The sequence below is a fragment of the Talpa occidentalis genome, unplaced genomic scaffold, assembly GCF_014898055.3.
Source record: "Talpa occidentalis isolate TD23 unplaced genomic scaffold, MPIMG_talOcc4v2.1 talOcc4.2, whole genome shotgun sequence".
In the NCBI taxonomy this organism is placed as follows: domain Eukaryota; kingdom Metazoa; phylum Chordata; class Mammalia; order Eulipotyphla; family Talpidae; genus Talpa; species Talpa occidentalis.
Genome location: NW_023602073.1, coordinates 119,249,457 through 119,321,545, shown reverse-complemented (window position 1 = coordinate 119,321,545; position 72,089 = coordinate 119,249,457). Strand labels below are relative to the sequence as shown.

The window sequence follows — 72,089 nt, the reverse complement described above, 5'->3', positions numbered from 1 at the left end:
AAATATCACTTTCAATACCATCTAAAGGGTCTATAAAATTCTGAGAAAAAGCACAAATGAATTGCAACTATTTATCTAACTAAGTTATCATTTATGGTACAAGTAACATTTGGCCAAACATTTCAGTTCAGAAAGATGTCAGAGATTTTAGCTCCAATGGTCTTTCTTCAAAGTAAATACTTATTGATGAAGCCCAAATAATCAAAAATGAATCAAATGTGAATTCAGGAAAACAGTTCTGTAAAAGTAAACAGAACTCTAATGTGGCCCTCCAAAATTCTCACACTGGTTTATATGCCTTACATATTCTCTCTCTCTCCTTGAATGTAGGTGGGTCTAATTAATACAATTAGACACTGCTTCCTTGATTAGATTAATCAGAAGGGAGATTATCCAGGAGGAATCTGACTTCATCCAGGGTATCCCTAAAAGAATGTGAAGTTTCAGAGAGATGTTCCCTTGCTGGCCTAAAAGAAAGCAAACAACTATAATCACCACAGTGTATAGTTAACATTGTGTGTTTACAATTTTTTTTCTTGTCATGAGAATTTTTAAGATTTCTTTTCTTAGCAGTTTTCAAATATATACAGTACTATTAATTATCGTCACCATGCTATATCCATTATATCCCTATGACTTATTTCCTCCCACTTATTTTCAAGTCATGGGCATACATTAAATCACTAAAGAACAGTTTATAGATAAATAAGTTATAAGGTTTTAGAAATTTCAACATTTAGACATCAGATATAGAAGAACAATCAATCTAGTATTGGATACTGAGAATATCGGATAGTGAGAAAGAGTAAATAGCTCATGCAGAATGGAATAAATGCCAGGTGACTGTGAAGCCATGAAGAGTAAGAAAAAAGAGAAGGAAGATCTAATAGTTGAATGGCACTGAGAGGTCAAGGACACCCAAGAGAGAGCAGTGTATATGTGATAGGCTAAAGTCATAACTGATTTAGGTAAGAATAGTCTCTGTGGAAAAAGATAGGAGTGTAGATATGAATGCAAGCGTTTGTATATTGAGAAAGAAAGCAGAATTGTAACTAAATGAGTATGTTTATTAAAAGTGAAAACATCATGATTTAATCCTGTTTTCAAAGAGAACTTATCAGAAGAACATTACATTTAACCCTGAATTTTTGGAAACTTTTGAAAGGTCGATTAAATTTTGTACTTTGCCTGAAAATCTGATTTGAGAAATAAGAATAATAACAAATATGATTAATGTGCCAATAATGATGTTTAAAGTATTTCTTGACGATTTAAAGAACAGAATATTATTTCTATGAGGAAAATTCAAGAGTCTAAATTTAGGGAGTCTAGTCAGCTAGTTAAAATTTTTTTTAAATAAAATTGCCCCTTTGATAAAGAAGCAGCATGGCAATATTGGAAGATTGTCTTAAAATTTTCCAGGACTCTTAAAAAGAATAATGTGAAACACCAGAATATATAGGTATGTTTCTAGCCAAATATTATATGTATATAATACATTACTATATATGTACACACACACACATATATGACATTGTTACACATTAGGTTCCACTTGGGAAAACACATTGCTTCTTTTTAAAGATTTATTTATTCATTTATTCATTCATTCATTCATTTATTCATTTATTCATTTATTTATTTATACAAGCACTGGGCACAGTCAGAAGGACGGGAGGGTGAGAGAATTCACCAGGGCCAGAGCAGGGAGCAGAGCAGGCAGACTGACGAAGTGCACTGCTGAGGGGAGCAGTGGGGCGGCAGGAGAGGTCTGCGTGCCATGTGGGACCCTCACCCGGTGGCCCAGGATGGAACCAGCGCTGTGGAGGCTGCGGGCAGCTTCACAACCCAGTGCTCAACCGCTGTGCCACCAGGGAGGCCCCGCATTGCTTCTTTTTAGAAGTTTATTACTCCTCCCATCCTCCAGGCCCCTGGAAACAGACCCGCCACCCCCCAAATTCAAGGACAAAGTGTTAAATGACTGTATTAGAGCTTGTCTTTGAAACCAAAATTTAATTAGGCATTTTGGAGGAGACAGACCCTATCAAGGCCAAGGTAGTAGGTTTAATTGCTTTTATTTGTGCTCTGTGTACTGTGTGAATCTTTACCCCATGTGGGTCTTCATTGAGATTTCTCAATTAAAGTGGAACAACCTGGCCTGTCAAGTTGACTTTACAATGATCCTCTGAAGCTTCCCTTCTTAGCATGAATCTAATGATACATTATCATAGAACAAATTCATCGTTCATTACCTCCAAAGTAAATCCACTTTCTCTACCCTGGAGCATTGTGTTTCTTAAACTAACTTATGAAGTCTTCCACTTTAAAGTACAATGCTATCAGGGCCTCCCCGGTGGCGCAGCGGTTGAGCGTTGGGTTGCGAAGCTGCCCGCGGCCTCTGCGGCGCCGGTTCGATCCCTGGCCGCTCCCCGGCCACTGGAGGAGGGTCCCCACATGGCGCGCAGACCTCTCCTGCTGCCCGCTGCTCCCCTCAGCAGTGTACTTCGGTCCTTCTGCCTGTTCTGCTCCCCGCTCTGGCTCTGGTGAATTCTCTCACCCTCCCACGCTTCTGACTGTACCCAGTGCATGTATAAACAAAACAAACAAACAAATAAATAAATAAATAAAACATGCCTCTATTAAAAAAAAAAAAAAAGTACAATGCTATCATTTTAGCAGAGGCTGAATCTCCAGTGTGCATACCTATACAAATCCCTACTGACTTGCAAGATCTACTACTACCATAGATACCCACTGGGAGGTTAGAACACAGCACGATGTAACAGTGCATTAGACTGCGTAATCAGTCACCCTGTTCTCTAAGGTATTCCCCATTAGCAGACAGAATGAGAACTCTGACAGAAACATAGCCAAAGTGAGCACATGTGGCCAAGGTATTTACAACACTATTTTTTGTACTTTTATCCTGTATTTTCTCTTCTTTTGAATATAGTTCTTTAAGTTTGCTCTTATATCCACACAAACACATGGAATTCATATACAGTTCTTCCTATTTTAATATATTCCAGGATAGTCTTTTTTTTTTCCACAAGGATTTTTTGTGTTTTTCTGTCATGGCTCTTATTTTTCCCTTGTCTCTTTTTTTTTTCTCTTTTTTCTTCACAAACCTTTTTACTTTCAATAATTATCATACTAGGTTTCCTTTCATGAAGTAAAAATAGTCAGTAAAAGTACTTATTTCTCAAGAATTCCTTCATGTTTTCTATTGGTGCACAAGAGGTGAAAGCCTCCACACAATTTTGAAGAGAGGATTATTAAAATTTTATCAGCAAAGAGCAATAGTAGTGGTAATACCAGGAGCCTCTGCAGGAAAACTTGACTGTTTCAAGACTGACCCACTGGGGATGAAAGACAATTTTGTTTTAAGGAAATAGACTAGGTAGAACTTTTAAATTTGCATTTTACCATATTTTACTTGTTCTTGGTTGTGCAGATTCCTTAGCATAGAGAAGATAGTCTCTTGAAAAATAAAATTCTTCACTCTGGCCATTCTAATATTTTTCTGACTTTAAATACTAATACTTCTAGTACTTCTAATAGTTTTCAGACTTTGTGCTAATATGTGAATGACATCATGTTTCATACCTTCCAAGTATTTTCTTCACTGAAATTTCAAAAATAAAAAGCAAGGAGCTATCATTCAAAGACAAGATTCATCTTGAGGGAAAAACCTAAACAAATGCAACAAAACTAAAGGAAGCTGGAGTTTGTTTTTAGTTTGACTAACCTTTATCTCATTACTGAAAGGGGAGAATCAATATTTCATCAATACTTTTTGTAGAGGTAAATTTTGAAAGGAGATTAAGAAGCTTACTGATAATTTCTAATCTAGTTATAAATAGGCTTATCAAAAATAGGTTTTTTATTTAGGAAGTGAATTTGTAGAAAGAAATGGCAAATGCCAGCAATAAACAATAGATTTCATTTCACAATGCAGACAAGTGCTATGAAAACAAATGTAAATTACTTTTTTTTGTAGAGAGACAGATAAACCAATATCTCTCCCAAATATCTTTAGCCCAAATGCCCTTTGGTATTTAATAACAGGATCTCAGTATTGAATCTACTAGCAAGGCATTCACATGCTGTATTTGTGAGGCCTTCAATCTTTACTTTTACATTTCTTTTTTTTTTTTTAAGATTTATTTATTTATGTATACAAGAGCTATGGTACTGGCCAGAGATGTAGGGCGTGAGAGGATTCACCAGAGACAGAGTGGGAAACAGAACAGGCAGATTGACCAAAGTACACTGCTGAGGGGAGCAGCAGGTGAGTCAGGAGAGGTCTGCTGTGCCATGTGGGTTGCTCCCTGGCCGGCTGGGGATCCAACTCGTGCTGCAGAGCCTGTGGATTGCTTCATAGTATGGTGCTTAACCCGTTGCACCACCAGGGAGGCCCTACTTTTACATTTCTAGGAGTTTATTTGTTGGATCATTCAGGATAACTGAAGGATATGAAAATAACAGATCTGCCCAGCTTTATTCTTCATTTATTTATTTTATATTTTTCTATAGCATGACCACAGTTTTAGAGTTGAGAGTTCAAAAAGATTCTTACTGAACAGAATTGAAGTTCACAAAGATTGTGCTCATTCAGACAGTAAGTATCAGAGCTAGGATTAGGAACAACTGAGCCAGGTTCCCAGGCCAGAGTTCTTTTCAATGTACAGAACTGTATGCTTCTTCAGGAGGCTTAACTAGATAAAAAAAGGTTTGTTAGTAAGCTATCATAAAGGAATAAAATTATATGTCCTCCACATTGACTTTAAATAAAAATTTCTGTGACGTCTTTCTTGAAATCCCTTGGCAAAGTAGGTACTTCTTCAAATTCCTAGAGCTTTTGTTATATCTTAAGATATTTTCTTACCTTTTTATGTGTACCAGATTGTGAGCAGAAAAACTTGATACTTCTCCAAAGAAGATATACAGATAACAAATAGGCACATGAAAAAATGCTCATCATAACTTACAATGAGAAATGCAAGTCAAAACCACAGTGAGCTACTACCTCAAACCTGTGAGAATGGGCATATCAAAAAGATCAGAAACAACAGTGCTGCAAATGTGGAGAAAAGACACTCGTCCATTGTTGATGGGAACATAGTTTGGTCCAATCTCTGTGGAAAACAATGTGGATATTTATCTAAATATTGAAAATATATCTACCCTATGATCCAGAAAGTCCAGTCTTATATCTGAAGAATGTGAAAAACACTAATGCAAATGGATACATGCACTCTTATGTTCATTGCAGCACTGTTAACAATTACCACATTATAGAAATAACCTAAGTGTCCAGTGACAGATGAGTGGATTAAGACAACATAGTGATGCGGTATATATATATACAATGGAATATAACTCAGCTATTATAAAAGGTAAAAGTTTGCCATTTAGGATAATATGGATGGAATTGGAGGCATATATACCAGGCAAAGTAAGTCAGGAGAAAGGCAAGTATCGGATGGTGTCACTTATATGTGTAATATAAAGAAACAAAGTAACAGATAAAACTAACCCAAACCCTTAGAATCTGACTGCAAAACTGAGGTTACCAAAATTGAGGGTTGTAGTGTAGGAATAAAATATTGAGGAGAACTAGTAGAGTGTGTAGAAAATTATTGATGCTTTTGTGGTGGGCATGTTGTGGTTACATACATCTGAAGAAGTGTGAACCTGTACCTCTAAAACATATATACAATGATGTAAACCAATGTTATCCCAATAAAATTTCAACTATTTAAAGAAGAAAAATATTATAAGGATAAAATGCATATTTTCATAGATAAAATTTTTCTGTGGACTGAAAATATCTAGGCTTGTGTCTATAATTTTCTGAGCTCAGGTAATTTGCCTAAACTGAAAAGGCAACTCAGTTTTGGTTTTGCATATTTAACAGCTGGACATATAAACCCAGGCCCAAACACCATATCTACATAAACATCTTTTCTGTTTACAATTTGGGGTTTTTTCACATGACCACAAGTGTCCAGTTAACACCTGGCTAGGGAGCAAATTTGAATGATGACATGAGTGGGAAAATATCCATGCTTAATTTTTTTTTTAAAGATTTATTTATTTATTTATGCAAGCACTGGGTACAGTCAGAAGCGCGGGAGGGTGAGAGAATTCACCAGAGCCAGAGCTGGGAACAGAGCAGGCAGACTGACGAAGTACACTGCTGAGGGGAGCAGCGGGCGCTGCAGGAGAGGTCTGCTCGCCATGTGGGACCCTCGCTGGCGGCCGGGGATCGAACCGGCGCTGCAGAGGCTGCAGACAGCTTCGCAACCCAGTGCTCAACTGCTGTGCCACCAGGGGAGGCCCAAAATATCCATGCTTAAAATGGAGAACTGATTAGTAGAATATTTCAGCTGTTAGTGAAAAATGAATTAATAAACTATGATAACTACGGGACTAGATCCAATCAAACCTTACACTGAGCATGCTCAACAACAATAAATCACTAATTTTAGAGCTGGAATAATTTTTACTCTCTCAGTATCCCTTTAGAATTAATTTTAAAATTAAGTAATAAAATATCTTTACATTAAAATTGTCTTTTGCACATTTTCATTAGAATTCATAAGAGGAATTTTATATATTTGTTTATTTTCCTGAACAGTAAAGATGTTCTTTTGTGCATCCATATAAATTTTATGATTATTTTTCTCTTTCTATAAAAAACCACCAGTGAACTTTTGATGAAGATTGAATCTATAAACCCCTTTGAGTAATATCACGTTTAACATTAATTCTTACAATCCATAAGCATGACATATCTTTCCATTTCTGGAATGCCATTTCTTTCAATAGTTTATAGTTTTCAGTATGTCTTTCACCTCCTTGGTTAAATTTATCCCTAAGTATTTTTTTTATTTTGATATTATTATAAGTAAGGTTGTTTTTTTTAATTTCTTTTTGATAGTTTATTGTTGATATGTAGAAACAACTCATTTTTTTGCATCATGCACCTTATTAAATTCATTTATTAGTTTTAATAGTATTTTGTTGGAGTCTTTTGGGTTTCTATGCATAAAATCAAGTAACCTATCGAGCCTCTTCCAGTCTTTACATCTTCCTTTTCAATTTGGATGATTTTATTTCTTTTTCTTGCTTAGTTTCTCTGATTAGGAATTTAGTACTATAAATAATAGAGGTGATGAGACTGGGCATTTAACATGGGCATCCCATTCTCTCCTGGTCTGTTATATTTTTGATGGGTGTGGTACCTGGATATTTGGGAATGAGCCAGATTCTGAGACCTTGGGAGTTGACCTGCTGCTGAAACTCATTAGCACCTATCTATAGCCTGGGTTCATAGGGTAGAACTGGCTCCTGTCACGATGGAAGCAGGCCTGAATCTAAGTAAGGCATAGAGGCTGGCCCAGTATTGAAGGGGCTTGAACCTGTGTCTGTGGGATAGGTTTGGTCCTGACTTAACAGTGACTGGCATGGTATCAGGATTCATTAGGCTGGGCCTAATATTTGGAATTATAAGGCAGGCCAGAGCCTTTTGCTTCAGGAGTTGGCCTGGAACCTGCTGCTGGACTAGCCTGCCATTGGTGTCACTTGGAGTATGGTGTCTTGAATTTAGACTAGTGTGGTAGTGAACCTGGAGTTAGGGTCTTTGGGGAATGGCCTGGAAGTTGCATTCAAGGGCTGACCTGATAGTAGCGCAGGCCAAGGTTTTTCTTTCATAATCCACATTATCATGGTAATAAGTACTATATGTTGGGTACCGAAAGGATTTTTGCCAGACATTTTATTTTCATAATCTTATCATTAATTTTAAAAAGTCAGGTAAAGTTGTTATCTCTATGTTACAGATGTGAAAACAAAAACTCTATTTAAGAAATTGCTCCAGGATACAATTAACTAAAGGGTAGAATTCAAATTTCTATTTGTAATTATTCCCCTCTGAAGATCATGCCAATGCCACTTCCAGAAAAGGCATTAAAGTGTCATTGAGTACCAAGTATTGTAATTATCCAGTGTTTTTAGACATTATCTGAATTACCAAATAGTAATTTGTACTCTAAAAGGAATATTATTTTTGTTTTGGAGGATGCTTTGCATAACTGAAGAAATGCTATTGTTCCTAGCCTAAGTTTCTGAGTGATCTCAATGTTTATTTTCTTTGGAATGTACTGAGGGAGGTACTACATCAATTTTAATTAATTTTTCCTTAAGCATGGAAACCGGTTAAACAGTGCAGAAAGTAATTGTCTTTGAGAAATATGCTGGGTGAAAAACCAGTCCTTTCATCTAGTGTAATCTATACTTCAACAGCTGGAGCATCATTCAGAAGTGCTTTAACTCAGCTGATCATTTGGTGAAGGTTTGGTCAATAGCAGAGTTGATTTCAAATGCCTGTGATTATAACCCAGATCACACAACTTCTGCAATACTCTCCTACTGAAACTGGTGAAGTACAAACTTTCCAGGAGAGATATATCAAGATTTTTTTTCTCTTAGTTAAGTACTGATTTCCCTATACAGCCTAATACACACTCCCTACGAAAACCAAACCGAACATCTGGTGGTCAATTGAAATGGTATGTTTAACATATATCTTTAAATAATGTATTTATAACATCAAAACATAACAGTTTACTTGAAATTGATTATAAAATATAATAGATATAAAATCAAATGAATTGCTTTCTAAGATTTGAGGATATATGTGACTTCTAACATGTTGAAGAGTTAGAAGTAAGAAAAGAAAGGAAAGCACTAATAGAGTGACTGTTTCCTTATTGCTGGTTTATAAATAAAAAATTACCTTTTATTTCAGTCCTGAACTACTCTATGACATAGTCATAAAATCCAGTAGAGTTGTACTTGTCAGTGGTTTTACCTGAGGGATTGAAACTAGTAAGAATATTATAAGAAAGTTCATCTCCGTTTTTTACCTATATCAATCAAATTAGTTTCCAAAACTAGTTAGTCTGATGAAAATATGTGTCAGACTCAGTTTATTCAAGCAACCAGAATATAGGAATTAATATTTCTTGTTTTTGTTCATTACTTTGATGACTCACCTTTCATTTTAAATAAACTTTTGAAAAATCTCTAGTACTTACATTTTCATTTAACAGAAAAAGAAGCTAGTTCTTAAAGGTTATTTTATCAGATACCTGACCTGGATAGTGTGAGTTTATAGACAAAGAGAAAGGTTATTTTATTTAAAAAAGCTCCCTTAAAGCCCTATAGCACTCATAATATTATTACCAAAACATGTTTATATTTTTCACTGTTATTTGGTAAAATAGTTACCATTCTGGTTGCCTACTACTTTGTAAATAAATTACAATTATCATTGCATAAAAATGAAATGAAAGTTAGTTCTGCAGGAAAGTTCATTTCTTTTCTAGATGATGTTACCCGTGACCTATTAAATGGGGTATGGAGAATTCATTTCTATGTTGATTTACTCACATAGATTAATGATTATAACAATTTATATTTAGCTCATAAATCTGCATCTGGGCATAACTTCTCAGGAAAGGCTTTGATCTACCCTAGGAATTGTCATCTGTGTTGATTTGATAGGGATCTGGAGAATTTACCTCTCAGATAGCTCATGGATATTATTGATATATTAATGGTGATTTTTGGATAGAAGCTTACATGAAGATGAGGGCTGAAAAGTTGATGTGGACTTTTCCATGTTAGGTTTCTCCATAGGTTCTTTTAGCTTCCTTTTAGCATGGTGGCTAGTATTTAAAAGTGACAGTTTCGAGGACAAGTAGAAGCTTCCACTTTCTTAAGACATGGAAATTGGTATAGTGTCCCTTCTGCTAAATTCTGTTAGAATATTTACAGAGGAAGGGGTGTCAGGGAATTTAATATCACATTTAAGAATTAATACACTTTGAAGAAGAAGAAAATTGAAGGTTATTTGATGAAAAGCAAATTTCTAAATCTTAGATTAATTCTCTATAACTGAGTCACTTAGATAAATGTGGTGAAAGGAAAATGAAAGTAAGCAAAAAGAGAAATAACTTTCCTATATGAAATAAATTAGAAAAGGACATAAACATTTTATTTTTCCACTAATGCTCCTTATTATTTATGTTGCTATTCAGAATTCTAGCAATAAAAGTTATTATAGCTTAAAATACAGTTGTTTAAACATTAACGTATCACCATTTACTGGTTTATAAGTTGATGCCTATTTTTTAAGTTTTTATTTATGAAAATACACTAATAGGTTTAGTATCTTTATTGGTGAAAATATATTATGAGCACAAGTATATTATCTTACCTGTGCACTTTCTTCAGCTTTCTTGAGCATTTATTTTCTCATCAAAAGTGTAATCATATTAGTTTTAGGTATAGTTCCTATCATGTTCAGAAATAATTTTATTCACATTGTTAAATGCCAACCAAGGTCATATGTATTGATATATCAATTATAGTTATAGATGTTTGAGAAATTTCATAGGTTCCCATATTATCATTGAAATATTGATCTAATGAAACATCTATTATGTTACAGAATCAACTATTACTAGTCTTACCTCATACAAATAGAAAATAATGCAAATTAAATCAGTAACTGCTATAATTGCCATTCTGGCTAAATTGCATACTGAAAGATGTAAGATGGACCTAGTGTGCAAGTCAGCTTGCATTATGAGCTTCTACAATTTTAGGTTTTGACAGGTATTTATTTGTATTTATTGTATTTATTTGAAACTTGTATTTTCATGTTGCTTTCAGTCATTCATTTGTAGTTATTTATACTACTGTACTGGATAAACATACCTTCTGTCTTCTCCTATTTTAAATCTGTTCACTAATTAATTAGAAGGCAGATGACATATTTTACTTACAGCTTAATTTTCCGAAAACCATTATTTTAACAGTTTATGGTGCTATTAAATCCATCACATAGTGATCTTTAATTTTAAGACATACTTTCTTTGTCTTCAAAGGTCAAATTTACGTCTTGTTATCTAGAAGGTAATTATGATTATTAATAAATGGATAATAATAAATATGTTATGGTATATAATTTAAATATTGATTAAATGCAAAATTTCGCTTACTTTCTCTCTCTCTCTGCTTTCCCCCACCAAAACAAAATTTTAGTTTTTTTTATAATTTTAGTAAATGGTCAAATTCAAATTCAGAGGCAACTTCTTTAGATTAATGTAAAATTAGCAAATGGACAAGCATTCATTTTAACTTTTTACTTAGGGGTTATTTTCATATGTAAGTTCTCACTTCATCTATTTAATTATTAATTTACTTAAATACTTGCTTTCTTATGTAAGTATTTCCCTTTGAGTCTGCATTATCTCCTGTGCCCATTATTTTTACCTTATATTGGACTTTTGTATTGTTTATTCCATTATATACATGTAATATGCTTAAAACACAATTTTCAGTTTGAAGAATGCTCTTCTTATAGGGAATGAAAAAACAGTCTTGCTAAATATATATCATTTTCTTCTTTTGTTTTCATACTTTCAAAATTCTTTAAATTCATGAGGTAATCTGGTAGGTGTTGAGGCATGTAACTGTCAAATTATTATAAACTTAAACTCATTCTTTCTCAGTGCACTAATTTTCTAGTGAAATTTTTACTCATGGATAGTGGTATTTATTAAAAACACCACTAGAAATATTTTGAAATGAGAAATGGCCATTTCCACTAGTTCATTTGGTCCCATTTATTTTCCTTAACAAATATTCATTTACCTCTTATTATATGCTAGATCTCATCTCAGCACTTTATATATGCTAACTTATTAATCTTCATAGAAACTCCATGATGTAGGTACTGCTGTTTTACCCATTTCAAAGGTAAAGAAATTCACTATGGTTTAATAACTTGCCCAGTTTTACATAGCTAATAAGTGCTGAAACATATATATACATGCTTCCCCCTCTGCTAACAATATACCTTTTGCTTTATAAATCATTTTTATGACCAATAATCCTCATTGGTTCTGTCATATACCTACAAAATATGGATTTGTGATATGAATTATAAATGTGAAATATGAACTAAGCATACAGTATGCTATCCTTTTGAATTTTATCTCATAAAAGGCAGCACATTTACCAACATCCCAATTAAATGGGATCCTATATCTTGTATATTATTCCAAACTACAGGAAATGGATAGTGCCTAGATTTCTCTTAATTATTTTATTCTTATCAGAAAATTTCTTTTGGTATATTTTCAAAATTTTACCAAAATCTTTTGGTAAAATCTCTTATCAGTATAATTTCATCTGGGTAGGTATGGCCATATTGTCATCATCTTTTTTTTTTTTTTTTTGGTAAATTTTTTTCCTCACCAAAATTGTAATAAGAGAAAAATGCATTATTTTAACTGATGTTATAGTGAAACATTTTTGTGGCTTTAAAATTTGTCTTTATGTTTTCAAAAGTATTTAGTTTGGAAAAGTATGTTCGAAGCATTTCAAGTGCTATACTAAAATCAATTTTGTGTTTTATTAATGCAGCAACAAAACTTCAACCCAACCAATAAAAATGTGTGCCATAAATAAACCATGATCACATTATCATTTTCATTATAAATTTGATGAAATATTATCTACAGGAAAGATACACTACTGACAGTGATGAAAAACAAGACATCAGAAATTCCATTTAAGTGCAGGTGGCAGTGTTATTTACTACCATCCACTGGTGTTACCGCCAAGATTCTTAAATTTACGAAGAGGAAATATATCCTCTCAGTTTGTGACAACTGGAGAGAAAATCACACTGGTGGAAATACATTATCATAAATGTCTAAAGAAGACTTGCCTTTCTTTTGTTCAACTTTATGTAATTGGAAAGGCAGAATACCAATGATTATAACAAAAACATTTTTTAATTACCTCCCTTATTACCTTTCCTTTCTTATGTTAAAAAATCACTACTACCACTAAAACTAATCCAAATAAAAGTTTCCATTGTCAACTCTCTTCCTTTGATTTTCTAAACTTTACCAGTCATTTTCTTAAATCAAAATTAAATTTAGTGTTCTTTCTTCTTTTATAAAATTTGGTCCCTCAAACTTCTTCCTTGACTAATTAGTCATTCAGTTTTAATCAGATGTCACTGGTCTCTTAGATTATTCCCATAGTCTGGCTATTATAAATAGTGCTACAATAATATTAGAGTAAACATATCAACTCAGATTAGTGTTTTTATATTCTTCGATACTTCGGAGAGAGGGATTTCTGAATCATGTGGTATATATATATATATATATTTGTAATGTTTTGAGAAACCTCCAAACTGATTTCCATAGGGGCTTGACCAGGTAACAATCTCACCAACAATGTAGGAGAGTTCCTTCTTCACACTTTCACAACATTTGTTTCTGGTCTTTTTAAGGTGGGCCTTTCTCACAGGTATAAGGTAGTATCTTACTGTGGTATTGATTTCCATTTCTCTCATTGTAATAGATGATGAACATTTTTTTCCATGTGCCTATTAGACATCATATATCTTCTCTGGGAAGCATCTATTTAGCTTCTCTGTCCTTTTTTTTTTTTTTTTTTTGATTGGGTTATTTGTGTTCTTATTGTTGAATTTTAAGAGTTGTTTAGAGATGCTGAATATTAACCCCTTGTTAGATATATGATCTGTAAAAATATTTTCCCCCATTTGGTAGGATATCTTTTGTTTTAATCATCACTTGTTTCTTTGCGTAGAAGCTTTTCAGTTTGATATAGTCCTGTTTGTTTATTTTTAATTTTGTTCCCTCGCTGTTATACTAGATATCCCTCAAATGTCACTGAAGTCAGGGTTGCAGAGTGTTTTGCCTATTCTTTTGTCTATGTATTTTATGGTCTCAGATCTTACTTCCAAGTCATTTTCAATTAATTTTGAGTATAGTGTGAGATAATGGCTTAGCATTAAAAGATCATATAAAAAAGTAAAGTAAATGTATAAAGGTTCATACACCATGACCAAGTAGAATTTATTCCAGGGACTAAAGGATAGTTCAACATATACAAATCAATAATCAATAAATGTAATTTATAACATCAATAAAGAGAAAGACAAAAATCATGTAATTATATCAGCAAATGCTGAGAAACCATTTGACAAGGTCCAAAATCCATTTATGATAAAGGAAAACTCTCAATAACATTGGGATAGAAGAAATATACCTGAGAGAGAAAGACCATATATAAAGATTCCATAGCTAAGATCATACTTATCGTCGTAAATCTGAAGCTTTTCCTCTAAGATTGGATAGAAGACAAAGCTGTCTACCCCTTCTATTACTAGTCCACATAATATTTGTAGTAATAGCCAGAGCATTTAGGTAATAGAGAGATATAAAATGAATCCAAATTGGAAAAGAAGAAAAAAAGTCACTTTTTGTAGGCATTGTGATGATATATGTAAAAAACCCTAAAGAGTCTTAAAAGAAAAGTATTAGAACCCATAAAGCAGAATAGTAAATTGGCACATTAAAAAATTAATATACAAACTTTGAATTTCTGATGGATTTCTATATGCAAACAATGAACTTAAAGAAGAGAAATAAAAAAAAAAGATCACATTTACAACTGCATTAAAAGAAATCAAATACCATGGAATAAATTTAATGAAGGACATGAAAGAACCATGCAAGGAAAACTATAAGACATTTTTAAAAGAGATAAAAGACACACAAAAATGGATATGCTTTCCTCATGGATTGGGATAAATGGCATTATTAAAATGTTCATCTTGCTCAAAGCAAGAAGCATATTTAATGCAATTGCTATAAAAACTTCAATGACATTTTTAAGGAAATAGAGTAAACATGACTGAAATTTGTATGAAACCAAAAAAGATCCATATAGCCAAGATAATCCACAAAGAAGAAGAATGGAGCTATCACACTTCCCACACTTCCAGAGTTAAACTTTATTATAAGACTATACTAATAAAAACAGTATGGTATTATAATAAAAATAGACACGTATCAATGAAATAGAATTGAGAATCAGGAAATAAGCCCACACTTATATGGATAGTTATGTTATGACAAATGTACTAAATGTAATGGAGAAAAATTAGTCTCTTCAGCAAATGGTTTTAGGAAACTTGGACTGCCACATGCAAAAAAATTAGTATTTCCATAAATTTTGCTCCAGTAAATTGGTGCAGTAACAGCCTTTGAGAAGCATTGCATTAGAGTCATTTTTCAATAGTGTTGTTTGATGGGCTCTCTTCCACAGATTTTCTGTGAAAGAAAAAAAGTAGATAAAAGTAATCTTGCAGTTATTAAATCAACAAAATACTGACTGAAAGTATTTATTTTTGCATAAATTATCAGGTTAATATGCTAATACATTCATGCTTTTCATTCTTAAGAGAGGGTATGTAATATACAATGGTTTATAAATATTTTTGACTGTGAAATCTTTCTGAGAGCTATCTCTTTATCTCCTAGATCTATCTCCCAGCATTTTATGGAACACACATGAGGGTATACTTGAAAAGATGGTTTTAAGGTTGCTTTCAACCCTATGTTCTGTGAAATAACAGGATTTCTTCACAGTCTCAGAAGATGTGTAGTGTTAAGCAAGAAATTACGAACTCTTTTAAGGAAGCATCTGATACATAAATGAATATTAAGTAATTGCTGACATGTACATGCAAAACTTGACCATCTTATGGAATAATTATAATGAAACCCAAGACAAAAATCCAAATTTCATTCACTCAACTGATTTCAAGCTTCATCTCTCACCACTTCTTAAACGGAACCTTCTGCTCCAGCCAAGTGGAACTACTGTTTTTCTCTGAACACTCTTAAATTATCTTTAAAACACTCTTAAATCTTTAACACTCTTAAATCTTTTCAACCTTTGTATATGCAACTTCCTTTTCTTTAGCTCTGTGACCTTATTCTTTCTACCTACTTTATCTGCTGGAGGCTCTACTTTAGTCATCCAAGCGTCATTTATTTGAATCTTCCCTTGACCAAATGTATTTTGCTGACTATCACAGCACAATATACTATAGATATTTGTTTGTTTCCTAGATTTCCTTAAGGACACTGAAATAACATGTTCTGTTACCATATGTCCTTTACAGCTAACACACTGCCTCCATAATAACAGATGAATAACTCCACATTTTTGGTGGTGTATCCTGTTACAAAATTCATGGCTTTGGAAACAAAAATTTTAAGAATTTATTTGGACTTCCCCGAATTTATTTACTAGTTGTAGTGTACTGAATAGCTGCCCCACAGGGTTAACATGCAACCTCTAGGACCTGTGAATGTCACTGCACATTGTAAAAAGGATTTTGAAGATGTAGCTGAATTAAGGATCTTGAGATGAGGAAATTATGTGGATTACCCAAGTGGTTCCAGTGTAATCACAAGGGTCCTTATTAGAAGTAGGAAGAAGGCAATTTGACTGTAATAATGTAAAAATGATTTGATCAGCCACTGCTGACTTTGGAGATGGAGAAAAGGGTCACAAACCAAGGAATGTATGCACTTTTTCTAGAAGTTAGGAAAGGCAAGGAATACGTTATCTCCAAATGCTTAAAAAGGCATATAGCATTGAAGACCCATTTTAGATTTCTGAACTTTAGAATGATAACCTAATAAATTTGTGTTACTCTTTAAACCACTAAGTTTATAGCAATTTGTCCTAGCAGCAATTAAAAACTATCAGTAGTTAACAAGTGGGAAAATATTACAAAATATTTTAATAGATCTTGTAAAGAATTTGTATCCCCCTAAGAATCACACATTCTAAATTCTGTTATCAATAATGGTACCAGAAGATATCATTATTCCTATGTGTCAATTACTAATGAAGACTTTCCATATACTAATTTAACAAGTTGTTACACTACTATATAAGGTAACGTATTTAGTATCTATTTACTGGTGTGGAAAATGAAGCAGTGATTTTAAACAATTACCAATTATACATTACTAAGTGGTTGAGAAAGACAATGAATCTTACCTGTCTGTTCCAAATTGTTATGCTGTTATTACTACAGTATATGACTTTCTTCCACAATTAGGGACAAGGACAAGGTAATATCTAAAATTATGTTCAACTGGAGATACTATGTTTCCATGTAATGCTCAGCAGAAGTGTAAAGTAACTTTTCAGGCATTCAGTGCCTTTGTTGTTATGAAAGTTTTCAGGCATTCAGTGCCTTTGTTGTTATGAACTAGGTAGAAAGCCAAAACTACAGTAATTCATAAAAGCTTGATGTGCATCCATATGTAAAATTTGCACCATGCACATTAATATAAGAATTTCTTCTAAAGATTTTACATAGTATTTCATGATAAAATTAATGAATTCTACATGCCTGCAGCAGTGACTTGTCTAGAATATAATCTTACCATCTTGCTTGAGTGACCTATATATAAACAAATTTCAGCACCCCTAAAGTCACATGGTCTTTGTTAAACCATGATGTTATTTATGGTCAGAAAACATAATTAAAAAATAAAATTATTAAATGACTAAAGGGACACCGTTTTTGAAAACATTATAATGAAATCATCACCTAGCACAATATCTAGTACCTCATAAACATTCAGATAAGCTGTTAATTAAATAGTACCTTCTGCAGTGTTAGTCAGAGTGAAAGTGACACCTTCCTCACTTGATATGAAACTCATAGACCCACCAAGCATATATATGGTATATTTGTGCTATCAGACTGGACTTTTCTATATATTATGTTGAAATTTTGTGGTATATTTTTGTTTGTTGTCAGTTTATTTGTGTTTCCTGATTGTCTCTCCCCAAAGAGTATTGTTTGAACTTCCTTTTTCTTTAGTGCATATAGGTCTACTTTACTTACTAAAGCATAGTTTCAGTCTGTGAAATGAATATACTATGATTTAACTAGTCTCATACTGGTGAATGTTCAGATTGACTTGATTTTTATTGATAATAAAATTAGGGCTGTTATTATATTATGAAGTGCTATAATATATTTTTAATTTGCTTGAGTGATAATATTCACAGTCTAGATTTCTTGAAGTGGAATTCCTGATTCAAATGTACTCACATTCAAAAATTTTAAAAGATAAGAACAGAATGCCTCCAGGAAAGGCTAAAACAGTTCATATTCTCATGAAATTTATGAGTTTTTTTACCCCATTCTCTCATTGATTCTGGGTATTTATGAATTCTCTAAAATTTTCCAATGATCTAAATTTCACTTAAACAAAAGGTTTTGTATATTTCCAGATTCATGTAATGTACAGAATACTAAAGAAGAAGAAATCAATTCTTAGGTTCATATTCCTGTTCTCACTGGAAAGTTTCCACAGTAAGATTCCTGTTTACTTATATATAATACTGTTTACACTTGATCATAGCCAAAAGGCCAAAAGCTATTATATATGTAATACAAAATATTATTTAATAAGTACAAAATATTACAAGTTGAATATTGAACAGTTTCAGAATCCAATAAGCAAAGCATTGGACATGACTGAAATTGTTTGGTGAAAAGTCCTAGTCATTTTTATGAGAAAGCTGGGTCTAGGAGAGATGAAGAAGACATTAAACCTTTCAAAAGCATACCTGATGGTGGCAGTGAATGAGCTTGTGTGGCTTACATACTGTTTGATACAGGACTTTACTTCTGTTGCACAGAATACCTATAATTCACCAATGAATTTCTGTGAAGATGGTAAAGGAGCAGCCTCTCTAGTAACCAAATTCTGGGTTTTAAAAACTTCATTGTTTAAATTTTTGGGCATTGACATTTCATATGAATGTAGGAGGGAAGTTGGAAGCATTGGTGTCTGCCACTAGCTGTAAATGAGGGCTTAGATGACAGGCAGCCAACACACATTTGTCACATTTTAGCCCGAAGCCGTGGCTGCTGCATCTCAAGAGGAGCTGTACCACTTCTGTTGTGATGAGTGCCTGAAAGCAAACAACAGAAAGCCCAAGAACAACTAATGTGTTGGAGAAGTGCAACTGAACGCACATAGCATATTTGAAAACTATACCTGGGAATTACCTCGTTCTAAGGGATGGCACTAAATAAAGTGAATAAAGTGCATCAAAATTCTGAGAAAAAGCTTGGTAGGAAATGCCCAGAATGAAAAGCATAAAGATCTCTCTTTCCTCAGACATCAAACAAGTCAGCGCAAGATACATCCTATATCGTAAATAGGATAAATGCACTGAACACCATGTAAGAGTATCTATGAATAAGAATTATAGAGTCTATAATCAAATTCTGTATCTTCTAAACACCTGTCTCAATTGGAAAATGAAGACATGCGAAGTGATGATCGAATAAAATATTTAAAACTGAAATAGTCACAAAAGTACTGTATGTGTGTATATATATATATACACACACATATGTACATATATTTTGCTGTAGCAAGGAATCAGTTGATCAAGACTATCTTATGCTTCCTTTGAGGAATCTATAACTACCTCGAAGAGTTCAGCAACATTATTGTTTTGGCATTTACACTCTTAATTTATGAGTAACCCTGAATACATTAGAAGCCCTGTGGAAATCCCTGGTTGAATAATCCTTTGTCCTCCAAAATCCTACTAAAGTCGTCAAAGGGTAACACAGTTCAGTAATGTTTCTACTGAGGATCTGGTTTATTGTGGTTGTATCTTACTTCAGAAGACACTAACAAAGAAGACATGGTATCTGCTATGAAATTAGATAAAATCACATTGAGACATGTCAGGAGCATTTGAAAAGAATAAAAAGACCTAATACAGGCTGCAATTCAGATTGCAATTGTGATTACTTGAGATTTGTCAGAAAGGGGTGGAAAAAACAGGAAAGACATATATTTAATTTTGAACTCTGAAAATTAAGACTTGTGAATAATTATGTTTAGTTAGTGAAGTTCTAAAACCCTAGACCATTAGCACATTAAAAGCATATTACATTTTTTTAAAGTGCAGATAAGAAAACTAATCAAAGATGGCTGTGAAAAACATATGTAAAGAAAGGAGGGAGTGTCAATGGCAGAAGGTGGTCACCCACCCAAGTATCTTTATTCCTAGTTACATACAAATATATTAACTAATATACTCTAACACAGCTACAATTACTATTTTTCCTGTGATATCAAAATGTAGTAGATTGAAGGAGGAATCAGCATGGAAAATCTTTTTTTTTCTGTTTTTTGTTTATTTTTTTTAAAGGGTTTATTTATGCATACAAGAGCTGGGGTAAGGCCAGAAGTGTGGGTGGTGAGAGGATTCACCAGAGATTGGCAGGGGAACAGAACAGATAGACTGACTGAAACACACTGCTAAGGGGAGCAGCGGGCGCAACAGGAGAGGTCTGCTGTGCCATGTGGGTTGCTCCCTGGCTGGCTGGGGATCGAACTCATGCTGTGGAGGTTGGGATTGCTTCGTAGTGCTGTCCTGTAACCTCTTGCACCACCAGGGAGGCCCAACATGGAAAATCTTAAGAGGCAGGCAGAGGGTGGGTGGCATCTGCCTTCCTGGTTATCATTCAGTTCGGCCACTTACTGTGTAATAATAATACTAATTTACAGCCTTTTGGGCATGATTAAATGAAAAAAAAATAGTAAGTAAATAATTCAGAACAAGGCTTGAAATGAAGTAATTGCTCAATGAGCTATTATTATCATTGTAGTCTTCTAGCCACTAAACTTTCACTGACTCTGGGTCTGTGAATATAAAATAGGAACCCTTAATCTGAAACAGTGTTTTTTTTTTCCAAAACCCATGGCAAAGTTTACTTCTGGTTCAGATTAGGAAATGGAAATTTGCAGTGTTTAAGTTGCAGAATCATCTCAGATAGAATGCCTCAGCTAACCCCCAACTTTAACAAGCTTTTTTCAGTAACAGACTCATTTTTCCATTTATGATTTTGCTGAGTCAAATATATTATTTATTTTTCCCCTGCATTTCAAATTGTTAGTGTCTATTTAATTTTGTGCCAAAAAAGCTGAAATGTTATAGCTGTTTTAAACTTACTTTTCTTGATCTTTTTCTTAAAAATGTCATATGTTGGAAAGGGAATGTCTTTATCTATGCATATTCATTAAAAAACTATTTTCTCAAAGTTTTTATGTATTCAACTATGCAGCCTGGCCACTTTCACCCATTATTTCCATGATTGCTTTCTAGGAATAAATCCTTTCAAATGACTTAGAGGGTCATTGTTGCTTTGTTCCCTTTTGGTGCCTCCATTCCGCAGGATCTCAGGACTTTACTCTCTATCTTCTGCATAGACCCTCTGGAATCTACCAGATTGGGCCACCCCTCATCCTTTCCTTCAGAGAATCTGAGAGTTTCTTCTTCCGGTTGCTCTAATAAAGTTATTGTTCTTCATTGACAAAATGACTTTATATCATAAGAGGGATGTTTATTTTTTTTCTGAAGCTGCATCCAGGAGCACTGTGACACATCAGTGAGGTAGACAGACCTTGGCAAGTGAGTCTAAGTTCACTTCAGGTAACACTAGGTGCAGCTGCATGATTCCCATCTGCTGCATTCCTTTCTAGTACCATCTCTAGTCTCACATAGAACTATCAATAATGTATCCTTTTATCTTTGGTATCCTTTTAGATAAAATGTATACGGTGTCCATTTGCTCTTAGTTAATTAGTAAGTAATCATAGATCTTATTTCTCTTTGTGATCATCTACCTTCCTTTTCATCTTTGATATTAAGCTTCATGCCTGACTGATATGTCTTTCTCAACCCTCTAAGTAAACCCCCATCCATTATTCAAGCTATAGCATAAATGCTATTACTTGTGAGAAACTTTTCCCAATTTTTATAGTCTGGGCTATAGACCTCTTCAGAATTTTGCAGTTTTTTTCTCTCCTAGGACACATCTACCATAATTATATATTCACGTACTAGCTTTAAGAATTAGACTGTGAGGGGTATTTTGTTCCTATTTCTTCAATAGAACCTGGTTCATATTAAATATTTAGTATTTTATAATAGAATAACTACTTCAAGGGAAATATTAAGGGCTTTGTTTTATATCTATATAGGTAGTTTTTTCAGTGGGTTTTAACTTTTTCCTAAGAAATAAATAATAAAGCAATTTTATACAGGAGCCTGGGGTTTGTCACACACCAATTTTAAAGGGAATTATATTTGTGCCTGAGAAGAATTTGAAAATTTTATAGCTTATAAGGAAAATTAATCAAAAGTCTATAGTAATGGCAATGCGGTCTTTGTTTTGCCTTTGAGTTGCTGAGATTGACCAGATACTATGCATTAAGGCATTTATATAAACTAGGATACTTTCAGTTACAAATAAGAGAAGAGTTAGCTCGAATTGATTTAAATCACAAAGGGGATTTTTCTACTTATCTAAGAGAGGATATAGGTGAGGTGTTATTCAGAACCTTCAGATGTCAACCGGGATTGGTTTGTTTAGACAGTCCAGTTTTAACTTTAAATATGGTGCTTCTCATCAAAGTTTAAGGATGAGTCCTATGAGTAGTCTGGACTACCTGCTTTCTTCTCATTTTCCCCCCTAATCATCAACAAATCCTTATATCTCATTCTGATTAGTTCCATTAGAGTCATTTGTCAGTCATCAACTCTTGAAGTAATCATAGTGTATTGATAGTTTAATAACTTTTATATCAATTATGATATACACAATATATAATTGGTTGCCTTATGCCATAAAGACTTGAAGCTGGTGTATGGGTCAATTCCATCCAAACTTCATGCTCAATATATGATAATCAGGGGCTAAAAATAAATGTAGGGCTATTATTGTAGCTAAACTATTCCCATACAACTATGAAATACTATAATCAATTAAATAATGTAACAAAATAGAAAACAAACACTATGGAACACATAGTCTAGAAAATGTCTGCTGTAATTCTGTCATATTGAATGTAGAGCAGTCAAAATCATTAAGTATCTGAGAAATATTGCAAGTTCCAAAATTAGAAAACCCATTATCTTCTCAAAGATACATTATGCCTTTTCTGCTTAAATACATTATGCCTTTTCTCTTCATAAATTTGAAATGTGTTAGAGGTATCTAAAACCACAGGCTTAGAAATATTAGAGGTCAAGTTAAGCAATTTTTTAAGAGATTATAAAGAGATTGATGGGAAGTAGGGTGGGAGACATACTTTAAAATGCTTTCAATTTAGTATGGTTAGATGCCCAGCACATAGGAGTTTTAGAAAGATTTGAATTTATCACTTTCTTACACACTAATCTAGTATGTATAGACAGTTAGGGGACTAGCAAATTCCATTACAGAGACAGGCACTATAGCTTATATGGTATTGCACTTAAGAAACGAAAGTGACAATGTTTTTGTTTTGGTAGTCAGGGGCAGTCAATATGTAAATTAAAAGGACATATTGGGAAAAGTTAATATATTGTTTCCAAAATTGTTGACCTATTAGTAATAAAAAGAGGTGAGAATGTAATCAGCAACATGTGTGGGCGTGTTTCAGGGATAGGTTACTTCTCCATTGACTTTAAAACAAATTCAACTCTTATTGCTTAGCCTTACTGTGTGATGTAATGGTCAGCTAGCTGATTTTTAGAACATATTGTTTACCCTTAACCTAATTGCATTAAATAAAAATCTGAAAATGTGACTAACCTGTTAAGAATTTTCAAGGGATCATTTATACAATTCAGTTAATTTTACAAAATATGGACTACATAAAGAAAAACCCACCAGTGAGATGCATAGTATGAGTTTGTTTAAAATATTTTCTTTTCAGAATCTGTGATTTACTGGTTCTGGCTGTTTATGGAACTACAAATATGTGTTCTTTGACCCCTGTATAATTAATTTAAACTCAAGCTCGGTAACTGTAAATGCAGTTATCATCACAATACTTCAAACAATGGTCAGCGATCTGTGAAGCTGCACTGCACTGTCTCATTAAACCAAAAAACCCCCAACAGTGTGAAATAAGCACAGTCTAACTGCCTAACAATTAGATATGGTATCTTACAAAAATGTGTGCCACACAACCATGAACTTTGTGCTTAATTAAACCTCCCTGGCAGCCGACTCTCCTCCACACACACCTCCTTAAGGAGTCTTGAATGTCAAATAACATTATTTACAAAGGCAGTGCTGTCAAATACTGACGAGTATGCTATTTTCTTCCCAGAAGATCTGGCTGTTTTCTGTGGCAGGCTTTGTGCTTGCAGCTTTGATTTTTTTTTAAGGAAGATGTCAGAGTCAGGCAGAAGTTGAGATATGGGAATTCCAGAAGAGTCACAGCATCAGAGAATGAGAAAGAATCATGCTAGGAAGTGGTACTCTAGGTGTGGCCATGGAGAGATTTGAGCAAAAACGGAGATATGTGAGTTGAGGGCATAGAAATATGAGCTGGCAGAAAGACATGATTTGAATGCTTGGCCATGGTTTAATCCAGTTCTAAGATTATCTAATTTTTATACTTGGTAGATATTTATTAAACATGTAACTATGTACAGGCACTCTACAAACTGCTGAGAACACTGTGTTTAGCAAACAGAATTGTTCATCCCCCTGACAGACATTACTATTGAAGGTACCTAGGAGCAAGAGAGGAAACTATCAGTTCAAATGCAAGGTAAATGAGCACATTCATTAACTATTGGTGACTTCCTACACTGAGGGCCTCAGAGATGAGCATGAATTATAGGCGGGGAACTCATTATAGAGGGGAACTGATATGTAAGTGAGAAACATATTTAGAGGTTTCACTTTGTGTTTTGCATTGTGCTGTGTTGTCTCTGATGTTCTGCTTCTCTGTCTTTAACTTGTGATCTCTTGTCTGTCTTTCTCTTAAACTGTAAATAGTGGTTTTTATATAGATGTCCTGATATGTGGTCTCTAGATATCAGTGCATAAAGTCCATTGAGTAAGTAAATAGTAAGTTGGTAAGGTCAACATAGATGTCTAAGAAAATAAGCTCTGTTGCGTCGAGCAACACCACACAGATAAAGAAATGGGAGCCATGGAGCAGGCTACATAATGAAGGATGCTGCTGAAGAGAAAGATCCTCGTCTTTTTATTGATCAGTTGAGAGGAAGGAGGACAAAGAGAAAAGGGAAGGGTGAAACTAGAAAAGGTGCTCTGTTATCTATAGTACTGGTTGTGAGTCTCCCCTCTAGGCACTTCTCATCTGCTTGATGACTTGGTATTGTGATTGAGATCAAACCCTAGATCCCCAGCCATGATTTAAAATCTCATCAACAAGGCGTTCCACTGATCAGCTTCTGGAGTCCCTTGTTATACATGGGTGCTTGGCCCCCTGGGTGTTCCCAGTCATACCTCTTGATGTATAATTTGGGAAGTTGGAAGTACCTTAGTACCTTTTACGCATTGGTTATCTGCTCTCTCCCCACTTCTGCCCCCCGGGTGTTAAAGATCATACCTCCTGATACATAGCCTTCCCAGAGTGATCCAGCTTTGTGCACTTCTTTGATTTAAAAGGCAAATTATAGGGGTGGGCTCTTATACCTAACTGAATGGGTCATTTTGACCTTGCTTAAGATTTAGAGCTGTAGGTAACAAAATGGTGTCCGAGCAGGCCGCTTAGGAGTAGCAGACCCACAAACCTCAACCTTAGTGATTAGTTTTTGAAAAACTCTTAGAGTATCCTTGCCTTGGACAGAAAAGGTATTAGGTTTTAGGGGACAATTGACCTGTGCTGAGATCTTGTCACCCAATAGCCATGTGAGATAATGAAGCAGCATCATTAATACGTAAATTTGGTGACTGTTTTCTAGAGAAATTAAGGTAAGTCCGAACTGGATTCTCTCGTGCAGTACAGCTTTTTACCTTTCTTTTTAAGTAGTAGGCCCAATGAAAACTAGGCTTGAACAGCTGCAAACAGCAAGTCAGATAAAGGTAAATAAATGTCAGAGTTATTCAAATGTACCTTGTGCTTTAGTATTTGGCATTAGTGATGGGAAGAGTCAATCTAAGAGCCTTATAGTCTTATAGTCATGAATCAGATATAATAAAGACACAGCATATAAAAACTATAAAAAAGAAAAGAGCCCTTTTATTTTCATGGGGTCTGGCCTTTGGAGCAGCTTCCTGAGAACTATCATTTCAGGCTCTGATGTCAAACCAGCAGTTTCATAAATGGCTAAGATTGTAGGTTAAATAAAGTAGTTGAATTTCTGATGAATTTCACACCAGGGGACTGTCCCTATCACCCTTAGCAGTTTCAAAAATAGCAACACACACATGTTCTTCCTCTCTAAGAGGTGCCAGAGTGCAGACAGGCTGACCTGAAGGGCTCACCAACAACAGCTGGAAATGGAAGAAATCATGTGCACATCTAACCTAGATTTCAAACCTTTAATTTTCCTTCAGTTTCAAAGCTGTTTTGTTTTGATACTGTACCTTTGATTTGGTATAAGAAAGAAAATTTTTCAGATGATTCTCTTGTTTCCTATCGTTTAGTATATATCAGGGCATCTATTACATACTAATGCTCTATACAATTGGAAGAGGCACTACAATTTAATGGAAATAACAGGCATAACCCATATGAAGTTCTTAGTAAAGTACATGGCACAAAATGGGCAGTGAGTCAATATTTGTTGTTATTATTAAAGACCACAAGGAAATTTGAATTTTGTGACCTGATTTTAAGTTCTGGCTCTTCTAATTGGGTGACCTTATTTATATAAATATATATGTATTTTTTTTTTCAGATTTACCTTGGTTTCCTTATGTAAATTAAAAACAAAAAATTGAAAGTAAAAAAGTGAAACTAGAACATGCAAAAAACCAAACTAAAACCATGTGGCTAATTGTATTTTTAATTATAACAGCTAATAAAGATAATACAGAATTAGTAAGAAAAATCAGTCTATGAAAAAAAATCAACTCATTAGGAAGCTATGATAATTATAAACATGTATGAATCAAATAAAATAGTCCCAGCATAAATAAAACAGAAATAGATGAACTTCAGGAAGACACTGATAAATATACCACCATAGTGGGAGACTTCAGCAACTCTCATTTATCAGGACAAATGGCTAAAAAAAGGTGAAGATACTGAAGATCTGAATTATGCCTGGACAAACTTGAGTTAATATTGATTTGCTAATAATGTAGTGCTCTGAACCGAACAATTTGTGGTACACTTTTATGAGTCAGGGGGTGCTAAATTATTATATAAGGACGATAAGCAATAATGAGATTCACCTAGACCAGTTGGTCATATGGAAACCCTACTTTTATAGAACCTGTTATACAACAATTATTAGAACAATTTTAGAAACAGAAGAAAACATTAACACCATTGACTTAGCTACAAATCAAGTATCAACATTTTATTTATTTATTTTTAATTTTTAATTTATTTTTGCATAAAACTGGGGTGTAGGCAAGAGGTGTGGGGGCGGGGTTTGTGAAATGATTCACCAGAGACAGAGTGGGGAGCAGAACAGGTGGAGCTACTGAAATTCACTGCTGAGGGGAGGAGGGGGTGAGACAGGAGAGGTCTGCTGCACCACATGAGTAGCTCCCTGGCCGTCAAACTCTGTGATAGCACTGAGACTTAACCCGTAGGCCACCAGGGAGGCCCCAAGGATCAACATTTTAAAAAACATTATTAAACTAGACCAAACACTGAATACACTACAATTAGTTTGAAAATCAATGACAAAACATAAATTTTCCCTTCCCTTCTATATTAGGCTTATTAAAATATACAACCATTTCTAAATTATTCATAGGTAAAAGAAGAAATCACAATGAAATTTTAAAATAATTGTAACTAATGAGAAAACATATGAAAATATGTGGACAGAGAATATTATCTAAAGAAAATTTCCAATTTAAGTACAAAAATTAAAAAGGAATTGCTAAAATGAATGTGATATCTGAATTAAGAAATTAATGAGAAAATTAACCCAAATAAACCCAAAAAAAGTAGAAGCAAGAAGACAATGAAAGTGAGGATGAAAATTAATGAAATAGGACAAAGAACTAACAAAGTGTGAAAAAGACAAAATTTGTCTCTGAGAAATTTTAAAATAGACAAACTTTATGACATTTCTCAAGAAAAAAAGAAAGAAAACACCAACAAAATACTAAGAATTGAAAAAGGGCAGAAATACAAAGATAGACAAGATTAGAACTTACGGGACTATCATGACAGCAAGTATGACAAAGCGTTTTAAACAACAAAAATTACATTTACGGAATTTAAATCTACATATTTACATAAGAACATAATTTTTAAGTAACAAATCATTGCATGAATTTCAGCTTAAAAAATAAGTACTAGATCATAATGGAGGAAAGAAGTTTTATTATAGAATCTCCCTTAAATGTAATACTTAAGTAATGAATAGAAATTAGTAAAGCAGGAATATCATTTAGGATCAGTATATCCAAATAGAAGTATATTTAAAATGTTCTATTTATTTTCCTCTACATAAAATCATGCTGGTGGTTTCATAGAACTGTGAGTGACCATGTCTTACACCAGCTTTTGATTCCTTCCTCACTAGATTGTGATTCTTGTCCTGATATTCTAAGTTAGTAGCTAAAGTTCCACTGATCACTACCTTGTGTCAGGCCAACTGCAAGAATAATAGAAGAGAAAACAGCAAAGGAAGTATGTCTGTTATCATTCAAGGAGGATGAGTATAAAGTGCTAGAAAATATCTCTGCCTGTGTTATAGAAACTAAAACTTAGTCACGAGCCTATACTTACCAACAGAAGATGCTAGTAAATGTGATTTTTCTCACAGCAAACATGTATACAACAATAGAAAAATGTTCTAACTCAGGAAGAAAGGAAGAAGACATAATGAAGGTAGACAACACTATTCTCTGACACAACCAGCAGTGAGTTCACTAGCTGCATTCAAATACGCAAAGTGATTCAACCTCATAAATTTTGAAAAGTGGCTGATTCTGGTATGATGCAGTTTAATCCTTATCCCTCTCTGCACTTCTCAAATGCTTTCACAAAGAGAAAAAAAAGGATGAATTGAGAATTTTCTAAAAATTCTCAGAAAAACAGATTGAGAGGATAATTAGGCGGCCTAGAGAGAAATCTGAGAAAATACTCAGAAAAATAGAATCTTCTCTATGACAACAGCAGTATCCAACTTTCAACAGAGGCAGGAATTACCACCAGGGGTCACTGTGTTCCAGGAGAAAGATCCCAAATCCAAGGGGGATACTTCCACATGAATAATATTCAGTTGAATTCTGTGAATGAACTCCACTAGAGACTCCTCACAAAATCTCAGAAGAGTAGACCTTGTTTAAAGACTGCACTCAACCACAGCTTCCCTTCCGCACCTTCAAAATACCAAAAGTACGTATAATAAAAAATTCCCTTTCTTTCTTTTCTTTTTTTCTTTTATTTTCACTTCTTTTCTTTCTTCTTAGGCAATGTTTTACAACACTATGTATGTTTTAGGGGTGTAGATTCACACTTCTACAAATTTAAATTACCACACCATGCCTACCACCATAGCACCAATAATCTAACATAGTTCATTTAGCCTCCTCTTCCCTTTGCTCCCACCTCTACCTCCCCATGCACCCTTCTTCTGGTAACCTCAATTCTGCAGTCAAATTTCCAGGATTTTGTTTTGGTTTTGTCTGCTCCTTTACTTTGAATACTACAATTCTTAAACTGTAGCTTGATTGGATGCCAAACAGCTATAATTTAATGTGTGAGCAATGGCAACAAAAATTCACCCATATTACATAGGAGAAAATAGAAATTCCTGACAAAGCTGATAATATAAAGCCTGAGAGCTAAGAATATATGTAATCTAGCAACTAAAAATTTCCAGAGAAAAATAAAAAGAAAGCCAACAAAAATCCTAGAAGATAAACATTACCCAAATAAAAGAAAAAAAATTGTGATTTTTTTTTGCTAATAGATGTAATAGAAAATTGTTTTCATTAATAACTTATTGCTGTAATAATATATTGGAATCACTTCATTATAGAACTAGCATATGTATATATATCCTATGTATATATAATACTATAGTACATATATGCATTTGTATAGAGAGAAAATAGAGATATGTGGTATTGCTCAAAACTGAATCCCTAATTCAGAGTTAAAGAGATTACAGTAGTTGAAGAAAAGATAGAAAAGTCAAATAATCGGTATCAGAATTCCCAAGGTAGAAACCAAAAATAAAGAAAAAACATTAACAAAAACATAATGATTTCTTTAAATAAAGGGAGAACTAAATTTGAAAATCAAAGGAACTATGTTGTTTTAGGAAATCTTAGCATAGAATGAGCAACTTTAAGACATATCCTCCTTAAATTATTGATAAAGAGCTCTTCAGGCATCTAGATGGAACAAAGCAAGTCACAGTTAAGAGAGTAACATAGCCATACCAGTAGACAACCAAACAATTTCTACATTGAGATAAAAAGAGCTAATTTTTGTTCAATTATAAAGACCAGGCCAAACTATGACAGAATGATAGAATAGAGCATCCATGATCTATTCTTGATAAAAGAGGTCATCAAGACAATGATAATGTCAGATTTGACCAAGGTGGTAGTACTGAATATGGTGAAAGGAGTCAAATTCTGGATATACTGAGAATGTAGAATTAGTGGGCCTTTTCTGATATACTAGATATTGGTTATGAAAGAGAAGATTGCATTGGTATCGGAAGTTTATTGTTGTTTTTTATTCAGCCTGAGTAACTGAAAGGATGTTATCTTCAATAGAGGTGTAGAAGTCAACAAATCACCATGTACTTTATAATTACTTATTCATTCATTTATTGTTTGGTTTGTTATTTGTTAAAAATTGGTTTGGGGCATGTTGGATTGGAAATTTCCATTAGTTATCCATATAGAAGTTAAGTGAACTATTTGATATATGAGTTTGAGGTTCAGGAAAGACCATAGGTCATGATTTATTGGGAGCCCAAGAATATTTGGCTTTGAAGTTGTGTAAGTGGATGTGTGTAAACAGAAAAGAGGTCCAAAAACTTGAGTCTTGGAGCTCTACAATGTTAAAAGGTCAAAGTGAAAAGACTAGTACAGGAGACAAAAAAGGAGTGCCTTGTGAAGAAGGCTTTGAAGCAAAGAGAGGAAAGTATTTCCAGAAGGAAAGAATCAGTTGTATTAATACTGCTGTTGGTTCATCTAAAATGAAGACAAATAAATTGATGATGGGATTTAATAATGTGGAGATTAACAGTGGGATTTCAGTAGTGTGGTAAGAATGCAAATTTTATTGGAAAAGATTTTAGAAAAAATGTGAGAAGAACATTTATAGACTAAGTACTTAAAAATGTATTTGGATGGCAGAATGTATGTCTTACAATTTTTCTAATAAAAAGTTAATACTGTTTAAAAGGGAAAACTGTTTAAAAGGGAAAACGTTTTAAAATACAAAGATTCTGTTTATTTGTTTTTATTGAAAGTTTTAGATCTTTTAGAAAAAATCATTTTTATAAAGAAATAAGTATTACTAATTCTATCTAAAATATTTTCTGAATTACAAGATTATTCTTCTCTGAAACTCAAGTGAAATTAACAACATTCAAAACATGATACCATTTACAAATTTTTTATAGCCTAGCTGTTTTCTGTCTCTATATTTACACCAAGAGGTAGATAAGTTCTATTCCCTTTAAGCTCACGTATATTTATGATATACTACGCAACTCAAAATTTAACAAAGAATGTATCATTTTTATAAAATTATAAAAGTAGGTTAGTCTTTAACAAAATTCTTGAAAAGAAGGAAATATGGTTATGACTCTTGAACAACTTGGGATTTAAGAATGCTGACTCCTACACATTTCAAAGTCCTTGTATAACTTTTTAACTCCCCCAAAATTTAATTACTAATAACCTGCTGTGGACCAGAAGCCTCACAGAAAACACAAACAAACAATTTTATATGTTGTATATATTTTATACAATATTGTTATATAGAAAGGGTATATAATATTCTTAGGGTAATATAATCAAGAGAACAGAAATGTTAAGAAAACCATAAGGAAGAGAAAATACATTTCCAGTACTGCACTATATTTATTGAAACTATAAATTTACCTTACAAAATCCACTTACAAGTGAACCCTTAAAGTTAAAGGGTCAACTGTATATGTTATTAAATCCTGTTATAAGGACTATTATGTGGAGTGTGATTTACTATCCTCCCATCTGCTTTTCTGCATCCATGTCTGTATGTTAACCACTTGTACCCTATTCAAAACACAGTCAGGATTATGCTCTTGGTTCAGCACTACTACATTTTAACTTTTTATCTAATACTTGCCCAGTAGCAACAGATGCTGGATAAGGGCTTAAATTGCCAGAATGTTATTCTGAAAAAGGAACTGATTTATTTATTTTTTTTACCTGAAAGAACAATTTTTTTATTTATTTTATTTTTTTTTTAAATAATAAATTTTATTTTTATATTCCCCATACAATTTCAACCCCCCCATTCTGACCCCAATCCCTCCCCTCCCCCCCACCCCCAAAAAGTGTCTCTGGTTCATAGTTTTTTGTTGATTTTGATTTTCACTTTCTTATAGTTATTCATTTTCCTGGTCCCTTATTTAAGTTTTCTAGATTCCTGCTATGAGTGAGACCATCTGGTATTTTTCTTTTTCTTTCTGGCTTATTTTGCTGAGCATGATCCCTTCCAGCGCCATCCATGTTGCAGCAAATTGCATGTGTTTATCTTTTTTGAATGCTGAGTAATATTCCATGGTATATATGTACCACATCTTCTTGATCCAGTCATCTATTTTTGGGCATTTGGGTTGTTTCCAAAGCTTAGCTATTGTAAATAGTGCTGCTATAAACATAGGGGTGCAGGTGTTCTTTGGAATTGATGTTTCTGTGTCCTTTGGGTAAATACCTAGGAGTGGAATTGCTGGATCCTATGGAAGCTCTATGTTTAGTAGGTCCAGAAATCTCCACACAGCTCTCCATAGTGGTTGGACCAGTTTGCATTCCCACCAACAGTGCAGGAGAGTTCAAAAGGAACTGATTTAAATAAATCACATTAATTTTGGAATTCTTTGTAAGTTACACTTAACTCCTCCAGGTATATTGACCAAAATATGTAATGATAAATATATATCTGTGAGGGTGAAATTTCAGTGTAGATATTTTGAAACAATATCTACATGGGATATCTGCATGGGAGGTAAGGGGTATCACTTGAACAGTATCATTTTTGTTAAAATCAGCCTATCTTAGATTCTCCCTCACTTTGTTATTCTATGAAAGTGCGAGTAAGCCCTTGACACATTTTCACGTTAAGAATCTATGTCTTTTGAGTGAATATAAATAGCACTGTATTTATAATTTCCCGTACTGAATGTGAACATGGGTCCAACTGTAGAAATCATTAAGTATTAAACAATTCAATAATATTTTGATATAAGTGAGAACTGGCTTTTCTCCACACCACAACTCTGTAAGGCAGAGGTGGAGGAGACACTGAAACTATTTCAAAATCATAAGGGACTGTAGAGAACCATCACTGTGAACACAGTTGGCATTCCCATCAAGAGTACCATGAACAGTCCTACCACCACACAGTATGCCAAACATATATACAACTTCATCTTGAAGACTGGAGCTCTGTGTGCAACATTGATTCCCGAATGACCTCACTTTCCTTCATTTCACCTCAAGAAAAATGAAATTATGTTTGTACCAGATAAAGATTATTTTCTGATTGTGATTCAGAATATAACAAGTTAGTCTTTTGATACTCGGTGTCATTCCTTAATTTAATACTCCCAAAAATAATCATTTTAATCATGTTATCCAACTGACAGTTGGAAATCATCTTAGAGCCCACTCAGGCCGATCCCCCACAAAGTCATCCTTCTACGGCCAGTCATGCTTGAGCCCTTGAAGGGCCCACTTTCCTCACTTCCAGGTTTTGGAACAACAGCTTTTGAGAAAATCTGTAACCTGCTACCTTCTGACCTTCAGTTAACTTTGTCAACCTTGGAAAAGGCTCTATTTCTTTGAAAATAATCAAAGTACTTTAAAATAAAATAAAATTCTAATCTCAATATTAACAATCCCATTTTTATTTAAAATATATCAATCTAGGAATCAGATAAATATCTTCCTATAAAATATTATTACAGCAAATACATTTGGAAAATTTCTAAATCAAGATTTTGAAAGATTCAAGAGTACCTTAAATCAACAAACCATGTAGTCTTGAAATACTAATGGAAAACTTAAATAAAAAAAAATAAAAGGATCTCAATAAATTTGTAGATATAATCTTTTTTCTATTAAAAATGTTAGCTGAACTGGAAAAATATATGAATTAAAATAAAAATTACACAGAACTTTATTAACTGGTTTAAATGAACAGTCAGAAAAATAGTAGTCAACTGACTTGCCATTTGAATAAAAATTGAACATAATAGAGTTGATGAAATGTAACCACTTGCCAATAGAGACCCAACAGTTTCCTCTTGAGGGATCAATAGCTGAAGAAAGAAGTTTGCAAAATTATAAATGAATGTTGGTGGCATTTCAAATACTCTATATATTGATAAAGATAAGTTTTCCAGTTTACTTTGGAGAGTAAATAATTTTAGTCCCAGTGTTATAAAGACATCATGTTGTGCTGGAACTGAATTATAACTCTAAATTCCACTCATGCTGAACTTTTGTATTTTTATATGCTTATGCTAGCCATTAAGCCTGTTTCCCAACAGGTTAGGCAGGCTATAAAGAAGAAAAGTAAGCTACTGACAAGCTTCAATAAATTTTCAAACGAAGAGCACATTTTCATATGCCATATATCATCAAATAAATAAGTTTTCCTCTTACCCCCAAATAATGTGTCACATATTTCATGTAATTTAGAAAGACAACCTGAATCCCAACCAATAATAATGATTGAATTCTCAGCGAGTTGCTTTTTTGTTTTTGCTTATTACTATTATAGAAACTAGATACACAATATTGAAATAACAAAAGTGCCAATGATATCTCAGGTATATGTGTCAAATGCTTAAAGTACTAGTAAACTATTGTTAGATCACATCAATTCTATCTTATCTAGCTACTTTGAACCTTCCTGCATCCTTCCCAGATTAAAATTCTAAGATTCTTGTTACATGATATACAAACTGTTGTTGTTTTTCCCCACAACATAATTTGTTCACAAGGTAGTATTTCATATCATTTCTTTCGATACTCACATCCCAAATACATGCATTCTGGTCAATGATCAAAGTCTGTTGATTTCAATTTTAACAATCCAAGGGCCACACTACTATGTTTGCTCAGAAAAATTCAGAATAACATTTGCAGTCATAAGGAGAGCAGTCTTATTAAAAAGACTTGCTTTTGTAATATCATTTAGAATATTGAAGATTATAGTCTCCTTGTTACATATTTCTTACAGATGAATTTTTTAGTTAAAAGCATAAAAGCAAATTTATGATTTGCAGTGCAGTTTTTCCTTCTGATTGAATTCTCAAGAGATTTTATGTTTTCAGAGGATTTTTTTTGTCTATTCATGTAGAACATTTTATTTCTCATGATAATGGATTTTTTCCTTGATTTTAAAAAAGAAAGACATTCTGCTCTTTCTGTTATAAATGCATTCTAGTTTGACATCTCTTGGGTACATAAAATTTTGAAAGTATCAATGACATATCTTGATAATATAATTTGTTTGTTTCTCAGACAATGGGGATTGTTGAGGTTGAGTTAGAAAATCCACTTTTCCCAAATGAAATGACAATTTGAAAAAGAGCACATGAAAGAAATTCTTTGTTCACATGAGCATGCTTATTTATCAGGTTATAGTCTCTAAAAACTTAGGCATTAATTAACATCTCTTAAAAGTGTCTAAATATTGCTGAAAAAATAGAATTCATGAGAAGTGTCTAATGAATCTCCACAGGTAAGAAAAACAGATAAAAAGTAGTTATCTGAATTGATAGCCCACATACACTAAATTGTGTACTCTGTCAAACATCCTTATTTACTTTTCTCTTAAGAGATTTATGAAATAATTGCATCTGGTTACCATTTTCATGATACGAATATTTAAATTATAGTACTTACATCCCCAATGTGCACTGTGATTATTGGAGAATAACTCTGATACCTTGTCATTATAAATACACATTTACAATGCATTATGAAAAAAATTACATGGATAAAATGATGTTTATATATCATTATGCATTTAAGAAACTTATACTTGAGTTCTAAAGCAAGACATACATAAAATAAGCAAAAACAATTAGGGTTATCTCATATAGCAACATAATAAGTGATAAATAATGTTGACAGAATTTTAATAAAGTATTAACCTTTAGTTGTGGAAAATTGAAAAATGGATCATGACAAGGATTCTTGAAAGATGTTTCAATCTTAAATATCCCATATTAGTAGAGAATATTCTAGCCACAGATATATATGAAAATTTTGGAGATCCAGAACTGTTGGCTGGTCTGAGAGGCTCTTTTGAATCCCTGCTTCCTTATTATAAAATGATATTTATTTGTTAATTTATATAATGTGTGTGAAATGTTTTAAGGTTGCTGAGCACAGAGTAAATACTTAGTACATAAATTATTGTCTACATTGTAATATAAAGTTGTAGGTGTAGTTTGGGATTATACCAGAGATGGTAACCAATGCCAAGTTTCAGAGTTTTAATTTGACTCTTTAGGAAATAGAAAGCCATTATGATTTTTGATCAAGGAGTAAAACAGGTATCAGGAAAATTAATTCATTCTACCCTATTGACCAGTATTTATTAAATTGAAAGCAAAATAAGGGTATCAGTTGAGGAAGTGAAAGCAAGAATAAAGGCAAATTCGGATCTGTGAAATCTGAATAACATATGTTAGTGGATAGGGACAGATAGTAATAACCAATTTAATAAATATTAAGTGAGTCCCTTGCGGGGGCCATGCACTTTCTATACCCTGGGGATAAAATGAAGAAAAAGATGTTCTTCCCAAAATGTCCATTGAACTACAATTATGGGTTTCCTAGGACAATTAATTTTCAGTGTTTCAGTTTTCTCATCAATGAATTGGGGATGATGATAATCTTTTTCATGGGTTACTTCAAAAACTAAATAAATTGCCTCTTTTGTTAGATTTATTCCCAAATATTTGATTTTTTTTGTTTCAATAATAAAAGGGATGGTTTTTTTGATTTTTTCTTCTTCAGATTTATTGTTTGTATATAGGAAGGCTACTGACTTTTGCGTGTTGATTTTGTATCCTGCCACTTTACTGAACTGATTGATGAGTTGAATTAGTTTTTCTGTGGCGTTTTTGGGGTTCTCTATGTATATTATCATATCATCTGCAAAGAGTGATAGTTTGACTTCTTCTTTTCCTATTTGGATTCCTTGGATGTCTTTCTCTTGTCTTATTGCTCTGGCTAGGACTTCCAGTATTATATTGAAAAGCAGTGGTGAAAGTGGACATCCTTGTCTTGTTCCAGATCTTAATGGAATTGCTTTCAGCTTTTCACCATTGAGAATGATACTGGCTGTTGGCTTGTCATATACGGCCTTTATGATGTTGAGGTACGTTCCTTGTATCCCAAGAATTTCAAGGGCTTTTATCATGAATGGGTGTTGCACTTTGTCGAAAGCTTTCTCAGCATCGGTGGGAGTGCAAACTGGTCCAACCACTATGGAGAGCAGTGTGGAGATTTCTGGACCTACTAAACATAGAGCTTCCACAGGATCCAGCAATTCCACTCCTAGGTATTTACCCAAAGAACACAGAAACATCAATTCCAAAGAACACCTGCACCCCTATGTTTATAGCAGCACTGTTTACAATAGCTAAGCTTTGGAAACAGCCCAAATGCCCAAAAATAGATGACTGGATCAAGAAGATGTGGTACATATATACCATGGAATATTACTCAGCATTCAAAAAAGATAAACACATGCAATTTGCAGCAACATGGATGACGCTGGAAGGGATCATGCTCAGTGAAATAAGCCAAAAAGAAAAAGAAAAATACCGGATGGTCTCACTCATAGCAGGGATCTAGAAAACTTAAATAAGGGACCAGGAAAATGAATATAAGAAAGTGAAAATCAAAATCAACAAAAACTATGAACCAGAGACACTTTTTGGGGGGGGGGGGGGGAGGGGAGGGATTGGGATCAGAATGGGGGGATTGCAATTGTATGGGGAATATAAAAATAAAATTTATTAATTAAAAATAAATAAATAAATAAATAAAAAGAAATAAAAATTGAATTGTAACCAAAAAAAAAAATAAATAACATAAAATATTGGAAAAGCTAATATATTGGTACTCCATTCAGCCAAAGCTGAGAAGGAAATCTAGGCAGAGCTCTCTAGTAAAACCCTATATTAAAAATTAAAAATAGAATTATAAAATGATAGGCTAGATAAGGAATAAGTATTTTTAAAGTATAAAGAAGAGAATTTTAGAAGAACATTAAAAAAAAAAAAAAACTAAATAAATTGTACCATGAAAGTATTTAGACAGTGCTAGACATAAATAAGTGTTTGTAGCTAATTTTTTTTAATTATACAGAAAATGAGAGCACAGAGTATAAAAACCCACAGAAAAGAAATGGAACTGGGGCATCATGGGTAGTTGGAAAAGGAAAGCCTCACCCAAGAGGTGATAAACAAGTACTGTGGAGTCAGTTTAGTTTAGTATAACTGTGGGGTCAGGCCAAAATTAAATTTGAATCTTTACCAATATTTAATAGTCAGTCTCTATAGCAAAGTTTCCAAATTTATAAGATAAGAATTAATAACGACCTATTGCAACAGTTTGTGGTGAGAATCTAATGGGTTAGTATGTATACACAGTGCCAAATACTCACTTTAAAATATGAAAAATACTGTTACTAATAACAAGATTTTCAAGAATTCCCAAACTTTTTGTAGCCACACCAGTAGGAAAACACATTCTGACAGATGAGCAGCATTTGTAAAAGAATTATAACAGGTTCAGAGGGTGTGGAATTGCTTGCAAACTGTAAGATTGGTGGAAGAGGACCTGGATGCATGAAGTTTACTTTGGAGAGAGAAGGACTCTGCTCATAAAAGAGGTTCTTGAACACATGCTCAAAGTCTTGCTCCATCCATGAGGCAATGGAGCGGTAATTGCGGGGTGTATAATGAGCAATATATGATGTCGGCAAGCATCAGTTTGCTGGCACAAAGTGAGTGTATTGCAAATGGCGAATGTATGTATCAGATGCAAGAAAGATTTGAGATTAGGAAACTGCTTATTAGATAATATGTGTTTTAGGGGGAGTTTTTGTTTTTGTTAATTTAGTATTTGAGTTGTGAGATGAGAATACCTGAATTAAGATTGGAGATAGATAAAATTGATATTAAGGAACGGGCATGAGTCAAGAGAGTCAGGTATAGTAAATTTTATGGTTTTTAGCTTTAGTGGTCAAGTAGATGGTGACTTTGGCAGTGTATTAGGGAGCTTAAAAAGATCTACAAGTTTATGGAAGTGTGGGATGATAGATTTATAAATACTGAGTGTGAAATTCTTCTAGGGCATCAGGCCTGGTAAAATACAAAAATAGGCAATTTTTTTATGATTATTCTTATTAATATCATAAGCAATAAATTTTGTTTGAGACACTAGTATATAGCAAAGACTTCAACAATCAGTGGATGATATGAAATTGAAGTTTATGAGAGAGTACAAAGGTATAGTTGAACTATGAGGAGTTTCACGTCCCTTTAGGAGAGACTACATAGAGAATATCAGACATTTGAAGACTGTCTCTGACTTATGACTCAATGTCAGAAGAAGTAAATGAACTCATCAAGAAAAGACTCCATAGACTGGAGCAGCCCACAATAGGAGAGAATATGGACAATGTAGTAGCACAAAAATGGAGAGAAAAATGATTAGTAGAGTACAAACTTCTACAAACTCCATTTCTATTTCTGTTTTATCTCTAAGGGCTAAGAGAGAATTATTATTTGCTAAGTTGTTGAATGTGTAGATAATGGTTTGGAGATGGAAATAATCATACCTTCTATGGTCCGATATATGAAAGAATTTTGTTAGGTACAGTAATTCCAACAATAATGTTACATGGCACAGTTATTCCAATTTCACACACAAAAAAGTCCATAGTGCAGAGGATTTAATATAAAAGTAAATATTAGAATGAGGAATTGGTTCTAATTACAAAACTCAGGTCATCTGTTCTGAACAATGCTGTCTCAATAGCATGGCATAATGACAGTAGCATTGGACCAAGAATTAACAGACACAGTTATAGTCATGTGATTTTGCAGTCTTTTAAAAGTAGCCTGAAATTAGCTACTCCAAGGATAGCTCTTCAAATAAGGATAACTTGTGTTTTGTTAGAAGATATTATCAGAAAAATGTATCTGATCAACTGTGTCACATGCTGTAGAGAACTCGAGATAAGGTCTAAGAAAAGGTCATTGCATTTCAAGATCAAGAAATCATGGGTGATTTCTAAAAGTGAAGTTTGGTTGAAGAATGGGGACAAACTTTCGAAGTAATGGATTAAAGAATTTGTGGGGTAGGAATTAAGAGATGGGGGCAGTGAGAGTGTTCATTTTAAGAAGAGTAATTGTAAGAAGGAGAATACTTAATAAACAGGCCAGCAATTTGTGGGCAGATAACAAACTTAAGGAAAAGTTTTAAAGATAGAATTTTGAGTATTTGTAGATGGAAAGGAAAGAGACAAAATGTGTCTGAGGATTAAAAACTGGGAACTGTGTCACAGAAAAGATTTTGGCATTTACCTTAAATATATAGACTAAGACTATGGCCTTAGTCATATTAGGTGACAAAGATAAAGGTAGAGTGAAAACAGGGAGAATTGTGGCAATGGTAATAAAGGAAAATGATGATGCTATGTGTCTGCCATGGTTTAAAAACCAAAATTCACAAATTTAGAGGCCTCGTTGAATTTATTAATGGATTCATCTTGATACTACAAGGGATTATACAATATTGAGAGTATTTGTAGACAGGAAAGAGGGTAGGACAGATATTTAGCAAAATAAAAGATTATTTCAGGTAAAACTACTTCCCCTCACGGAAAAGCAAGGGGTTGGAGGTGACTGATCTTGCAGATGACCTCAGTTGGTGCTGATTTAGAAACTCCATATTGATTTGGTTTAGGATTACGCTTTTGGGAGAGGCTGAAACTACAGTGAGATTAAGAATTAAATCTAGGTGAAAAAATGCAAATGGCCCAGTATGAATGATTCCATTTGGAGCCATTTGCGTTTTTTCATTTTTACCAACATCTTTTGTCACTTAACTAAAACAAAATTATTTTGGCTGAAAATGTGCTTGTCATTTCATGTTATTTAAATTGTATTACTATTTCATGTGATAGCCATGAATTTTTAGGGTCAACTATGATGTCAATGCATTGCTGAAAACTTTTTTCTTCCTCAGTTGGCATAAAGGATATCAATTTTACATTGGGCTTTAATTTCTGGGACAATTAGACATAGCTATTTAAATGTAAACATAATACATTTACCAGGTGTCAGCACAAATTGCTTTTGATTTTCATTAGCTTATCCTTCTGTTCATCAACTTTACTTGTCCATTAACCCACAAAATCAATTTCTAATTTCATATTTCTATAGAGACCATTTGCACTGATTGTGGGCTTGGTGTGATGCCTAAACCTTGGAAACAATTTACAAAGTCATATGGTTTATTGAAGGGATGGATAAAGAGAAGGATAGTGGGAGCTTTCTATAATTAGTTTTGTATCTGAGATCTACAGATACTAATGTGAATGCCAAAGGATGGCGAAAAGGACTTGCAGAAATGGGCAGGAAATAGAAAATAAAGTCAAAGTTAAAATTGAAAAATGTATAATACATTTAATGTATTATACATGTTATATAATGTTAAAATGTATAATACATTTAATGTATTATACATGTTATATAATGTTAAAATTGAAAAATGTATAATGTAAAAAAAAGATGGTAATTCACCATCTTTTGAAAGTATTTGTTAGAGGAACAGTGAGGCGCAAGCTCCAAGCCAGAGAATGTCCTTCTAATGAATTCCACCCATCTCCATGTCAACAAGATCACAGGTGCCAAAGACTATAACCTAGTATGCCATAAATCTGACATCCTGAACAAGGACAGTGGGTAGGGGTGGGGGCCGGGGACTGACAGGGGAGTCGATGTGAGCCAACATATTTGACTCAAAAGTCTGACTATGTGCATGCACATCTCTTACTTTTCTAGGTTTGGCTTGCATTCTAGTCTCAGTTCAGAGTAGCTAGCAGGGCATATTGACTAATCTTCTCTCTATTCTCCCTCTCTTACTCACTTTGTAAATTGTATTAGAGACTTTAGAGCCTAATTTTGGAAAACATTTGAGTTTGTTAAGATTTCTCCTTGGTCAAAGATCAATGATTGTAATTTGACTCCTTAAATCCTTATGTTTTATGCTAAAGTATCAACTCTAGGACTTACTAAGACAACCTCAATGTTCCAATCCACCTAACTAGACTTTATGTAGTCTTCTTCTTGACACTGGACCTTCACCTCCCTTTTCTTATAGCATTTTACCTTAGAATATATTAATTTCAGATCCTTTCTCTTTACCTTGGAGATGTATATAAATCTCATATGTAAGTCTCTTGACAGTTTTATCTTTCTCTCAGTTGTTGAGGAAGGATAAGTACTTAACTTCAGTGAACACCTTGATGCAAATTGTAAAATTAACCTCCTGTCATGAAGATGCAAGAAATTCACTTTTCCTTTTGGTAAAGCCAGTTAACAAACATATAACTTAACATATAACCTTGTTTTCCCTTTCACCCCAATGCTTTTAAAAAGTCTCCCACTGTTCATTTCACCAGAGTGGAGTTCAGACTTTACTTTTAGTTGCTCTTCCCTATTGGAGTAGCATTGAACAAATTATTCCTTACTTATTTAACATTATTTGGTGCAGTTTTTGTTTTTTTGATGTAGTTTTTGGAGTTGATGGGTTTAGAGAACAGGGTCCTTGGGTTCACTCTGGGAAAGGTTTCACCAGAGCTCCCATTTCAGTGGCATATGGCAAGTTTCCCAGGTAAGACAGAGATGCTAGTTATATTTAAAAAGCTGATTTATTAGGAAAGGGACAGAAAAATAAAGGACACTTGCATAGACAGCGGTTAGAAAGAGCTACAGCTGGGTTAAGGGTCATGTTATTCCCCTCTACCCCCATCTCCTTGTGTGAGTCAGGTTTTAGTCTTGTGATGCCTCCTTTAGGTGTTCTGTTCTCTCCATCATTTTGACAGACCTTGTGGGCCCTTGTATAATATCTAATATCCTCTGTTATCCTTATGTTACTGGAACCCCTTTAAGTTTTAATACTGTAAATATTTCTTAGTCAAAACCATATATCAGTAACTTAGAAAGAACTTCAGAACCAATAAAAATTGATGAAAATAAACCCTGATTCATATATCATTGAATCTTGGAATGATTGCTGAAATGTAGAAAACAAAATCATTTCCTAAGATTCAGTGTCCTCAAATTTATTTATTATAAACATACTTTTTTTCAGATCTACCTTTTTCTTTTTTTCCCAAAGATTCATTCATTCATTCATTCATTCATTCATTCATTTATTTATACAAGAACCGGGGTGCAGGCCAGATGTGAGGGAGGGTGAGAGAATTCACCAGAGAGCAGGGAACAGAACAGGCAGACTGACTGAAATACACTACTAAGGGGAGCAGCGGGCGAGACGGTAGAGGTCTGCCACGCCATGTGGGACCCTTGCCAGCCATCTGGGATTGAATTGGCACTACAGAGGTTGCGGACAGTTTCACAGCACTGCGCTCTACCGCCTGCGCCACCAAGGGAGGCCTTTCAGATCTACCTTTTTCTTGCTCAATTTATTATGTATGCTTTTATACAAACATACAGAGAAAACACATCTTCCTCTCTTTTTCTGTTATCTTTATTTTTGTTTAACTAATATATTGTAGTCTGGAAGATTGTGGCAAAGTGATAATGCCAGGCTTGCCTCTTGCAGAAAAAGCCAAACCCCCTGAAGAAACACTGATTATCAGCATACTCAATAGGTGCATCAGTCCAAGGGGAAGGGGTTTGGAAAAACTCTAAGTGAATTTGTTTAAAGTAATCATAGGGCAGTGAGAGAGGAATAACTGCAAACCCCAAAAGAGAGAGGAATAACTGCAGTGCACAACCCCATATATTGGGGCTCATAAGACATAGCACTACACTGGATAAGGGGGCACATGAGTAGGCACCGGGGACATAGGGTGCATTGTGGGAGAGCAACAGAGGTGAAGCCACGGTCTGAGGAATACTTACTTGAGTCTGAGATTCATAACACAGAACAGCTGTAATTTGAATCTGGTCAGAACAACTAGATTTCCTAATAGAAGAGAATCTACTGAAATCCACACTGAGCTATCAAAACACTGGCAACTCCCCACAAAGAAACCCTTTACAATAGAGCAGAATCTCAAATTCCTGAGTCTACTGGAAGTGATCCTTTCATGCCTATTGCCCTGGTCCTCATTTAAACTTACTACCCCTCACTGGCACCAGTTCCCTGACTATCACAACAACTAAAATACATAGAAAATCAAAAATGAATATAAAAATAAAATAAAATAAATTGAGGAGGCAGAAGATCATAGTACAAATGCTAGAACAGAAAGCCCTGAAAGGAACCCAGCCTCAATAGTGTTGCAGAGAATGGCAGAAAGGGAATTCAGGGACAGGCCTGGAGACATTGATGGAACATTAACAACAACAAAAATGGGGTATATAAAACAACAAAAGAACAACGATAATGAAAATATGAACAGCTACTTCAGAAATAATGGATTTAAGAAGCACTGTAGCTGATTTGAAAAGCATAATTGAGGGCTTTAGTGGTAAACAGAAACAATGGAGAGAATACATGACATTGAAAATACAATACTGTAGAACACCAGAATAGAACAAGGTAGATAAAAAAGAATAAAGGTAATAAAAACAGTGTAAGAGCTCTCAGACAACTAAAGAGAAACACTATCCATATCATGGGGTTTCCAAAATGAGAAGGAAAAGAAAAAGGCTTAGAAAACCTATTTAAAGAAATGATCACTGAAAACAATTTCATTCTGGGAAATAAACCAGAAGTGGTGACCCAAGAATTCCAAACAAAATAACACCAAATAGACATTCACTAAGATACATAATAATAAAACTGTCATAAACCAATGATAAGAAAATATTACTAAAAATATCAAGAGAAAAAAGGATAACGTATAAGGGAACACCAATTAGATTATCAGCAGTTTTTCGGTAGAAACTTTATAAGCATGAAGAGACTGGAAAGAGGTATTCAAAGTACTTAAAGAAAAAGACTTCTTCCCAGAATCTTCTACCAAGCAAGATAAACAATGAGACAGAAACAAGGATCTTTTCTGATAAGCCAAAACTAAATTCATTAACACCAAGCTGCATATGAAAGAAATCCTAAAGCAGTTATTATAAAGCAAAAGAACAATAGCAAGACAAAATGCACCTAAATGATGTAACATAAAGGAGAAGGAATGTAACATGTGGCCCATTAGACCAACCAGAGGGTCACACCAATAGTCGATTATCTACTAATCTCAGTAAACCTCTCAAACAAAAAATAATAAAAGGGACACATAAAATGAAGGAAGTAGGACCTAAAAATAACATAATAGTAAACCTTCAAAAATAAAAAAGGCAGACAAACCAAAAACAAAACAAAACAAAATGGCAATAAGCACCTATCTCTCAATAATCACCTTAAATGTAGATGGCTTGAACTCACTAGTCTAAGATACAGAATGGATAATGAATGTCAAAACAAAGCCCAACCTTCTGCTGTTATAAGAGACTCACCTTGCCAACAAACACAGACATAGAATTAAAGGTTGAAAGACAGTTAAAAAAGCAAGTAGCCAAAAAAAGCTATCCTTATATCTGATAAAATAGATTTTCAATTAAGACATGTTAAAAGGGGGGGGTGGAGCAACATGGCGGCGAGGAGACGCTGCGAGTAAGATCTCCCATTAAAAAAAGTTAATAGGGAGGAAAAGCGGCAGGTCCCAGTGAGAAGTGGGACACGGAAGATAAACGGGTGACGCCAGCGAACTGCCCGAAGAAGAAAGTGGCCATAAAAGAGGACCAGAAGGGAGGGAAGCGCAGAACCCTGCTCCCCTCCCCCGCCCACAGAGGCGGCACTCTCCGACCAGCAGAGAAGAGGAAAACAACAAACCAAAACGGCCCACAAGAACAAAGGACGCAGCAAGCTGGACCGTGAGTGGAAAGGAACTATTGCAGCCACCACACCCCGTGAACGGGAGCTGAGGCGAACCCTGCAGGATCCGCCACAGCGGTGAGCGAACGGCTCCGGGCGCCATTAGAGAAGAACAAAGACCCCGGGAGACGCGCACACAGCCCGGGCTGCCGGTAAGCTGGCGCGGAAACGCGGCACGCTCGGGGAGCTTGAAAAGCAAGTGCAGACCTGGATCGCGGCTGCCCAGGTCCCCGTGCCTGCGACCTAGGCTTGCGGGGAGACGGGGAGACGACCTAGGCTTGCGGGGAGACGCACGGAGGTCCTCACTGAGGTGAAGGTCCCTCCCTGAGTGAGCAGGAACCAGGCGCCCAGGCACGGGAGCTGTGCAAAAGGCGCCATTCCCGCGCCACTGAACTGGGCTACAGCCCGCGTCCTGGAACTGAGGGCTTTGAACTGAGACCCGGGGCACGAAAATTCGGGGCGTGGGTTCTCCACGACGGTGGGGCACAAGGCAGACACAGCACCCCAAAGCTGTTGAGGTGTACCCTACCATTCCCGCTCTGTTCTCTGTCCCACGGGGTGGGGGGAGGCGAAAAACAGCCCCCCAAGGACAATAGGAGAGATCTCTGGCGCCACCTAGCGACCAGGAAAAAAAAAAAGTCACTAACACCCTATAAAACAGGACATTTCTTAAGACTGCTTGAAAAGGGCAGAAGGTTTCTGGAGGACCCAGTGGCCAGCCGGGAAGTTATTCCACGCCAGGCCCCTTCCGACCAGCAGTCTGAGCCCACAGAGGGAGCAGGCACCCACGTCCGGGGCAGACCGGGGGCGCAGAAGAGTGTGCCTGAAACCGGAGGCGCAGGGACTGCATCCCGCTTCGCCATTTGAGAACAGGGACATTTCTTCAGTAAAAACTGCCTAAAACCAGCAGAAAGCTCCCCCAGAAGACAGAGATGGCTCCTGGAAGAGCCAGAGGGGAGCGGAGAAGTTCACCCAAGATGTCAGTCAGTCCGAGCAACACAGTGTCCCAACGCATACGACAAATTAGAAAACAGACAGTAGGGAGTAGAAGAACCACACGCAACCTAAAAACTCCTCAGGAAAGAAGCACACCACAAAAAGAAAACCACTCCCCAGATTGCAACGACAGCAACTTGGAAGAACTTCTGAGCCTTCCAGAAAGAGAATTTAAAATTGCCATGATTAAAAAAGTGATAGATCAGAAGAAGGAAATTGAGTCCCTAAAGAGGGAAGTAAGAGAAATGCAGGAGATCAAAGAATTAATGGAGGAACTAAAGAACTCTGGGAAAAGCAATGAAAGCAGAATAGATGAAATGGAAGAACGAATAAGTAATCTTGAAGATACAGAAATAAAAAGAACCAAAACAGAAAAGGAAAGAGAAGTACGAAGGAAAAAGAATGAAGAAAGACTTCGGGAACTATCTGACTCCATGAGGAAAGGAAATATAAGAGTTATAGGAATTCCAGAAGGAGAGGAGAGAGATGTAGGAACAGAGAAAATATTCATGGATATAATTGAAGAGAACTTCCCAAATGAGAAGAAGGAGCTGAAAATTGATATACAAGAAGCAAGAAGAACACCAAACTTCCACGACGAAAGGAAAAACACAGCAAGACACATAATAGTAAAGCTCCCAAGAATCCAGGACAAGGAAAAAATAATGAAGCTGACAAGAGGGAAGAAACAGATAACATTCAAAGGAAAACCAATCAGGCTGACATCAGACTTCTCTGAAGAAACACTACGGGCAAGGAGAGAGTGGAGGGACATAGTCAACAGACTCCAAGAAAACAGATGCCAACCAAGAATACTCTATCCCGCAAAGCTCTCTTTCCTCCATGAAGAAAGAATATGGACCTTCCCAGACAAAGAGAAACTCCGGAATTTCATTGCGACTAAACCCCCACTCCAAAAAATACTACAAGGAATCCTAAAGCCAGAACCTCAGAGGGACGAATAACAACGAAAGAAGACCAAAAAAAAAAAAAAAGTTATTAAAAGAATAAATAAATAAAATCAAAGGAAAGACAAACACAATGGCAAATACAGATGTTAACATATCAATATTAACTCTAAATGTAAATGGACTAAACTCTTCAATAAAAAGACACAGAGTTGCAGCCTGGATTAAGAAACAAAACCCAACCTTTTGCTGTCTCCAGGAAACACATTTAGCTACAAAAGATAAAAATAGGCTCAAAGTCAAAGGATGGAAAACAATCCTACAAGCAAATGGGCCAAAAAAAAAGCAGGAACAGCTATACTTATATCAGATAAAACAGACTTCAAACTCAAAAAAATAAAAAGAGACCCCAATGGTCACTACATTATGATTAAGGGGACAATACTTCAAGAAGAAATAACACTCATTAACATATACTCACCAAACGAAAGAGCACCAAAATATATCAGACAACTGTTGTCCTCTCTGAAAACAGACATCAGAGAAAACACATATGTAGTGGGAGACTTCAACACACCACTATCAACAATGGATAGATCAACAAGACAAAAAATAAGTAAAGAAACTAAAGCTCTAAATAAGGACCTAGAGCATTTGGGCTTAACAGACATCTATAGAACACTAAACCCAAAAAAAACGGAGTACACATTTTTCTCAAGCGCACACGGATCATTCTCCAGGATCGATCACATACTGGGGCACAAGACAAACATCAACAGATACACCAAGATTGAAATCATACCAACCATCTTTCTGACCACGAAGGCATCAAACTAGAAATAAATCATAAAAAGAAGGCAAGGAACTATCCTACCTCATGGAGATTAAAAGCCACACTACTGGAAGACCACTGGACTAACGAGGAGATCAAAGAAGAAATTAAAAATTCTTTGAATTGAATGACAAGGAGGACACCAATATCCTAAATGTATGGGATGCAGCAAAACCAGTAATAAGAGGAAAATATATAGCAATAGAAGCTCACATCAAAAAACAAGAAAGAACTCAAAGAAACAACCTAATCTCGAAGCTCAAAGATCTAGAAAAAGAACAACAAAAAAACCCCAGAACCAGTAGAAGAAAAGAAATAATAAAAACCAAAGCAGAAATAAATGAAATTGAAACTAAAAAAACAATCCAAAAGATCAATGAAACCAAGAGCTGGTTCTTTGAAAAAATAAATAAAATAGACAAACCCCTAGCCAGGCTCACAAAGGAAAAAAGGGAGAAAGCACAAATACACAGAATCATAAATGAAAGAGGAGAAATCACAACGGACACAGCAGAAATCAAAAGAATAATCAGTAACTACTATGAACAGTTATATGGAAACAAGTTCAACAATCTAGAGGAGATGGACAAATTCCTACAACTCTACAATCACCCAAAGCTAGATAAAGAAGAAATAGAACACCTAAACAGACCAATTACAAGCAGCGAAATTGAAATGGTAATTAAAAACCTCCCCAAAACAAAAGCCCAGGACCTGATGGATTTACAAATGAATTCTACCAAACATTCAGAGACGAATTAGTGCCTATCCTTCACAAACTCTTCCAAAAAATTGAGAAGGAAGGGACAATACCAAACACGTTCTATGAAGCCAATATTACACTAATACCAAAACCGAATAAGGACAACACAAAAAAGGAAAACTATAGGCCAATCTCCCTAATGAACACTGATGCAAAAATCCTCAATAAATTTTAGCTATCAGAATCCAACAATGTATCCATAAGATAATTCACCACGACCAAGTTGGATTCATTCCAGGGGTACAAGGATGGTTTAACATCCGAAAATCAATCAACGTTATCCAACACATCAACAAAAAGAAATATAAAACCATATGATAATATCAATAGATGCTGAGAAAGCTTTCGACAATGTGCAACACCCATTCATGATAAAAGCCCTTGAAATTCTTGGGATACAAGGAACATACCTCAACATCATAAAGGCCATCTATGACAAGCCAACAGCCAGTATCATTCTCAATGGTGAAAAGCTGAAAGCAATTCCATTAAGATCTGGAACAAGACAAGGATGTTCACTCTCACCACTGCTTTTCAATATAATACTGGAGTCCTAGCCAGAGCAATAAGACAAGAGAAAGACATCCAAGGAATCCAAATAGGAAAAGAAGAAGTCAAACTATCACTATTTGCAGATGATATGATAATATACATAGAGAACCCCAAAATCTCCACAGAAAAACTAATTCAACTCATCAATCAATTCAGTAAAGTGGCAGGATACAAAATCAACACGCAAAAGTCAGTAGCCTTCCTATACACAAACAATAAATCTGAAGAAGAAGAAATCAAAAAAACCCCCTTTTATTATTGAAACAAAAAAAAAATCAAATATTTGGGAATAAATCTAACAAAAGAGGTAAAGGACCTATACAAAGAAAACTATAAAACACTGTTAAAAGAAATAGAAGAAGACACAAAGAAATGGAAAGACATCCCCTGCTCATGGATTGGAAGAATAAACATTATTAAAATGGCCATCCTACCAAAAGCAATATACAGATTCAATGCTATTCCAATCAAAATCTCAATGGCATTCTTCAAAGAAATAGAACAATTATTGATGAAATTCATATGGAATCACCAAAAACCCCGTATAGCCAAAGCTCTACTGAAAAAAAAAGAAGGAAATGGAGGCATCACACTCCCAGACTTCAAACTCTACTACAAAGCCATAATCATCAAAACTGCATGGTATTGGAACAAGAACAGACATACAGACCAATGGAATCGAATAGAAAATCCAGAAATAAACCCACAGATTTATGGTCAACTAATCTTTGACAAAGGAGCAAAGACTATGCATTGGAGCAAAGAAAGTTTGTTCAATAAATGGTGCTGGGAAAACTGGGTCGCTACATGCAAAAGAAGGAAGCTTGATCACTACCTCACACCATACACAAAAATCAACTCAAAATGGATTAAAGAACTAGACATAAGACCTGAAACCATAAAATACATAGAAGGAAATATAGGCGAAACACTACGGGATTTGCACATCAAAGACATCTTTACAGACACATCACCCAAAGCAGTGATAGTGAAGAGAAAGATAAACAGCTGGGACTACATCAAATTAAAGAGCTTCTGCACAGCAAAAGAGACAATAACAAAAACAAAGAGAAACCCCACCAACTGGGAGAACATTTTTGCACCCAACACTAATGATAAAGGACTGATCACAAAAATCTGCAAAGAGCTGATGAGACTCAGCAACAACAAAGAAAATAATCCAGTCAAAAAATGGGCAGAAGAGCTAAAAAGAAACTTCTCTGAAGAGGAAATGCAAATGGCCAACAGACATATGAAAAAATGTTCAACATCACTTATAACCAGGGAAATGCAAATCAAAACTACCATGAGATACCATCTCACACCAGTGAGAATGGCACATATTAAAAAAACTAGCAACAACAAATGTTGGCGAGGATGTGGAGAAAAAGGAACTCTTGTGCACTGTTGGTGGGAGTGCAAACTGGTCCAACCACTATGGAGAGCTGTGTGGAGATTTCTGGACCTACTAAACATAGAGCTTCCATATGATCCAGCAATTCCACTCCTAGGTATTTACCCAAAGGACACAGAAACATCAATTCCAAAGAGCACCTGCACTCCTATGTTTATAGCAGCACTGTTTACAATAGCTAAGCTTTGGAAACAACCCAAATGCCCAAAAATAGATGACTGGATCAAGAAGATGTGGTACATATATACCATGGAATATTACTCAGCATTCAAAAAAGATAAACACATGCAATTTGCAGCAACATGGATGGCACTGGAAGGGATCATGCTCAGCGAAATAAGCCAAAAAGAAAAAGAAAAATACCGGATGGTCTCACTCATAGCAGGAATCTAGAAAACTTAAATAAGGGACCAGGAAAATGAATATAAGAAAGTGAAAATCAAAATCAACAAAAAACTATGAACCAGAGACACTTTTTGGGGGGGGGGGGCGGGAGGGGAAGGATTGGGGTCAGAATGGGGCGTTTGCAATTGTATGGGGGAATATAAAAATAAATTTAATATTTAAAAAAAAAAAAAAAAAAAAGAAGACATGTTAAAAAAAAGAACATTATATTTTGACTAAGGGCCTAGTACAAAGAGAAGAATAACACTTTTAAGAATATATGCTGCAAATGATGGAGTACCAACATACATAAAGCAATGATAGAACTAAAGAGATATTGGTAACTATAGTATAATACTAGAGGACCTTAATACTCCACTTACAACAATGAACAGATCATCGAAATAAAGTATGAATAAGGAAACAGCTCTAAATGGGGAACTATACCAAATAGGTCTAACAGACATTCATAAAACACTTCACCCAAAATATTTTTCAAGTGCACATGGAATATCTTCAATGTTTTGGGACAGAAGTCAATTATCAATAAAAACACAAAGATTGAACTAATACCCGGTACCTTCTCTGACCACAGTGCCATAAAACTTGAAATCAACGGTAAGAAAAAAGAAGGGAAAACTGTGAATACAAGAAGATTTCAAACTTGCTCCTTAATAGCAATTGGATAAAACAGGAAACCAAATTAGAAATTATAAATTACCTTGAGATGAATGAAAAGGATAATATAAATTACCAGAATCTATGGGATGCAGCAAAAGCAGTCTTAAGGGGGAAGTTAATTGCAGTAAAGTAAAAAATAAAAAAAGAAAAAGCAAGAAAAATCCCAAATGAGCAACCTAACGTCAGACAACCCGAGGAAGATGAAAAATTAAAACTTAAAGTTAGTATAGAAAAGGAAATAACAAAGAATGGAAATAAATAAAATATAGATCTAAAAGACTATACAAAAAAGAAATCCATGAAACCAAGAGCTGATTCTTTGAAAAATAAACAAAATAGTTAAACCTCTAGCTCTGCTAGCAAAAATAAAAAGAGAGAGAGAAAACATTAATAAACAGAATCAGAAATGAAAGAGAAGTCACTACAAATAGCACAAAAATGAAATAAAATTATAAGAGTTTACTGTGAACAACTGTCAATAAATTCAAGTACCTTGAAGACATAGATAAATTTCTAGATCAACATAATCTACAAAACAAACATAGAAAGAAACAGATAAACTCAAGAAACCATCAAAAACATGAAAGTTGAAAAAGTAGTAAAAAATATGATAAATAAAAGCCAAAAAGCAGATGACTTTATAAATGATTTTTATCAGACTTTTAAAAGAAAAACTAATGCTCACCTTACTCATATTGTTTGAAAAATATGACAAGGAATCCTCCCTAATACATTTATCATGCTAACAATACCCTAATACCAAAAGCAGATACAGATAGTGCAAGAAAGGAAAAATATAGACCAATCTCCTTTGATGCAAAAATTTAATATATCACTTATTAACCTAGTATTGTGCATCATGTATCCTGAAAACTTACCGATTAACTGAAGTGTTCACTTTCATCCAGATGTTGGAAGTAACATCTATATTTTGTTGCTAGTATGTCAGAAAGTCAGTATTTAAGGGTTGTTATATTATTTTGAAAATATTCTTTCTCACAATTTGCTCATTTCTTTTGCTATCACAGTAATATACAAATGAAATGAACTTTGAAACAGAAATCTGTCACTAACATACTAAATCTAGCTGCATACTAGGGTAAAATATCTGATTCTTGCTAGCAGATATTTAGAGGTTATTTTCCTTTAGTGTTATAATGCAATGTTTTTTGCTTTTCAAATTGAGCTATTTGTACCTTTCTAGGCTTTATTCCAGAATTTCCAATTTGAAGAAATGTATCTTAGTCTTTTTATATGTGTGCCCTCTATTTGCTTTCATTTTTGTCGGTGAAAAAGATTAGGCTCTTCTGAACTTGCAGAAAGAAAAGAGTTACAATAAACATTTCTAAATAAACTCACTGACACACTTTTTTTGAGAAAGGTGTTTCTCTGAGTCTTTACACTTTAAGTAACTCATTCATGAAAGTTATTATTTTTTATGTAATTTAAACTAAGAAAAAAGTAATTGTTGAGTTAGAAAGTTTGGATATCAATAATCATGGCTTCAGTTCTTGCTCCACAATATCCTATTATCTGCATCACTTTGGAAATTTTCAACTTCTTGACTAGAAGTTTCTTTATTTGTGAAGGGGTTGTTGAGGAGGTCTTTTATGAAAAACACTTAGCGGTATGGTTTGGCTTTCAACAAATGTTAATACCTCCTTTTGTTGAGAAAAAGATAACTAACACATCTGAGAAAATAAACTGATTTGATCTGCAAATTATGCATCCATTGCTTCCATATTTTAATGATAAACACATGGAGAAGTGAGAGCTGGTCAACCAAACTTAAGATTAAATTTGAATGACAGAGGTGTGTTTTCTATGTATCTACCCACCAAGTGTATGACTTGTAACACAGCTCTGGATCGATGACTATGTCACCATTAAATATCAGTTGTCACAATGAGTTCATTAGAGAATTCCCCAGGGAGAGCCTAAAGCTGCTAAACCTTTAGCAGGTCACAAGTAGCTCCCTCCTGAGGAAGCTTTTGGCTGAGAGAGAGGAAATACTGTCACTGCTCTGAATGGAAATGACACCCAGTAAATTACTTACACTGAGACTGCCAGGCCAGCATAATCTAGTGCAGTGATGTGTCATCATCACTCCTGGAAAATTAACCACAGCTCCACACTTCTGTGACCAAGAGCAGGCTACTCACTCTCCAGAGAATATTTTGGAAAACATAATTGCCTTTCCAACTACTGTAACCATTTTTGTTTTCCAGAAGGAGAAATAGAAGAAAACTTCTGAGAAAGACAGTGAACATTTAAAATAGAGTATTATTAATCCTTTCTTTCTAATTTTATTACTTTCTTATATGCTTCCCCACCCTGCCCCCAACTTCCAGGATCTATTTTCTCCCTTTTTACATTGATGGATAGAGCAATTAATTCAGAAAATTAGAATTAACACATATGAACCCAAATTTGTTCAATATTGGTATTCATTTTTTGTTAAATTTGGTGATACATGTCAGAAGGACAAACATTGGATGATTTCACTCATTTGTGGAATATTAGGAAACAAAATAAAGGAACAGACAAAAGTAAAGCAAAACAAACTTTAGAATTCTGACTGTAGAATTGAGGCTACCAGAATGGGAAGGTGGGAGTTGGTAGCAAAATGAACCCAGTGGACTATGATGGGGCATTATAGGTGATTTGTAGGTGGGCATGGTGTGGTAATTACACATCTGAGTGGTATGAGCCTGTAGCCCCTTATCATGTACAGTTTCTTAAACCAACATTACTTTAGTAAAAAAAATACAATTTAAAAAAAATAAAATTACAAAAACAGAAATACAAAAAGAAATCTTTTTATATAGGCAAACATTTATATTTCATTACATGTATGTTCTCCAGATAAACAGTAACTAGTTCTCAGATAAGAATATTTGCCAGCATCATTTATCAAATATAATTTACCTCAAATTGACCTAGTTATTAGAACAAGAATCTGTGTTAGTCAATTGACTTGATCCAAAGGAAAATAAACTCTTCGTATCTTATGACAAGAAGTAATTTTGGAACTTAGGGATAGGCTCCCTCAAAAGGTAGGCACCTACCTGCCCATAGAAACTGGGGAGTAGAGTCATTGTCTTCTTTCATGATTGCATTTCAAGATCATTATGAAAAAAAAATGTACCGACAAAACTAAACCAAAACAAAGCCTATTAATAAGACTGCAGTATTGAGGCCATTAAGGGGAGTGGGTGGGTGTAGGTAGGACTAAGGAGGGAGAAGTCTCATTGGTGTATGGTAAAGGACTATGGGTGCTTTGGTGGTGGTGTGGTGTCATGACATACATCTTGAGGACATGTGAATGTTTTTCCCTAAATCTTATACATGGTTTAAACCAGTTATCTCAATAAAAAGTTAATTAATAAAAGAATAAAAAATCATTATGAAGTCGTCCTTAGCAAAGATAATAGTTGGTCCTAAATTTGTGATGAAGGTTATTTAGATTTTATTTTATTTTATTTTTTTTTTTTGGTTTTCCCCTCATTTATTTCAGCTCAGCAACCCTCTATTGCTGATGTTATGAAATGTCAAGAATATTTTTTTTCAAATTGGGAAAAACCTTTTTTTTTTTTTTATTTTTTTTTTTTTATAAATTTTATTGTTATATTCCCCATACAATTGCAGCCCCCCCATTCTGACCCAATCCCTCCCCTCCCGCCCCCGCCCCCTAAAAGTGTCTCTGGTTCATAGTTTTTTGTTGATTTTGATTTTCACTTTCTTATAGTTATTCATTTTCCTGGTCCCTTATTTAAGTTTTCTAGATTCCTGCTATGAGTGAGACCATCCGGTATTTTTCTTTTTCTTTTTGGCTTATTTCGCTGAGCATGATCCCTTCCAGCGCCATCCATGTTGCTGCAAATTGCATGTGTTTATCTTTTTTGAATGCTGAGTAATATTCCATGGTATATATGTACCACATCTTCTTGATCCAGTCATCTATTTTTGGGCATTTGGGTTGTTTCCAAAGCTTAGCTATTGTAAACAGTGCTGCTATAAACATAGGGGTGCAGGTGTTCTTTGGAATTGATGTTTCTGTGTCCTTTGGGTAAATACCTAGGAGTGGAATTGCTGGATCATATGGAAGCTCTATGTTTAGTAGGTCCAGAAATCTCCACACAGCTCTCCACAGTGGTTGGACCAGTTTGCACTCCCACCAACAGTGCAGAAGAGTTCCTTTTTCTCCACACCCTCGCCAGCATTTGTTGTTGCTAGTTTTTTTAATATGTGCCATTCTCACTGGTGTAAGATGGTATCTCATGGTAGTTTTGATTTGCATTTCCCTGATGGCAAGTGATGTTGAACATTTTTTCATATGCCTGTTGGCCATTTGCATTTCCTCTTCAGAGAAGTTTCTTTTTAGCTCTTCTGCCCATTTTTTGACTGGATTATTTTCTTTGTTGTTGCTGAGTCTCATCAGCTCTTTGCAGATTTTTGTGATCAGTCCTTTATCATTAGTGTTGGGTGCAAAAATGTTCTCCCAGTTGGTGGGGTTTCTCTTTGTTTTTGTTATTGTCTCTTTTGCTGTGCAGAAGCTCTTTAATTTGATGTAGTCCCAGGTGTTTATCTTTGCCTTCACTATCACTGCTTTGGGTGATGTGTCTGTAAAGATGTCTTTGATGTGCAGATCACGTAGTGTTTCGCCTATATTTCCTTCTATATATTTTATGGTTTCAGGTCTTATGTCTAGTTCTTTAATCCATTTTGAGTTGATTTTTGTGTATGGTGTGAGGTAGTGGTCAAGCTTCATTCTTTTGCATGTAGCGACCCAGTTTTCCCAGCACCATTTATTGAACAAACTTTCTTTGCTCCAATGCATAGTCTTTGCTCCTTTGTCAAAGATTAGTTGACCATAAATCTGTGGATTTATTTCTGGATTTTCTATTCGATTCCATTGGTCTATATGTCTGTTCTTGTTCCAATACCATGCAGTTTTGATGATTATGGCTTTGTAGTATAGTTTGAAGTCTGGGAGTGTAATGCCTCCATTCCCTTCTTTTTTTTCAGGAGAGCTTTGGCTATTCGGGGTTTTTTGTGATTCCATATGAATTTCATCAATACTTGTTCTATTTCTTTGAAGAATGACATTGAAATTTTGATTGGAATAGCATTGAATCTGTATATTGCTTTTGGAAGGATGGCCATTTTAATAATGTTTATTCTTCCAATCCACGAGCAGGGGATGTCTCTCCATTTCTTTGTGTCTTCTTCTATTTCTTTTAACAGTGTTTTATAGTTTTCTTTGTATAGGTCCTTTATCTCTTTTGTTAGATTTATTCCCAAATATTTGATTTTTTTTTTGTTTCAATAATAAAAGGGGTGGTTTTTTTGATTTCTTCTTCTTCAGATTTATTGTTTGTGTATAGGAAGGCTACTGACTTTTGCGTGTTGATTTTGTATCCTGCCACTTTACTGAACTGATTGATGAGTTGAATTAGCTTTTCTGTGGAGTTTTTGGGGTTCTCTATGTATAATATCATATCGTCTGCAAATAGTGATAGTTTGACTTCTTCTTTTCCTATTTGGATTCCTTGGATGTCTTTCTCTTGTCTTATTGCCCTGGCTAGGACTTCCAGTATTATATTGAAAAGCAGTGGTGAGAGTGGACATCCTTGTCTTGTTCCAGATCTTAATGGAATTGCTTTCAGCTTTTCACCATTGAGAATGATGCTGGCTGTTGGCTTGTCATAGATGGCCTTTATGATGTTGAGGTATGTTCCTTGTATCCCAAGAATTTCAAGGGCTTTTATCATGAATGGGTGTTGCACTTTGTCGAAAGCTTTCTCAGCATCTATTGATATTATCATATGGTTTTTATATTTCTTTTTGTTGATGTGTTGGATAACGTTGATTGATTTTCGGATGTTAAACCATCCTTGTGCCCCTGGAATGAATCCTACTTGGTCGTGGTGAATTATCTTATGGATACATTGTTGGATTCTGATGGCTAAAATTTTATTGAGGATTTTTGCATCAGTGTTCATTAGGGAGATTGGCCTGTAGTTTTCCTTTTTAGTGTTGTCCTTGTTCGGTTTTGGTATTAGTGTAATATTGGCTTCATAGAACGTGTTTGGTATTGTCCCTTCCTTCTCAATTTTTTGGAAGAGTTTGTGAAGGATAGGCACTAATTCGTCTCTGAATGTTTGGTAGAATTCATTTGTAAATCCATCAGGTCCTGGGCTTTTGTTTTTGGGGAGATTTTTGATTACCATTTCAATTTCGCTAATTGTAATTGGTCTGTTTAGGTGTTCTATTTCTTCTTTATCTAGCTTTGGGTGATTGTAGAGTTGTAGGAATTTGTCCATCTCCTCTAGATTATTAAACTTATTTCCATATAACTGTTCATAGTAGTTACTGATTATTCTTTTGATTTCTGCTGTGTCCGTTGTGATTTCTCCTCTTTCATTGATGATCCTGTTTATTTGTGCTTTCTCCCTTTTTTCCTTTGTGAGCCTGGCTAGGGGTTTGTCTATTTTATTTATTTTTTCAAAGAACCAGCTCTTGGTTTCATTGATCTTTTGGATTGTTTTTTTAGTTTCAATTCCATTTATTTCTGCTTTGGTTTTTATTATTTCTTTTCTTCTACTGGTTTTGGGGTTTTTTGTTGTTCTTTTTCTAGATCTTTGAGCTTCGAGATTAGGTTGTTTCTTTGAGTTCTCTCTTGTTTCTTGATGTGAGCTTCTATTGCTATATATTTTCCTCTTATTACTGCTTTTGCTGCATCCCATACATTTAGGGTATTGGTGTCCTCCTTGTCGTTCAATTCAAAAAATTTTTTAATTTCTTCTTTGATCTCCTCATTAGTCCAGTGGTCTTCCAGTAGTGTGGTTTTTAATCTCCATGAGGTAGGAAAGTTCCTTGCCTTCTTTTTATGGTTTAGTTCTAGTTTGATGCCTTCATGGTCAGAAAAGATGGTTGGTATGATTTCAATCTTGGTGTATCTGTTGATGTTTGTCTTGTGCCCCAGTATGTGATCGATCCTGGAGAATGATCCGTGTGCGTTTGAGAAAAATGTGTACTCCGTTTTTTTGGGGTTTAGTGTTCTATAGATGTCTGTTAAGCCCAATTGCTCTAGGTCATTATTTAGAGCTTTGGTTTCTTTACTTATTTTTTGTCTTGTTGATCTATCCATTGTTGATAGTGGTGTGTTGAAGTCTCCCACTACGTATGTGTTTTCTCTGATGTCTGTTTTCAGAGAAGACAACAGTTGTCTGATATATTTTGGTGCTCCTTCGTTTGGTGAGTATATGTTAATGAGTGTTATTTCTTCTTGAAGTATTGTCCCCTTGATCATAATGTAGTGACCATTGGGGTCTCTTTTTATCTTTTTGGGTTTGAAATCTGTTTTATCTGATATAAGTATAGCTGTTCCTGCTTTCTTTTTTGGCCCATTTGCTTGTAGGATTGTTTTCCATCCTTTGACTTTGAGCCTATTTTTATCTTTTGTAGCTAAATGTGTTTCCTGGAGACAGCAAAAGGTTGGGTTTTGTTTCTTAATCCAGGCTGCAACTCTGTGTCTTTTTATTGAAGAGTTTAGTCCATTTACATTTAGAGTTAATATCGATATGTTAACATCTGTATTTGCCATTGTGTTTGTCTTTCCTTTGATTTTATTTATTTATTCTTTTAATAACTTTTTTTTTTTTTGGCCTTCTTTCATTGTTATTCGTCCCTCTGAGGTTCTGGCTTTAGGACTCCTTGTAGTATTTTTTGGAGTGGGGGTTTAGTTGCAATGAAATTCCGGGGTTTCTGTTTGTCTTGGAAGGTCCATATTCTTTCTTCAAAGAGGAAGGAGAGCTTTGCGGGATAGAGTATTCTTGGTTGGCATCTGTTTTCTTGGAGTCTGTTGACTATGTCCCTCCACTCTCTCCTTGCCCGTAGTGTTTCTTCGGAGAAGTCTGATGTCAGCCTGATTGGTTTTCCTTTGAATGTTATCTGTTTCTTCCCTCTTGCCAGCTTCATTATTTTTTCCTTGTCCTGGGTTCTTGGGAGCTTTACTATTATGTGTCTTGCTGTATTTTTTCTTTCGTCGTGGAAGTTTGGTGTTCTTCTTGCTTCTTGTATATCAATTTTCAGCTCCTTCTTCACATTTGGGAAGTTCTCTTCAATTATCTCTTTGAATATTTTCTATGTTCCCACTTCTCTCTCCTCTCCTTCTGGTATTCCTATAACTCTTATATTTCCTTTCCTCATGGAGTCAGATAGTTCCCGAAGTCTTTCTTCATTCTTTTTCCTCCGTACTTCTCTTTCCTTTTCTGTTTTGGTTCTTTTTATTTCTGTGTCTTCAAGAGCACTTATTCGTTCTTCCATTTCATCAATTCTGCTTTCATTGCTTTTCCCAGATTTCTTTAGTTCTTCCACTAATTCTTTGATCTCCTGCATTTCTTTTACTTCCCTCTTTAGGGACTCAATTTCATTCTTCTGATCGTTGATTATTTTTCCCTTATCATTGTTTTCCTTTATGACTTCTGTCAGTTTTTTAATCACGGCAATTTTAAATTCTCTTTCTGGAAGGCTCAGAAGTTCTTCCAAGTTACTGTCGTTGCAATCTGGGGGCTGGTTTTCTTTTTGTGGTGTGCTTTTTCTCTGGAGAGTTGCTAGGTTGCGTGTGGTTCTTCTCCTCCCTACTGTCTGTTTTCTAATTTGCCGTATGCGTTGGGACACTGTGTTGTTGGGACTGGCCGGCATCTTGGGTGGGCTTCTCTTCTCCCCTCTGGTTCCTCCTGGAGTCATCTGTCAGTTTCAAGCAGTCTTTATTGGAGAAAGGTCCCTGTCCTAAAATGTCGATGTGGGGACACACTCCCCTGTGCGCCTGGTCTGCCCCGGCGGTGGGTTCCTGCTCCCCCTCTGGGCTTGGACTGCAGGCCAGAGGGGGTCTGGCGTGGGCAAACTTCCCCCGCTCACCTCTGGCTCCTGAGGAAGCCTTCTGCAGGTAGTCTTTACTGAAGAAATGTCCCTGTTCTAAAATGGTGATGTGGGACACACTCCCTGCGCGTCCGGTGTCAGGCACACTCTTCTGCGTGCCTGGTCTGCCCTGGCTGTGGGTGCTTGCTCTCCCTGTGGGCTCAGACTACTTGTTCGGAAGGGGCCGGGTGTGGGCTAACTCCCCAGCTGGCCACTAGTTCCTTCAGGAGCCTGTGCTGTCTACAAGTCGCTAGGTGGCGCCAAAGATCTCTCCTAGAGCCCTTGGGGAGCTGATTTTCCACGCCGTGGGACAGGGAGCAAAGCGGGGATGGTAGGGTACACCTCAACGGCTTTGGGGTGCTGTGTCTGCCTTGTGCCCCACCGTCGTGGGGAACCCACGCCCCTAATTTCGTGCCCCGGGTCTCAGTTCCAAAGCCCTCAGTTCCAGGACGCGGGCTGTAGCCCAGTTCAGTGGCGAGGGAAGGGCGCCTTTTGCTCGGCTCCCGTGCCTGGGCGCCTGGTTCCTGCTCACTCAGGGAGGGACCTTCACGTCAGTGAGGACCTCCGCGCGTCTCCCCGCAAGCCTAAGTCGTCTCCCAAGCCTAGGTCGCAGGCGCGGGGACCTGGGCAGCCGCGATCCTGGTCTGCACTTGCTTTTCAAGCGCGCCGAGCGCGCCGCTATCCGCGCAAGCTTACCGGCAGCCCGGTCTGTGTGCGCGTCTCCAGGGGTCTTTGTTCTTCTCTAATGGCGCCCGGAGCCGTTCGCTCACCGCTGCGGCGAATCCTGCAGGGTTCGCCTCAGCTCCCGTTCACGGGGTGTGGTGGCTGAAATAGTTCCTTTCCACGCACAGTCCCGCTTGCTGCGTCCGTTTTTCTTGTTGGCCGTTTTGGTTTGTTGTTTCCTCCTCTCTGCCGGTCGGAGAGTGCCGGGAAAAACCTTTTTAATTATTCCTTGATATATAAGCTTTCTAACTTTAGACTCTTGAGTTTTTCTTAGGCAGTATCTAATTTGGAATAGTATTTGATCTGACAACATTCATTAATACAATTCATTCATTGAACAATAAATTGGTTTTTATTTTTGAACATTTATCTGCCTCTTGCTTTTCTATTTCTGGTTTGCAACTGTCGTGTTGTAATTCTTTTCTTTGTGTTCATGATACCAACCTGCAAATTTCAGTTTTCATCATGAGATAATGAGAATTTATGTAATATTGAAACTTCTGCCAGTATTCTCTTTCAGTTTATGTTTTGGTTTCTTCTTTTTAAACGCATTTGGATTTTAGTATTATCTATAATTCTGATCCGACGACCTGGAAACCCAAAGTCACTCTCCGAGCTGGCCGGACGCTGCTAGCTGGTGGAGAGCCAAAAATGGAGAGCCTGGTTATTTAGATTTTAAAAGAAGTTACAACCATCAGGGAAATGAAGTTAAAGGGAAATGAAATCAAAATGACAACAGGATATCACCTCATACCTGTTAGAATGGATGGTATCAAAAGACTAAAGATGTGATAAGAATGGAACCCTAATGGATTATTGGTGGGAGTATATATTAGTATAGCCATTTTTTTAAATATGTATTTTTTAATGCATACAAGAACTGGGGTGTAGGCTAGAGGAGTAGGGGGTGGGGTGAGAGGATTCACCAGAACAGAGTGGGGAACAGAACAAGCAGATTGACTGAAATACACTGCTGAGGGGAGCAGCGGGCAAGACAGGAGAGGTCTGCTGCACCATATAGGTAGCTCCCTGCCTGGCCGGGGATTGAACTCATGGTGCAGTGGCTCCAGGTAACTTCATACTGCTGAGACTTAACCCCTTGCACCACCAGGGAGGCCCCAGGATAGCCTTTTTTTTATAAAAATCGTATTTGTTTATTTGAGGTAACATTGGTTTACATCACTATATGTGATTCAGAATAAGTTCACAGCTCCTGAGATGTGCATCAACACACCACATCCACCCCAGACCACCCATATCCCTTTATCATACACCATTGGGCATACTCCTTTCTGTGCCCCAACCTGCCCTCTAGTGGCCTCAATTCTGCAGTCATTTCTAGACTTTGTTTTGGTTTAGTAACATCAGTGTCAATTCCTTTGTTTTGTTTCTCGTTCTTCCTCATATGAGTGAAATTATACAGTATTTGTCTTTCTCATTCTAGCTTAGCACAATCCCTTCCATTTCCAATCATGTTGTTGCAAATGGCAGGAGTTCATCTTTTTTTAAATAGCTGAATAGCATTCCATCATGTATCTATGACTCATCTTCTTAATCCAGTCATCTGTTGTTGGGCACTTAAGTTGTTGAAGAATTTTATGTATGTTATTCAAAAAGCTAAAAATAGAAGTAGCATATGTTCAAACAATCCCACTTCTGGGCCTGTGTTCAAAGGAAATGAAATTAGAATCTGGAAGAAATATCTGTGTGTTCCTATGTTCACTGCAGCATTGTTTACAATAGCCAAGAAATAGAAAAAAAAAAAAAAACTAAATGGTTTTCATCAATGGATGAAAGAATAAAGAAAATGTGGCATATACGTATAATGAAATACTCAACCTTACAAAAAGAAGAAAATTCTGCCATTTGTGATAACAGGGATGGACCTAGAGTATGTTATGCTAATCAACTAAGTCAAATACACAAAGAAAATACAGTATGAGCTCACTTACATGTGGAATCTAAAAATGTTGAACTCATGTATATACAGAATATAATATTGATTACCAGGGGTTTAGAATGAAAGTAATCAAAGTGTAAAAAGTTTAAGTTATGCAATTAAGTAAGTTATAGAGTTGTGCTATACATCATAGTGACCTTAGCTACCAAAATTATATTGTATAATGTTTTCTAAGGGGTTAGGTTGTAATAATGATAGTGCTAACAATAATGATGGTGCTAACAATAGTAATAATGATAGTGCTAACAATAGTAATGAAGAGATTGAAGAAACTTTGGGAGGTGATGTTTATATCTATGGCCTAATGATGGTGATGGCTATACAAATTTATGTTTATTCCCAAACTCATCAAATCATCTATATTAAATATGTACAGTTTTTCACGCATCAAAATAACCTCAATAAATTAGTTTAAATTTTTGTTAAAGATTTACATAATTTCTTAGAGACAGAGAAAGAATTTATAATTACTTTTAAAAAGTTAATATTGTAAGAAAAAGTAATGGGGTGGGAGTTATTGTCCCTTATTTTCAAAAGGGAAAATTAAGTTTTCTATTTTTGATTTATATTTATCCTTACAATCTCTTCCCTGTATTACTTATTATAAAATGGAGACATAACAATTTTTAATTATTTATATTGCTGCTTCTACCTTTGTACAAGTTGCAGCTGTCTAAATATTCAGCAGGTTGTGTGGAGATTTCTGGACCTACTAAACATAGAGCTTCCATATGATCCAGCAATTCCACTCCTAGGTATTTGCCCAAAGGACACAGAAACATCAATTCCAAAGAACACCTGCACCCCTATGTTTATAGCAGCTCTATTTACAATAGCTAAGCTTTGGAAACAGCCCAAATGCCCCAAAATAGATGACTGGATCAAGAAGATGTGGTACATATATACCATGGAATATTACTCAGCATTCAAAAAAGATAAACACATGCAATTTGCAGCAACATGGATGGCGCTGGAAGGGATCATGTTCAGCGAAATAAGCCTGAAAGAAAAAGAAAAATACCGGATGGTCTCACTCATAGCAGGAATCTAGAATTAAATAAGGGACCAGGAAAATGAATAACTATAAGAAAGTGAAAATCAAAATCAACAAAAAACTATGAACCAGAGACAGTTTTTGGGGAGTGGGGGGCGGGAGGGAGGGATTGAGGTCAGAATGGGGGGTTGCAAAAGTATGGGGAATATAAAAATAAAATTTATTATTTAAAAAAATAAATATTCAGCTGGTCCATTGAAAAGCCAATCAGTTATCATAATTACTGTAGAACAACAGAATCATTAAATTATTTAAAAGTCCGTATTTTCTTTTTTTTGCCTTGGAGGAATATCTTTTGAATCTATCTTATCAATTGTGAATAGTGAAATCAGACTCTTGATTAGCAATGCACAAATATTTTTCTTAATCATTCATCACTTTTGCCAGTTATTGTGGTACCTTTATTGCTTGTACTTTCAAATAATCAATGATCTAAATATTATTTGGTAGTTCCTTATGAACCCTTTCCCAATCCAAGCCTAAGAAGTATTTTAATTCTAGACACAGATAATCTAAAATTTTAATTAAGAAATCCCCCTGCAAAATATGGTATATATTTCCTAAGTTTCCATTGATCACATAAGTAGGATCACATTTATATAAAATTTAATTCTTTAATAATAATTCTATCTTCCCCGATAATTTTGTCCAAGTATGAAATATAAAGAAATCTATGAACATCATGTAGTGTTAGGGATTTATTACGTGGTATCCACTGAAATATACAGATTAAACTTCCAGTGTTTAATTTATATGTTTCTAATTGTTTCAGTATCGAGGACGAACCTACTCTAGAGGACATTTTTTTTTTTGCATCAATGTAAATAAATATGCTATTATAATACTCAACCAAATCTTCTTGAATAATAGATTCACTGGGGTTACAGAGAACATATATTTCAAAGTTGATCAAGTAATAATTTCTATCTGGGCCTCCCGTGTGGCACAGGTGGTTGAGTGCTGCTCTGTGAGGCTGTCCATAGCCTCTGCAGCACGGGTTCGATCTCGGCCGGCCCGTGAGAATCCCACATGGCGTAGCAGACCTCTCCTGTCTCTCCCGCTGCTCCCCTCAGCAGTGTATTTCATCTGTCTGCCTGTTCTGTTCCTCACTCTGTCTCTGGTGAATCCTCTCACCCTCCTGCACATCTGGCCTGTGCCCCAGTTCTTGTAAAAATAAATAAATCTTTAAAAAATATTTCTATCTGTAAATGTTTGTCTGTTAATTAGATTTTTTTCTACATCCTCCTTTGCTAATCAAACCAGATAGCAAAACATTGTGTGTGTGTGTGTGTGTGTGTGAGCGAGCGAGCGAGCGAGCGAGAGAGAGAGAGAGAGAGAGAGAGAGAGAAAGAGAGAGAGAAAGATAAGGTATGAGTACTTGGGGGCATATTAGTTACTTTTGTTATTACTGAAAATTAATGAAAATGGGTTTTTCTATAGTTATAAAATGTGACTTAGTCAACTTTCTCTAGTCACTAGTATTCTTTGATGTGGTAATCTGGCTCCTGCCATGCTGACTCCTTCAAAGGAAAAAAATCTGCTGTTTTCAGAATTCCATAAAGCAATAAGTGCTCCTCTCCACGCATGGGGTTTTAAAATCATGCTTTGGAGTGCATCTACAAAGCTCTGTGGAGCAGAGAAAAGTAGACGTTAGGAAGGACTGGCTTTCCTCACTGATGTAAGAAAAATGTAAATTATATGACACTTTGGTTTTCCTGAATTCTTCAGTTTAGCAGCTTATTTGTTTTTTTTCCCAACAATTAGTGCACCTATTCTCTATCATATTGCCTCCATACAGGAGCACAATCTTTTATTAAATTTTCAGTTATATTCCAATCAGGTTTCCTTATCATGTCTCCTTCCCTAGCTATACAGTGTGTCGATGATAAAGTACTCTTAGAAATGGATTTGGAATCAGACTTGAAATGGACCCAGGGCTAGGCTACCAGGCACATAAACCTGTATTCTTAAACAGAACAGGTGATTCATTACAAGCTAACAAAGTTGTTCCCTCATTGTTTTTTAAGGGAAAATCCACTTGACAGGAACTACTGATTAAATGACAATTACCTCACCCTTCACCAAAATCAGTTTCAAACAGGAAGGGATAAAGGCATACAGGGGAAGAGAGGAAACAGAAGAGGAAAGCGGAGGAGACTGCGAAAGGCAAAGAGCCTTTAATTCTCACATTTCCTCTTCCATCTTTCAGCAATACCAGTTATTTTTAATACTTTTCTTAAAATGTTATTTATCTCATTAATACCAGTACTTAATTGTTTGGAATGAGCAATAAGAGCTCGAGAAAATACATTAAATTATCCAAAGCAAATGAACATTCTTAGATGTTCATTAAATGAACACTGTAATACTTGATTTTCATATATCCATACCCACTTGACAGATATTACCCCTTTAAGAGAAGGACACACAGGGAATCTTGGTTTCTTATATTTTCGAACCACATGGCGATTCTGAAAGGATTTTAGAGGCCATATTACCCATGCTTATTCAGAGGTAAAATAATTTGAATTTGAACAGTTTAAATTTGGAAAGGATGGTTCATCTGGCTAGTATTCCAAACCAATAGTAAACTGGATGGGAGATTTTGTAATTGATCATCTCTCTCTTTTTTAATGTTTTATTTATTTTTGAATAGAAGAACTGGGGTGTAGTCCAGAGGTGTGGGAGTAAGAGGATTCACCAGAGACAGAGTGGGGAGCAGAACCGGCAGATGTACTGAAATATACTGGTAAGGGGCACGGCGGGCAAGACAGGAGAGGTCTGCTGTGCCATATGTGGGCTGGCTCCCTTGCTGGGGATGGAACCCAGGCCTTAGTGGTGACTGCTTTGAGACTTAACCCCTAGACCACCAGGGAGGCCCTGATTGTCTCTTATTTGACTTTGTGTGGACACAGACCTTCAAATGGCCCACTAAATTCAGGAATTACCAGATATCTAAGATGGCTTGCACGACAACAGTTCTGTTGCCTCAGAGAAGGCGATCCATTTCAGATTCACCAGAGATTGGGTGGGACAGTCCCTCTTTTCCTTGTAAGCATGGTGTACTCCTCCTTTAACCCATCTCTACATATTGAATATTGTCCTTCAAAGTTGTGTGTAAGTGGATTCCAGTTGTGAGTGTTACGCTAATCCAAACACAACTATTTAACATCCAGAGGCTGGCAAACTGCCCTTTTATCACTAATTTACAACCATATCATTAAAGCTTCTAATGGTTTATTTGGAGTAAGAAACATGCTCAGTTCTCAACTGTGCATTGTGTAGTTTCTGTCTTGTCACTGTAGCTGAGCCATTAAGCTTTGTTGCATTCTGCCCATCCCGAGATTTGATCTGAACATTACCTTCACTACCAGCAGTAAACTTGTGTGATCTTATGGTTTACCTTATTGTTATTCTCTCAAGGCAGTAATTATCCCTGTATTGCCTTCAAAACATTATCTATCATCTATCTATCTATCTATCTATCTATCTATCTATCTATCTATCTATCTATCATCTATGTGTATACATACATATATATGTGTATGTATGTATAGATGTACACATATATGCATGTATATGTATATATGTGTGCATATATAGAGAGATATATATCTCTGTATATGTGTATGTAGATATATATATATATTTTTGAAGATTTATTTATTTATGCATATAAGAGCTGGGGTACAGGTCAGAGGTACATGGGGTGGAGAGGATTCACCAGAGACAGAGTGGGGAACAGAACAGGCAGAATGACTGAAACACACTGCTGAGGGGAGCAGCGGGCAAGACAGGAGAGTCTGTTTTGACATGTGGGTTGTTCTCTAGCCGCTGGAGATCCAACTTGTGCTGCAGATGCTGTTGATTGCTTCATAGTGCTGTGCTTAACCCCTTGTGCTACTAGGGAGGCTCCTATATATATATTTTTCCTTTCTGACTTGCTTAGGGTAGAAATACCCAACTGCTATTACGCCATCTTGGTTGATGACTGTTGATATTTTATTGGTAAGTATTACAGTCTCAGTAATATAGAAGACTTTTCTTAAAAATAAAAGGAATCATATTTTCTTAGTGAATAAATTTCTTGAAATTAAGTTAGTGAAATTCAAAAAGTTCTTTCACAAGAGTCAGAATGTACTACTTAGCTATTACTTGGATTAAAAGTTAACCTTGTGTCATTTCTGCTTATATATTTGTAAAATCTAGTTTAATAAAGTCATTTATACTATTTTATTTAGAATTTTTTGAAAATTATTTTAAACTTTAAATATTATTTCCTTTTTTCTCAAACTAATTCAAAAGGACTATAAACACATTACTGCACTACTCTCAATGGCTAAAAGTCCCCTATTATTAATGTAATTTAAATGAAAGAAATATTCATTAACTTTTATAAGGAAGACCTTAATAGAAAAGTACCTGGAAATGGGCACAAATAACATCCATTTCTAAACTAAGTTCTGGAATCTTGTGAGTCCATTCATTTCCTATACCATATTTTTGTTTAATAAGAAATATAGTCATGGAAAAAGCAACACTGAAGAGTAAACTAAAAGCATAGTTCAGAGGAAGACAAATCTCTCCTGCTGTTATAAAAGTACCTCTTAGCATGATTTTGCTTAATTCTGACTCTTAAGCTTAAGCAGAAATTCCAGTAAAATAAGTGATTACATTTTAATTATGACCTACTTTCAAACAGAGTAGATTGGCAGAACTCCATGCACTTAATAAGTAGCTGTATCTCCTAAAATGCATTTGGACTAGCCATGGTTATTGCACACATATTCAATGAATACTTCAAATTAAAACAGCTTGCTCTATGGATTGGTTAAGTAAAGATCAATTTATATTTTTCACTACTTTTCTCTTACAATCCTTCAAGGTAGAAGAAAAATAACTTAATTTCTCACTATAAGTAAAACAAATTTTGGTATTGAGACCCAAGCTATTCCAAAGACTCGTCCATTCTTTTGTAGTCTTCCACTGATTTACAAATAGGTGGCTTACAAAGTCATCTTACATTTTAATTTGCTTGTTTATATACAGTTGGGACAAAGGGAGTAAATCTTATACCTGCCTTCTTGTTAGCAGTTCTGACAATGAGCAATTCATATTGGAGGAGTTATAACTAAAATAATATGGTTGTTTTTATTATTTTTGAATGTCAGTGACCCATATAATTTCTCTTCTCATGGTGGATAATTAAGATCTGATTTTCTTATAATCAGGAAAATTGCTTGGTGCATGAATAAACCAAGATTATGAAGAGAAGTAAGATGAAGTGTTGAGTAAAAACTACTTAATGTGAAATCCATATCAACTGTTCACTAAGTTCAGTCAACTGAACTTTTAAGCTTGGGAATATACAATAACTGGTCAATTATACAACTATGATAATAAATATTAGGAAAATATTTGGCATGCTATAATTAGGAACTTGTCAGAAATAACATTTAACTGGATCTAAAGAAAAATATGCCTGATGTTTTTCTAAGCAGATTTTTCTTTTTTCAAGAAGTAAACTAAACAAAAGTTGATATTCAATTTTAATTTAATTTTCAAACTAATAATCAGACCTTAAAGGTGACATAAGTTGAATAACCTCATCATAGTTCAGTGTTGAAAATAGTTTTAGCTTCACCTACAACAATACTTTCCAAAATATATTCTATGGTATACTAGACTAGCTGTTTATGATTTAAGAAAGAAAGAGCTTCATGGTTAAGGAGGCTTGGGAAATGCTAGTTTAAATGTATTTCTTTATGATAGGGACCTACTTATTCTTATAATCCCAGCAAATGTCCAAAAAGGGGAATACAGTATGCATTTTCCCCAAACTGATTTTGCCACAGAATTCATTTTGTGGCATATACTATTTAGGGAATAGATTACATATACTATTATTAGTTTGAAAAAAAAATTCAATACCATTTGGAAAATTAACTTTTCCAGCTTGAGAGGAAAATACTTATCTGAAAGGACAAATTGAGTGATTTATATGTATTACCTCAAAAAACCTGATAAAATTTTTGTGATTATTTTAATTTCTGAAGTGTATTATATGTCTGAGAAAGCTGTTTTTACCTTAAACAGTGAGTATCTTTTCTCATGAACATATTTTGTCAACTTTACTGATATAATATTAAATTAGCATGTTTAATCAAAAATTAATTTTTTGACGTAGCTGGTACAAAATTGGAAATCTTCTTTTTCCTGTCTCTGCCAAGTGTCACCATGTTGGTCCTGTGAGAGTCATTTCCTTGTTGAGATTGTCTGAGAGGTAGATGAGAATCTCTGATTCTTGACACAGCAAGAAATTGCATTTTGTAGTGCTTTTGATGAAATCTGAGCTCTTTCCTTCCTTGCAGAAATCTGAAAGTTACTCTATAATTATTAACAGTCGGAGCTCTGTGGAGTTATCTTTCCTTCTCCTAGAAAAGCAGGGATTAAATGCAAATTTCTTTCACATTTCAGGAAAGAATAATTTATTTTCTCTGTATTGTCAACTTTGAATTTTTCTCTTTACCGATTTTTTTCTTTATTGTCCTGAGAACACTTCTGACCCTCTCAAACTTTATC

At 35.1% G+C, this 72,089-nt stretch overlaps 1 pseudogene; it reads left to right on the top strand.

The window, feature by feature from the left end:
- Positions 1-30,993: 30,993 nt before the first annotated feature.
- On the top strand, positions 30,994-33,718 carry LOC119251518 (dynein light chain roadblock-type 1-like; annotated as a pseudogene).
- The last annotated feature ends 38,371 nt before the right edge of the window (positions 33,719-72,089 follow it).